The 72,089-nt window shown below is 39.6% G+C and overlaps 1 protein-coding gene and 5 non-coding genes across 6 annotated transcripts; 4 read left to right on the forward strand and 2 right to left on the reverse strand.

Moving 5' to 3' along the window:
• Positions 1–806: 806 nt before the first annotated feature.
• Positions 807–879, forward strand: trnav-aac. The gene has a single exon. It is a non-coding gene; the product is annotated as a tRNA-Val (tRNA).
• A 20,540-nt stretch (positions 880–21,419) lies between these two features.
• trnad-guc lies at positions 21,420–21,491 on the reverse strand. The gene has a single exon. It is a non-coding gene; the product is annotated as a tRNA-Asp (tRNA).
• Positions 21,492–21,750: 259 nt separating this feature from the next.
• trnav-cac lies at positions 21,751–21,823 on the forward strand. The gene has a single exon. It is a non-coding gene; the product is annotated as a tRNA-Val (tRNA).
• Positions 21,824–22,914: 1,091 nt separating this feature from the next.
• trnad-guc lies at positions 22,915–22,986 on the reverse strand. Its single transcript has one exon. It is a non-coding gene; the product is annotated as a tRNA-Asp (tRNA).
• Positions 22,987–23,245: 259 nt separating this feature from the next.
• On the forward strand, positions 23,246–23,318 carry trnav-cac. Its single transcript has one exon. It is a non-coding gene; the product is annotated as a tRNA-Val (tRNA).
• Positions 23,319–48,199: 24,881 nt separating this feature from the next.
• On the forward strand, positions 48,200–55,360 carry cx43 (connexin 43). Its single transcript, XM_031285608.2, has 2 exons — positions 48,200–48,405; positions 51,638–55,360. The coding sequence occupies exon 2, from the start codon at positions 51,654–51,656 to the stop codon at positions 52,818–52,820; it is 1,167 nt and encodes a 388-aa protein (XP_031141468.1). The 5' UTR covers positions 48,200–48,405; positions 51,638–51,653; the 3' UTR covers positions 52,821–55,360.
• The last annotated feature ends 16,729 nt before the right edge of the window (positions 55,361–72,089 follow it).

The raw sequence follows: 72,089 nt of genomic DNA on the forward strand, positions 1-72,089 counted from the left end.
AGCCTTATTGTTGTTGTTTTACGTTCCTGGATCCGTCTTACGTTGCTGCTTCCTTCCTACGTATTTAAATAACATAATTGAGCATATTGTAATGAAAAAAAATTAAAATGTTTATGTAATTCTTATTAGTTAATTGTTGTTCTTAGCCTCATTGTTCTTACCTTAGATGAGCCTCAACCTCTTAGCCTCGTTGTTGTTTTAAGGTCCTGGATCTGTCTTACGTTCCTAATTCCTTCCTACGTTCCTGGATCCTGAGGTAGGTGATCATATCATCACTGTAAAGTTCTCTTTGATAGCAGGAACATGCTCAGTGCTGCTGTAAACTTTTGTCTTTCTTGGACTATATGGACTCTAATAGTTTTTTTCTTAAAAACGCATATCTTTTGCTATGGTTAGGTCTCGTATCCACACTACGCCGGCAAACGTAGTAGTGTCGATGTAGCCTTGGTAAATAATTAGCAGCTGATAGATAAATCTCCCCGTGGGGGAATCGGACCCCGGTCTTCCGCGTGACAGGCGGAGATACTGTCCACTATACTAACGAGGACTGCCCAAACCCTAGATTTGGCATGGCAGTCGCTAGGTGGCGCCATTCCAGCATTTAGGCTACAGTGAATATATGTAGAAACATTTAGATTCACTACATATTCACTGTCACTCATATCCATGACAGAGCAGCTATGACTGAATCCTGTTTAACATATCTATGTGTCAAAAATAAACATGTGAAACGGCATTTTGAACATTTGCAGTAAAATGTGATTGGTGCATTTCCCCACGAACATGCTAAAGAACCTTTTTCATCAGTTTCCGTAGTGTAGTGGTTGTCACGTTCGCCTAACACGTGAAAGGTCCCCAGTTCGAAACTGGGCAGAAACATGTTTCTTTGTTCGTGTTTACTTCACACAATCAAACTCTGCTGCATGAAAAACTCCCTGTCGTGAAATTGTGGCTAGGCCTATCGAAGTGTCCATAGTACATTCGCCAAACAAGCAAAATGTCTCTTATCCTCTCATTGTTGTTCTTAGCCTCATTGTTCTTACCTTAGCTGAGCCTCAACCTCTTAGCCTCATTGTTGTTGTTTTACGTTCCTGGATCCTGAGGTAGGTGATCATATCGTCATTGTAAAGCTCTCTTTGATAGCAGGAACATGCTCAATGCTGCTGTAAAACTTTTGTTTTTCTTGGACTATATCCACTTTAATACTGTTTTCCTTAAAAAAGCATATCTTTTGCTATGTTTAGGCCTTGTATCCACACGACTCCGGCATTTCCGCGACCCTTACACAAAGACATTTGGAAACATTGCTCACCCCGTTTAAGTTTGAAAACTGCAGGGTTGCGTTGTAGTCTGTACAGGCAGAACCAGAGAACTTTGGAAACGAATGCAGACACCCACGTCAGTCAGTTTCATCGGTTAGGTAAGCTTACATGCCTTTCAGTAGCAGTTCCACCTCATGGTTGGTCCAAGCAAATAAATCCCTGGGCTTACTTTTCGCCATTGTTGTTCTTTCTCCAAATTCTTATCAGTATTTAAATAACATAATTGAGCATATTTTAATAAAAAAATATTTCAATATTTATGTAAATTCTTATACTCTCATTGTTGTTCTTAGCCTTATTGTTCTTACCTTAGCTGAGCCTCAACCTCTTAGCCTTATTGTTGTTGTTTTACGTTCCTGGATCCATCTTACGTTCCTGCTTCCTTCCTACGTATTTAAATAACATAATTGAGCATATTGTAATGAAAAAAAATTAAAATGTTTATGTAATTCTTATTAGGTAATTGTTGTTCTTAGCCTCATTGTTCTTACCTTAGATGAGCCTCAACCTCTTAGCCTCGTTGTTGTTTTAAGGTCCTGGATCCTGAGGTAGGTGATCATATCATCACTGTAAAGCTCTCTTTGATAGCAGGAACATGCTCAGTGCTGCTGTAAAACTTTTGTCTTTCTTGGACTATATGGACTCTAATAGTTTTTTTCTTAAAAACGCATATCTTTTGCTATGGTTAGGTCTCGTATCCACACTACGCCGGCAAACGTAGTAGTGTCGATGTAGCCTTGGTAAATAATTAGCAGCTGATAGATAAATCTCCCCGTGGGGGAATCGGACCCCGGTCTTCCGCGTGACAGGCAGTGATACTGTCCACTATACTAACGAGGACTGCCCAAACCCTATATTTGGCATGGCAGTCGCTAGGTGGCGCCATTCCAGCATTTAGGCTACAGTGAATATGTGTAGAAACATTTAGATTCACTACATATTCACTGTCATTCATATCCATGACAGAGCAGCTATGACTGAATCCTGTTTAACATATCTATGTGTCAAAAATAAACACGTGAAACGGCATTTTGAACATTTGCAGTAAAATGTGATTGGTGCATTTCCCCACGAACATGCTAAAGAACCTTTTTCATCAGTTTCAGTAGTGCAGTGGTTATCACGTTCACCTAACACGCGAAAGGTCTCCAGTTTGAAACTGGGCGGAAACATGTTTCTTTGTTCGTGTTTGCTTCACACAATCAAACTCTGCTGAGTGAAAATCTCAATAACCTGCATGAAAAACGCCCTGTCATGAAATTGTGGCTAGACGTATCGAAGTGTCCATAGTACATTCGCCAAACAAGCAAAATGTCTCTTATCCTCTCATTGTTGTTCTTAGCCTCATTGTTCTTACCTTAGCTGAGCCTCAACCTCTTAGCCTCATTGTTGTTAATTTACGTTCCTGGATCCGTCTTACGTTCCTGCTTCCTTCCTACGTATTTAAATGACATAATTGAGCATATTGTAATAAAAAAATATTTAAATGTTTATGTAATTCTTATACTCTAATTGTTGTTCTTAGCCTCATTGTTCTTACCTTAGCTGAGCCTCAACCTCATTATTGTTGTTTTACGTTCCTGGATCCTGAGGTAGGTGATCATATCGTCATTGTAAAGCTCTCTTTGATAGCAGGAACATGCTCAATGCTGCTATAAAACTTTTGTCTTTCTTGGACTATATCCACTTTAATACTGTTTTCCTTAAAAAAGCATATCTTTTGCTATGTTTAGGCCTTGTATCCACACGACGAAAACTGCAGGGTTGCATTGTATTCTGTACAGGCAGAACCGGAGAACTTTGGAAACGAATGCAGACACCCACGTCAGTCAGTTTCATCGGTTAGGTAAGCTTACATGCCTTTCAGTAGCAGTTCCACCTCATGGTTGGTCCAAGCAAGTAAATCCCTGGGCTTACTTTTCGCCATTGTTGTTCTTTCTCCAAATTCTTATCAGTATTTAAATAACATAATTGAGCATATTTTAATAAAAAAATATTTCAATATTTATGTAAATTCTTATACTCTCATTGTTGTTCTTAGCCTCATTGTTCTTACCGTAGCTGAGCCTCAACCTCTTAGCCTCAATGTTGTTGTTTTACGTTCCTGGATCGGTCTTACGTTCCTGCTTCCTTCCTACGTATTTAAATAACATCATTGAGCATATTGTAATAAAAAAAAATTGTGTTTATGTAATTCTTATTAGCTAATTGTTGTTCTTAGCCTCATTGTGCTTACCTTAGATGAGCCTCAACCTCTAAGCCTCGTTGTTGTTTTAAGGTCCTGGATCTGTCTTACGTTCCTAATTCCTTCCTACGTTCCTGGATCCTGAGGTAGGTGATCATATCATCACTGTAAAGTTCTCTTTGATAGCAGGAACATGCTCAGTGCTGCTGTAAAACTTTTGTCTTTCTTGGACTATATGGACTCTAATAGTTTTTTTTCTTAAAAACGCATATCTTTTGCTATGGTTAGGTCTCGTATTCACACTACGCCGGCAAACGTAGTAGTGTCGATGTAGCCTTGGTAAATAATTAGCAGCTGATAGATAAATCTCCCCGTCGGGGAATCGGAACCCGGTCTTAAGCGTAACAGGCGGAGATACTGTCCACTATACTAACGAGGTCTGCCCAAACCCTAGATTTGGCTTGGCACTCGCTAGGTGGCGCCATTCCAGCATTTAGGCTACAGTGAATATATGTAGAAACATTTAGATTTACTACAAATTCACTGTCACTCATATCCATGACAGAGCAGCTATGACTGAATCCTGTTTAACATATCTACGTGTCAAAAATAAACATGTTAAACGGCATTGTGAACATTTGCAGTAAAATGTGATTGGTGCATTTCCCCACAAACATGCTAAAGAACCCTTTTCATCAGTTTCCGTAGTGTAGTGTTTATCACGTTCGCCTCACACGTGAAAGGTTCCCTGTTTGAAACTGGGCGGAAACACATTTCTTTGTTCGTGTTTACTTCGCACAATCAAACTCTGCTGAGTTAAAATCTCAATTACTTGAATGGAAAACTCCCTGTCGTGAAATTGTGGCTAGGCCTACCGAAGTGTGCATAGTACATTCACCTAACACTCAAAATGTCTCTTATACTCTCATTGTTGTTCTTAGCCTCATTGTTCTTACCATAGCTGAGCCTCAACGTCTTATCCTCATTGTTGTTGTTTTACGTTCCTGGATCTTTCTTACATTCCTGCTTGCTTCCTTCCTTCCTTCCGTCCTTCCTTCCTTCCTTCCTTCCTAAGAACTGTAAAACGTTTGTCTTTCGTGGACTATATCCACTTTAATACTGTTTTCCTTAAAAAAGCATATCTTTTGCTATGTTTAGGCCTTGTATCCACACGACTCCGGCATTTCCGCGACCATTACACAAAGACATTTGGAAACATTGCTCACCCCGTTTAAGTTTGAAAACTGCAGGGTTGCGTTGTAGTCTGTACAGGCAGAACCGGAGAACTTTGGAAACGAATGCAGACACCCACGTCAGTCAGTTTCATCAGTTAGGTAAGCTTACATGCCTTTCAGTAGCAGTTCCACCTCATGGTTGGTCCAAGCAAATAAATCCCTGGGCTTACTTTTCGCCATTGTTGTTCTTTCTCCAATTTCTTATCAGTATTTAGATAACATAAGTGAGCATATTTTAGTAAAAAAATATTTCAATGTTTATGTATATTCTTATACTCACATTGTTGTTCTTAGCCTTATTGTTCTTACCTTAGCTGAGCCTCAACCTCTTAGCCTCATTGTTGTTGTTTTACGTTCCTGGATCTGTCTTGCGTTCCTGCTTCCTTCCTACGTATTTAAATAAGATAATTGAGCATATTGTAAAATAAAAATATTTAAATGTTTATGTAATTCTTATAGTCTAATTGTTGTTCTTAGCCTCATTGTTCTTACCTTAGCTGAGCCTCAACCTCTTAGCCTCATTGTTGTTGTTTTACGTTCCTGGATCCTGAGGTAGGTGATCATATCGTCATTGTAAAGCTCTCTTTGATAGCAGGAACATGCTCAATGCTGCTGTAAAACTTTTGTCTTTCTTGGACTATATCCACTTTAAAATACTGTTTTCCTTAAAAAAGCATATCTTTTGCAATGTTTAGGCCTTGTATCCACACGACTCCGGCATTTCCGCGACCATTACACAAAGACATTTGGAAACATTGATCACCCCGTTTAAGTTTGAAAACTGCAGGGTTGCGTTGTAGTCTGTACAGGCAGAACCGGAGAACTTCGGAAACGAATGCAGACACCCACGTCAGTCAGTTTCATCAGTTAGGTAAGCTTACATGCCTTTCAGTAGCAGTTCCACCTCATGGTTGGTCCAAGCAAATAAATCCCTGGGCTTACTTTTCGCCATTGTTGTTCTTTCTCCAAATTCTTATCAGTATTTAGATAGCATAAGTGAGCATATTTTAATAAAAAAATATTTCAATGTTTATGTATATTCTTATACTCTCATTGTTGTTCTTAGCCTTATTGTTCTTACCTTAGCTAAGCCTCAACCTCTTAGCCTTATTGTTGTTGTTTTACGTTCCTGGATCGGTCTTACGTTCCTGCTTCCTTCCTACGTATTTAAATAACATAATTGAGCATATTGTAATAAAAAAAATTAAAATGTTTATGTAATTCTTATTAGCTAATTGTTGTTCTTAGCCTCATTGTTCTTACCATAGCTGAGCCTCAACGTCTTATCCTCATTGTTGTTGTTTTACGTTCCTGGATCTTTCTTACATTCCTGCTTGCTTCCTTCCTTCCTTCCGTCCTTCCTTCCTTCCTTCCTTCCTAAGAACTGTAAAACGTTTGTCTTTCGTGGACTATATCCACTTTAATACTGTTTTCCTTAAAAAAGCATATCTTTTGCTATGTTTAGGCCTTGTATCCACACGACTCCGGCATTTCCGCGACCATTACACAAAGACATTTGGAAACATTGCTCACCCCGTTTAAGTTTGAAAACTGCAGGGTTGCGTTGTAGTCTGTACAGGCAGAACCGGAGAACTTTGGAAACGAATGCAGACACCCACGTCAGTCAGTTTCATCAGTTAGGTAAGCTTACATGCCTTTCAGTAGCAGTTCCACCTCATGGTTGGTCCAAGCAAATAAATCCCTGGGCTTACTTTTCGCCATTGTTGTTCTTTCTCCAATTTCTTATCAGTATTTAGATAACATAAGTGAGCATATTTTAGTAAAAAATATTTCAATGTTTATGTATATTCTTATACTCACATTGTTGTTCTTAGCCTTATTGTTCTTACCTTAGCTGAGCCTCAACCTCTTAGCCTCATTGTTGTTGTTTTACGTTCCTGGATCTGTCTTGCGTTCCTGCTTCCTTCCTACGTATTTAAATAAGATAATTGAGCATATTGTAAAATAAAAATATTTAAATGTTTATGTAATTCTTATAGTCTAATTGTTGTTCTTAGCCTCATTGTTCTTACCTTAGCTGAGCCTCAACCTCTTAGCCTCATTGTTGTTGTTTTACGTTCCTGGATCCTGAGGTAGGTGATCATATCGTCATTGTAAAGCTCTCTTTGATAGCAGGAACATGCTCAATGCTGCTGTAAAACTTTTGTCTTTCTTGGACTATATCCACTTTAAAATACTGTTTTCCTTAAAAAAGCATATCTTTTGCAATGTTTAGGCCTTGTATCCACACGACTCCGGCATTTCCGCGACCATTACACAAAGACATTTGGAAACATTGATCACCCCGTTTAAGTTTGAAAACTGCAGGGTTGCGTTGTAGTCTGTACAGGCAGAACCGGAGAACTTCGGAAACGAATGCAGACACCCACGTCAGTCAGTTTCATCAGTTAGGTAAGCTTACATGCCTTTCAGTAGCAGTTCCACCTCATGGTTGGTCCAAGCAAATAAATCCCTGGGCTTACTTTTCGCCATTGTTGTTCTTTCTCCAAATTCTTATCAGTATTTAGATAGCATAAGTGAGCATATTTTAATAAAAAAATATTTCAATGTTTATGTATATTCTTATACTCTCATTGTTGTTCTTAGCCTTATTGTTCTTACCTTAGCTAAGCCTCAACCTCTTAGCCTTATTGTTGTTGTTTTACGTTCCTGGATCGGTCTTACGTTCCTGCTTCCTTCCTACGTATTTAAATAACATAATTGAGCATATTGTAATAAAAAAAATTAAAATGTTTATGTAATTCTTATTAGCTAATTGTTGTTCTTAGCCTCATTGTTCTTACCATAGCTGAGCCTCAACGTCTTATCCTCATTGTTGTTGTTTTACGTTCCTGGATCTTTCTTACATTCCTGCTTGCTTCCTTCCTTCCTTCCGTCCTTCCTTCCTTCCTTCCTTCCTAAGAACTGTAAAACGTTTGTCTTTCGTGGACTATATCCACTTTAATACTGTTTTCCTTAAAAAAGCATATCTTTTGCTATGTTTAGGCCTTGTATCCACACGACTCCGGCATTTCCGCGACCATTACACAAAGACATTTGGAAACATTGCTCACCCCGTTTAAGTTTGAAAACTGCAGGGTTGCGTTGTAGTCTGTACAGGCAGAACCGGAGAACTTTGGAAACGAATGCAGACACCCACGTCAGTCAGTTTCATCAGTTAGGTAAGCTTACATGCCTTTCAGTAGCAGTTCCACCTCATGGTTGGTCCAAGCAAATAAATCCCTGGGCTTACTTTTCGCCATTGTTGTTCTTTCTCCAATTTCTTATCAGTATTTAGATAACATAAGTGAGCATATTTTAGTAAAAAAATATTTCAATGTTTATGTATATTCTTATACTCACATTGTTGTTCTTAGCCTTATTGTTCTTACCTTAGCTGAGCCTCAACCTCTTAGCCTCATTGTTGTTGTTTTACGTTCCTGGATCTGTCTTGCGTTCCTGCTTCCTTCCTACGTATTTAAATAAGATAATTGAGCATATTGTAAAATAAAAATATTTAAATGTTTATGTAATTCTTATAGTCTAATTGTTGTTCTTAGCCTCATTGTTCTTACCTTAGCTGAGCCTCAACCTCTTAGCCTCATTGTTGTTGTTTTACGTTCCTGGATCCTGAGGTAGGTGATCATATCGTCATTGTAAAGCTCTCTTTGATAGCAGGAACATGCTCAATGCTGCTGTAAAACTTTTGTCTTTCTTGGACTATATCCACTTTAAAATACTGTTTTCCTTAAAAAAGCATATCTTTTGCAATGTTTAGGCCTTGTATCCACACGACTCCGGCATTTCCGCGACCATTACACAAAGACATTTGGAAACATTGATCACCCCGTTTAAGTTTGAAAACTGCAGGGTTGCGTTGTAGTCTGTACAGGCAGAACCGGAGAACTTCGGAAACGAATGCAGACACCCACGTCAGTCAGTTTCATCAGTTAGGTAAGCTTACATGCCTTTCAGTAGCAGTTCCACCTCATGGTTGGTCCAAGCAAATAAATCCCTGGGCTTACTTTTCGCCATTGTTGTTCTTTCTCCAAATTCTTATCAGTATTTAGATAGCATAAGTGAGCATATTTTAATAAAAAAATATTTCAATGTTTATGTATATTCTTATACTCTCATTGTTGTTCTTAGCCTTATTGTTCTTACCTTAGCTAAGCCTCAACCTCTTAGCCTTATTGTTGTTGTTTTACGTTCCTGGATCGGTCTTACGTTCCTGCTTCCTTCCTACGTATTTAAATAACATAATTGAGCATATTGTAATAAAAAAAAATTAAAATGTTTATGTAATTCTTATTAGCTAATTGTTGTTCTTAGCCTCATTGTTCTTACCATAGCTGAGCCTCAACGTCTTATCCTCATTGTTGTTGTTTTACGTTCCTGGATCTTTCTTACATTCCTGCTTGCTTCCTTCCTTCCTTCCGTCCTTCCTTCCTTCCTTCCTTCCTAAGAACTGTAAAACGTTTGTCTTTCGTGGACTATATCCACTTTAATACTGTTTTCCTTAAAAAAGCATATCTTTTGCTATGTTTAGGCCTTGTATCCACACGACTCCGGCATTTCCGCGACCATTACACAAAGACATTTGGAAACATTGCTCACCCCGTTTAAGTTTGAAAACTGCAGGGTTGCGTTGTAGTCTGTACAGGCAGAACCGGAGAACTTTGGAAACGAATGCAGACACCCACGTCAGTCAGTTTCATCAGTTAGGTAAGCTTACATGCCTTTCAGTAGCAGTTCCACCTCATGGTTGGTCCAAGCAAATAAATCCCTGGGCTTACTTTTCGCCATTGTTGTTCTTTCTCCAATTTCTTATCAGTATTTAGATAACATAAGTGAGCATATTTTAGTAAAAAAATATTTCAATGTTTATGTATATTCTTATACTCACATTGTTGTTCTTAGCCTTATTGTTCTTACCTTAGCTGAGCCTCAACCTCTTAGCCTCATTGTTGTTGTTTTACGTTCCTGGATCTGTCTTGCGTTCCTGCTTCCTTCCTACGTATTTAAATAAGATAATTGAGCATATTGTAAAATAAAAATATTTAAATGTTTATGTAATTCTTATAGTCTAATTGTTGTTCTTAGCCTCATTGTTCTTACCTTAGCTGAGCCTCAACCTCTTAGCCTCATTGTTGTTGTTTTACGTTCCTGGATCCTGAGGTAGGTGATCATATCGTCATTGTAAAGCTCTCTTTGATAGCAGGAACATGCTCAATGCTGCTGTAAAACTTTTGTCTTTCTTGGACTATATCCACTTTAAAATACTGTTTTCCTTAAAAAAGCATATCTTTTGCAATGTTTAGGCCTTGTATCCACACGACTCCGGCATTTCCGCGACCATTACACAAAGACATTTGGAAACATTGATCACCCCGTTTAAGTTTGAAAACTGCAGGGTTGCGTTGTAGTCTGTACAGGCAGAACCGGAGAACTTCGGAAACGAATGCAGACACCCACGTCAGTCAGTTTCATCAGTTAGGTAAGCTTACATGCCTTTCAGTAGCAGTTCCACCTCATGGTTGGTCCAAGCAAATAAATCCCTGGGCTTACTTTTCGCCATTGTTGTTCTTTCTCCAAATTCTTATCAGTATTTAGATAGCATAAGTGAGCATATTTTAATAAAAAAATATTTCAATGTTTATGTATATTCTTATACTCTCATTGTTGTTCTTAGCCTTATTGTTCTTACCTTAGCTAAGCCTCAACCTCTTAGCCTTATTGTTGTTGTTTTACGTTCCTGGATCGGTCTTACGTTCCTGCTTCCTTCCTACGTATTTAAATAACATAATTGAGCATATTGTAATAAAAAAAAATTAAAATGTTTATGTAATTCTTATTAGCTAATTGTTGTTCTTAGCCTCATTGTTCTTACCATAGCTGAGCCTCAACGTCTTATCCTCATTGTTGTTGTTTTACGTTCCTGGATCTTTCTTACATTCCTGCTTGCTTCCTTCCTTCCTTCCGTCCTTCCTTCCTTCCTTCCTTCCTAAGAACTGTAAAACGTTTGTCTTTCGTGGACTATATCCACTTTAATACTGTTTTCCTTAAAAAAGCATATCTTTTGCTATGTTTAGGCCTTGTATCCACACGACTCCGGCATTTCCGCGACCATTACACAAAGACATTTGGAAACATTGCTCACCCCGTTTAAGTTTGAAAACTGCAGGGTTGCGTTGTAGTCTGTACAGGCAGAACCGGAGAACTTTGGAAACGAATGCAGACACCCACGTCAGTCAGTTTCATCAGTTAGGTAAGCTTACATGCCTTTCAGTAGCAGTTCCACCTCATGGTTGGTCCAAGCAAATAAATCCCTGGGCTTACTTTTCGCCATTGTTGTTCTTTCTCCAATTTCTTATCAGTATTTAGATAACATAAGTGAGCATATTTTAGTAAAAAATATTTCAATGTTTATGTATATTCTTATACTCACATTGTTGTTCTTAGCCTTATTGTTCTTACCTTAGCTGAGCCTCAACCTCTTAGCCTCATTGTTGTTGTTTTACGTTCCTGGATCTGTCTTGCGTTCCTGCTTCCTTCCTACGTATTTAAATAAGATAATTGAGCATATTGTAAAATAAAAATATTTAAATGTTTATGTAATTCTTATAGTCTAATTGTTGTTCTTAGCCTCATTGTTCTTACCTTAGCTGAGCCTCAACCTCTTAGCCTCATTGTTGTTGTTTTACGTTCCTGGATCCTGAGGTAGGTGATCATATCGTCATTGTAAAGCTCTCTTTGATAGCAGGAACATGCTCAATGCTGCTGTAAAACTTTTGTCTTTCTTGGACTATATCCACTTTAAAATACTGTTTTCCTTAAAAAAGCATATCTTTTGCAATGTTTAGGCCTTGTATCCACACGACTCCGGCATTTCCGCGACCATTACACAAAGACATTTGGAAACATTGATCACCCCGTTTAAGTTTGAAAACTGCAGGGTTGCGTTGTAGTCTGTACAGGCAGAACCGGAGAACTTCGGAAACGAATGCAGACACCCACGTCAGTCAGTTTCATCAGTTAGGTAAGCTTACATGCCTTTCAGTAGCAGTTCCACCTCATGGTTGGTCCAAGCAAATAAATCCCTGGGCTTACTTTTCGCCATTGTTGTTCTTTCTCCAAATTCTTATCAGTATTTAGATAGCATAAGTGAGCATATTTTAATAAAAAATATTTCAATGTTTATGTATATTCTTATACTCTCATTGTTGTTCTTAGCCTTATTGTTCTTACCTTAGCTAAGCCTCAACCTCTTAGCCTTATTGTTGTTGTTTTACGTTCCTGGATCGGTCTTACGTTCCTGCTTCCTTCCTACGTATTTAAATAACATAATTGAGCATATTGTAATAAAAAAAAATTAAAATGTTTATGTAATTCTTATTAGCTAATTGTTGTTCTTAGCCTCATTGTGCTTACCTTAGATGAGCCTCAACCTCTAAGCCTCGTTGTTGTTTTAAGGTCCTGGATCTGTCTTACGTTCCTAATTCCTTCCTACGTTCCTGGATCCTGAGGTAGGTGATCATATCATCACTGTAAAGTTCTCTTTGATAGCAGGAACATGCTCAGTGCTGCTGTAAAACTTTTGTCTTTCTTGGACTATATGGACTCTAATAGTTTTTTTCTTAAAAACGCATATCTTTTGCTATGGTTAGGTCTCGTATTCACACTACGCCGGCAAACGTAGTAGTGTCGATGTAGCCTTGGTAAATAATTAGCAGCTGATAGATAAATCTCCCCGTGGGGGAATCGGACCCCGGTCTTAAGCGTAACAGGCGGAGATACTGTCCACTATACTAACGAGGTCTGCCCAAACCCTAGATTTGGCTTGGCACTCGCTAGGTGGCGCCATTCCAGCATTTAGGCTACAGTGAATATATGTAGAAACATTTAGATTTACTACAAATTCACTGTCACTCATATCCATGACAGAGCAGCTATGACTGAATCCTGTTTAACATATCTACGTGTCAAAAATAAACATGTTAAACGGCATTGTGAACATTTACAGTAAAATGTGAGTGGTGCATTTCCCCACGAACATGCTAAAGAACCCTTTTCATCAGTTTCCGTAGTGTAGTGTTTATCACGTTCGCCTCACACGTGAAAGGTTCCCTGTTTGAAACTGGGAGGAAACACATTTCTTTGTTTGTGTTTACTTCGCACAATCAAACTCTGCTGAGTTAAAATCTCAATTACTTGAATGGAAAACTCCCTGTCGTGAAATTGTGGCTAGGCCTACCGAAGTGTGCATAGTACATTCACCTAACACGCAAAATGTCTCTTATACTCTCATTGTTGTTCTTAGCCTCATTGTTCTTACCATAGCTGAGCCTCAACCTCTTATCCTCATTGTTGTTGTTTTACGTTCCTGGATCTTTCTTACATTCCTGCTTCCTTCCTTCCTTCCTTCCGTCCTTCCTTCCTTCCTTCCTTCCTAAGAACTGTAAAACGTTTGTCTTTCGTGGACTATATCCACTTTAATACTGTTTTCCTTAAAAAAGCATATCTTTTGCTATGTTTACGCCTTGTATCCACACGACTCCGGCATTTCCGCGACCCTTACACAAAGACATTTGGAAACATTGCTCACCCCGTTTAAGTTTGAAAACTGCAGGGTTGCGTTGTAGTCTGTACAGGCAGAACCGGAGAACTTTGGAAATGAATGCAGACACCCACGTCAGTCAGTTTCATCGGTTAGGTAAGCTTACATGCCTTTCAGTAGCAGTTCCACCTCATGGTTGGTCCAAGCAAATAAATCCCTGGGCTGACTTTTCGCCATTGTTGTTCTTTCTCCAAATTCTTATCAGTATTTAAATAACATAATTGAGCATATTTTAATAAAAAAATATTTCAATGTTTATGTATATTCTTATACTCTCATTGTTGTTCTTAGCCTTATTGTTCTTACCTTAGCTGAGCCTCAACCGCTTAGCCTCATTGTTGTTGTTTTACATTCCTGGATCTGTCTTGCGTTCCTGCTTCCTTCCTACGTATTTAAATAAAATAATTGAGCATATTGTAAAATAAAAATATTTAAATGTTTATGTAATTCTTATAGTCTAATTGTTGTTCTTAGCCTCATTGTTCTTACCTTAGCTGAGCCTCAACCTCTTAGCCTCATTGTTGTTGTTTTACGTTCCTGGATCCTGAGGTAGGTGATCATATAGTCATTGTAAAGCTCTTTTGATAGCAGGGACATGCTCAATGCTGCTGTAAAACTTTTGTCTTTCTTGGACTATATCCACTTTAATACTGTTTTCCTTAAAAAAGCATATCTTTTGCTATGTTTAGGCCTTGTATCCACACGACTCCGGCATTTCCGCGACCCTTACACAAAGACATTTGGAAACATTGCTCACCCCGTTTAAGTTTGAAAACTGCAGGGTTGCGTTGTAGTCTGTACAGGCAGAACCGGAGAACTTTGGAAACGAATGCAGACACCCACGTCAGTCAGTTTCATCGGTTAGGAAAGCTTCCATGCCTTTCAGTAGCAGTTCCACCTCATGGTTGGTCCAAGCAAGTAAATCCCTGGGCTTACTTTTCGCCATTGTTGTTCTTTCTCAAATTTCTTATCAGTATTTAGATAACATAAGTGAGCATATTTTAGTAAAAAAATATTTCAATGTTTATGTATATTCTTATACTCTCATTGTTGTTCTTAGCTTTATTGTTCTTACCTTAGCTGAGCCTCAACCTCTTAGCCTTATTGTTGTTGTTTTACGTTCCTGGATCTGTCTTACGTTCCTGCTTCCTTCCTACGTATTTAAATAACATAATTGAGCATATTGTAATAAAAAATATTTAAATGTTTATGTAATTCTTATACTCTAATTGTTGTTCTTAGCCTCATTGTTCTTACCTTAGCTGAGCCTCAACCTCATTGTTGTTGTTTTACGTTCCTGGATCCTGAGGTAGGTGATCATATCGTCATTGTAAAGCTCTCTTTGATAGCAGGAACATGCTCAATGCTGCTGTAAAACTTTTGTCTTTCTTGGACTATATCCACTTTAATACTGTTTTCCTTAAAAAAGCATATCTTTTGCAATGTTTAGGCCTTGTATCCACACGACTCCGGCATTTCCGCGACCATTTCACAAAGACATTTGGAAACATTGATCACCCCGTTTAAGTTTGAAAACTGCAGGGTTGCGTTGTAGTCTGTACAGGCAGAACCGGAGAACTTTGGAAACGAATGCAGACACCCACGTCAGTCAGTTTCATCGGTTAGGAAAGCTTCCATGCCTTTCAGTAGCAGTTCCACCTCATGGTTGGTCCAAGCAAGTAAATCCCTGGGCTTACTTTTCGCCATTGTTGTTCTTTCTCAAATTTCTTATCAGTATTTAGATAACATAAGTGAGCATATTTTAGTAAAAAAATATTTCAATGTTTATGTATATTCTTATACTCTCATTGTTGTTCTTAGCTTTATTGTTCTTACCTTAGCTGAGCCTCAACCTCTTAGCCTTATTGTTGTTGTTTTACGTTCCTGGATCTGTCTTACGTTCCTGCTTCCTTCCTACGTATTTAAATAACATAATTGAGCATATTGTAATAAAAAATATTTAAATGTTTATGTAATTCTTATACTCTAATTGTTGTTCTTAGCCTCATTGTTCTTACCTTAGCTGAGCCTCAACCTCATTGTTGTTGTTTTACGTTCCTGGATCCTGAGGTAGGTGATCATATCGTCATTGTAAAGCTCTCTTTGATAGCAGGAACATGCTCAATGCTGCTGTAAAACTTTTGTCTTTCTTGGACTATATCCACTTTAATACTGTTTTCCTTAAAAAAGCATATCTTTTGCAATGTTTAGGCCTTGTATCCACACGACTCCGGCATTTCCGCGACCATTTCACAAAGACATTTGGAAACATTGATCACCCCGTTTAAGTTTGAAAACTGCAGGGTTGCGTTGTAGTCTGTACAGGCAGAACCGGAGAACTTTGGAAACGAATGCAGACACCCACGTCAGTCAGTTTCATCAGTTAGGAAAGCTTACATGCCTTTCAGTAGCAGTTCCACCTCATGGTTGGTCCAAGCAAATAAATCCCTGGGCTTACTTTTCGCCATTGTTGTTCTTTCTCCAAATTCTTATCAGTATTTAGATAGCATAAGTGAGCATATTTTAATAAAAAAATATTTCAATGTTTATGTATATTCTTATACTCTCATTGTTGTTCTTAGCCTTATTGTTCTTACCTTAGCTAAGCCTCAACCTCTTAGCCTTATTGTTGTTGTTTTACGTTCCTGGATCCGTCTTACGTTCCTGCTTCCTTCCTACGTATTTAAATAACATAATTGAGCATATTGTAATAAAAAAAAATTAAAATGTTTATGTAATTCTTATACTCTCATTGTTGTTCTTAGCCTTATTGTTCTTACCTTAGCTAAGCCTCAACCTCTTAGCCTTATTGTTGTTGTTTTACGTTCCTGTATCCGTCTTACGTTCCTGCTTCCTTCCTACGTATTTGAATAACATAATTGAGCATATTGTAAAATAAAAATATTTAAATGTTTATGTAATTCTTATAGTCTAATTGTTGTTCTTAGCCTCATTGTTCTTACCTTAGCTGAGCCTCAACCTCTTAGCCTCATTGTTGTTGTTTTACGTTCCTGGATCCTGAGGTAGGTGATCATATCGTCATTGTAAAGCTCTCTTTGATAGCAGGAACATGCTCAATGCTGCTGTAAAACTTTTGTCTTTCTTGGACTATATCCACTTTAAAATACTGTTTTCCTTAAAAAAGCATATCTTTTGCAATGTTTAGGCCTTGTATCCACACGACTCCGGCATTTCCGCGACCATTACACAAAGACATTTGGAAACATTGATCACCCCGTTTAAGTTTGAAAACTGCAGGGTTGCGTTGTAGTCTGTACAGGCAGAACCGGAGAACTTCGGAAACGAATGCAGACACCCACGTCAGTCAGTTTCATCAGTTAGGTAAGCTTACATGCCTTTCAGTAGCAGTTCCACCTCATGGTTGGTCCAAGCAAATAAATCCCTGGGCTTACTTTTCGCCATTGTTGTTCTTTCTCCAAATTCTTATCAGTATTTAGATAGCATAAGTGAGCATATTTTAATAAAAAAATATTTCAATGTTTATGTATATTCTTATACTCTCATTGTTGTTCTTAGCCTTATTGTTCTTACCTTAGCTAAGCCTCAACCTCTTAGCCTTATTGTTGTTGTTTTACGTTCCTGGATCGGTCTTACGTTCCTGCTTCCTTCCTACGTATTTAAATAACATAATTGAGCATATTGTAATAAAAAAAAATTAAAATGTTTATGTAATTCTTATTAGCTAATTGTTGTTCTTAGCCTCATTGTGCTTACCTTAGATGAGCCTCAACCTCTAAGCCTCGTTGTTGTTTTAAGGTCCTGGATCTGTCTTACGTTCCTAATTCCTTCCTACGTTCCTGGATCCTGAGGTAGGTGATCATATCATCACTGTAAAGTTCTCTTTGATAGCAGGAACATGCTCAGTGCTGCTGTAAAACTTTTGTCTTTCTTGGACTATATGGACTCTAATAGTTTTTTTCTTAAAAACGCATATCTTTTGCTATGGTTAGGTCTCGTATTCACACTACGCCGGCAAACGTAGTAGTGTCGATGTAGCCTTGGTAAATAATTAGCAGCTGATAGATAAATCTCCCCGTGGGGGAATCGGACCCCGGTCTTAAGCGTAACAGGCGGAGATACTGTCCACTATACTAACGAGGTCTGCCCAAACCCTAGATTTGGCTTGGCACTCGCTAGGTGGCGCCATTCCAGCATTTAGGCTACAGTGAATATATGTAGAAACATTTAGATTTACTACAAATTCACTGTCACTCATATCCATGACAGAGCAGCTATGACTGAATCCTGTTTAACATATCTACGTGTCAAAAATAAACATGTTAAACGGCATTGTGAACATTTACAGTAAAATGTGAGTGGTGCATTTCCCCACGAACATGCTAAAGAACCCTTTTCATCAGTTTCCGTAGTGTAGTGTTTATCACGTTCGCCTCACACGTGAAAGGTTCCCTGTTTGAAACTGGGAGGAAACACATTTCTTTGTTTGTGTTTACTTCGCACAATCAAACTCTGCTGAGTTAAAATCTCAATTACTTGAATGGAAAACTCCCTGTCGTGAAATTGTGGCTAGGCCTACCGAAGTGTGCATAGTACATTCACCTAACACGCAAAATGTCTCTTATACTCTCATTGTTGTTCTTAGCCTCATTGTTCTTACCATAGCTGAGCCTCAACCTCTTATCCTCATTGTTGTTGTTTTACGTTCCTGGATCTTTCTTACATTCCTGCTTCCTTCCTTCCTTCCTTCCGTCCTTCCTTCCTTCCTTCCTTCCTAAGAACTGTAAAACGTTTGTCTTTCGTGGACTATATCCACTTTAATACTGTTTTCCTTAAAAAAGCATATCTTTTGCTATGTTTACGCCTTGTATCCACACGACTCCGGCATTTCCGCGACCCTTACACAAAGACATTTGGAAACATTGCTCACCCCGTTTAAGTTTGAAAACTGCAGGGTTGCGTTGTAGTCTGTACAGGCAGAACCGGAGAACTTTGGAAATGAATGCAGACACCCACGTCAGTCAGTTTCATCGGTTAGGTAAGCTTACATGCCTTTCAGTAGCAGTTCCACCTCATGGTTGGTCCAAGCAAATAAATCCCTGGGCTGACTTTTCGCCATTGTTGTTCTTTCTCCAAATTCTTATCAGTATTTAAATAACATAATTGAGCATATTTTAATAAAAAAATATTTCAATGTTTATGTATATTCTTATACTCTCATTGTTGTTCTTAGCCTTATTGTTCTTACCTTAGCTGAGCCTCAACCGCTTAGCCTCATTGTTGTTGTTTTACATTCCTGGATCTGTCTTGCGTTCCTGCTTCCTTCCTACGTATTTAAATAAAATAATTGAGCATATTGTAAAATAAAAATATTTAAATGTTTATGTAATTCTTATAGTCTAATTGTTGTTCTTAGCCTCATTGTTCTTACCTTAGCTGAGCCTCAACCTCTTAGCCTCATTGTTGTTGTTTTACGTTCCTGGATCCTGAGGTAGGTGATCATATAGTCATTGTAAAGCTCTTTTGATAGCAGGGACATGCTCAATGCTGCTGTAAAACTTTTGTCTTTCTTGGACTATATCCACTTTAATACTGTTTTCCTTAAAAAAGCATATCTTTTGCTATGTTTAGGCCTTGTATCCACACGACTCCGGCATTTCCGCGACCCTTACACAAAGACATTTGGAAACATTGCTCACCCCGTTTAAGTTTGAAAACTGCAGGGTTGCGTTGTAGTCTGTACAGGCAGAACCGGAGAACTTTGGAAACGAATGCAGACACCCACGTCAGTCAGTTTCATCGGTTAGGAAAGCTTCCATGCCTTTCAGTAGCAGTTCCACCTCATGGTTGGTCCAAGCAAGTAAATCCCTGGGCTTACTTTTCGCCATTGTTGTTCTTTCTCAAATTTCTTATCAGTATTTAGATAACATAAGTGAGCATATTTTAGTAAAAAAATATTTCAATGTTTATGTATATTCTTATACTCTCATTGTTGTTCTTAGCTTTATTGTTCTTACCTTAGCTGAGCCTCAACCTCTTAGCCTTATTGTTGTTGTTTTACGTTCCTGGATCTGTCTTACGTTCCTGCTTCCTTCCTACGTATTTAAATAACATAATTGAGCATATTGTAATAAAAAATATTTAAATGTTTATGTAATTCTTATACTCTAATTGTTGTTCTTAGCCTCATTGTTCTTACCTTAGCTGAGCCTCAACCTCATTGTTGTTGTTTTACGTTCCTGGATCCTGAGGTAGGTGATCATATCGTCATTGTAAAGCTCTCTTTGATAGCAGGAACATGCTCAATGCTGCTGTAAAACTTTTGTCTTTCTTGGACTATATCCACTTTAATACTGTTTTCCTTAAAAAAGCATATCTTTTGCAATGTTTAGGCCTTGTATCCACACGACTCCGGCATTTCCGCGACCATTTCACAAAGACATTTGGAAACATTGATCACCCCGTTTAAGTTTGAAAACTGCAGGGTTGCGTTGTAGTCTGTACAGGCAGAACCGGAGAACTTTGGAAACGAATGCAGACACCCACGTCAGTCAGTTTCATCAGTTAGGAAAGCTTACATGCCTTTCAGTAGCAGTTCCACCTCATGGTTGGTCCAAGCAAATAAATCCCTGGGCTTACTTTTCGCCATTGTTGTTCTTTCTCCAAATTCTTATCAGTATTTAGATAGCATAAGTGAGCATATTTTAATAAAAAAATATTTCAATGTTTATGTATATTCTTATACTCTCATTGTTGTTCTTAGCCTTATTGTTCTTACCTTAGCTAAGCCTCAACCTCTTAGCCTTATTGTTGTTGTTTTACGTTCCTGGATCCGTCTTACGTTCCTGCTTCCTTCCAACGTATTTAAATAACATAATTGAGCATATTGTAATAAAAAAAAATTAAAATGTTTATGTAATTCTTATACTCTCATTGTTGTTCTTAGCCTTATTGTTCTTACCTTAGCTAAGCCTCAACCTCTTAGCCTTATTGTTGTTGTTTTACGTTCCTGGATCCGTCTTACGTTCCTGCTTCCTTCCTACGTATTTGAATAACATAATTGAGCATATTGTAATAAAAAAAAAAATTAAAATGTTTATGTAATTCTTATTAGCTAATTGTTGTTCTTAGCCTCATTGTGCTTACCTTAGATGAGCCTCAACCTCTTAGCCTCGTTGTTGTTTTAAGGTCCTGGATCTGTCTTACGTTCCTCCTTCCTTCCTACGTTCCTGGATCCTGAGGTAGGTGATCATATCGTCACTGTAAAGCTCTCTTTGATAGCAGGAACATGCTCAATGCTGCTGTAAAACTTTTGTCTTTCATGGACTATATCCACTTTAATACTGTTTTCCTTAAAAAAGCATATCTTTTGCTATGTTTAGGCCTTGTATCCACACTACTCTGGCATTTCCGCGACCCTTACACAAAGACATTTGGAAACATTGCTCACCCCGTTTAAGTTTGAAAACGGCAGGGATGCGTTGTAGTTTGTACAGGCAGAACCGGAGAAATTTGGAAACGAATGCAGACACCCACGTCAGTCAGTTTCATCGGTTAGGTACATGCCTTTCAGTAGCAGTTCCACCTCATGGTTGGTCCAAGCAAATAAATCCCTGGGCTTACTTTTCGCCATTGTTGTTCTTTCTCCAAATTCTTTTCAGTATTTAAATAACATAATTGAGCATATTTTAATAAAAAAATATTTCAATGTTTATGTATATTCTTAGACTCTCATTGTTGTTCTTAGCCTCATTGTTCTTACCTTAGCTGAGCCTCAACCTTTTAGCCTCATTGTTGTTGTTTTAAGGTCCTGGATCTGTCTTACGTTCCTCCTTCCTTCATACGTTCCTGGATCCTGAGGTAGGTGATCATATCGTCACTGTAAAGCTCTCTTTGATAGCAGGAACATGCTCAGTGCTGCTGTAAAACTTTTGTCTTTCTTGGACTATATGGACTCTAATAGTTTTTTTTCTTAAAAACGCATATCTTTTGCTATGGTTAGGCCTCGTATCCACACTACGCCGGCAAACGTACTAGTGTCGATGTAGCCTTGGTAAATAATTAGCAGCTGATAGATAAATCTCCCCGTCGGGGAATCGAACCCCGGTTTTCCGCGTGACAGGCGGAGATACTGTCCACTATACTAACGAGGACTGCCCAAACCCTATATTTGGCATGGCACTCGCTAGGTGGCGCCATTCCAGCATTTAGGCTACAGTGAATATATGTAGAAACATTTAGATTTACTACATATTCACTGTCACTCATATCCATGACAGAGCAGCTATGACTGAATCCTGTTTAACATATCTATGTGTCAAAAATAAACATGTCAAACGGCATTTTGAACATTTGCAGTGAAATGTGATTGGTGCATTTCCCCACGAACATGCTAAATAACCCTTTCCATCAGTTTCCATAGTGTAGTGGTTATCACGTTCGCCTCACACGCGAAAGGTCCCCAGTTCGAAACTGGGTGGAAACACATTTCTTTGTTTGTGTTTACTTCGCACAATCAAACTCTGCTGAGTTAAAATCTCAATTACTTGCATGGAAATCTCCCTGTCGTGAAATTGTGGCTAGGCCTACCGAAGTGTCCATAGTACATTCGCCTAACACACAAAATGTCTCTTATACTCTCATTGTTGATCTTAGCCTCATTGTTCTTACCTTAGCTGAGCCTCCACCTCTTAGCCTCATTGTTGTTGTTTTAAGTTCCTGGATCCTGAGGTAGGTGATCATATCGTCATTGTAAAGCTCTCTTTGATAGCAGGAACATGCTCAATGCTGCTGTAAAACTTTTGTCTTTCATGGACTATATCCACTTTAATACTGTTTTCCTTAAAAAAGCATATCTTTTACTATGTTTAGGCCTTGTATCCACACTACTCCAGCATTTCCGCGACCCTTACACAAAGACATTTGGAAACATTGCTCACCCCGTTTAAGTTTGAAAACGGCAGGGATGCGTTGTAGTTTGTACAGGCAGAACCGGAGAAATTTGGAAACGAATGCAGACACCCACGTCAGTCAGTTTCATCGGTTAGGTAAGCTTACATGCCTTTCAGTAGCAGTTCCACCTCATGGTTGGTCCAAGCAAATAAATCCCTGGGCTTACTTTTCGCCATTGTTGTTCTTTCTCCAAATTCTTTTCAGTATTTAAATAACATAATTGAGCATATTTTAATAAAAAAATATTTCAATGTTTATGTATATTCTTAGACTCTCATTGTTGTTCTTAGCCTCATTGTTCTTACCTTAGCTGAGCCTCAACCTTTTAGCCTCATTGTTGTTGTTTTAAGGTCCTGGATCTGTCTTACGTTCCTCCTTCCTTCATACGTTCCTGGATCCTGAGGTAGGTGATCATATCGTCACTGTAAAGCTCTCTTTGATAGCAGGAACATGCTCAGTGCTGCTGTAAAACTTTTGTCTTTCTTGGACTATATGGACTCTAATAGTTTTTTTTCTTAAAAACGCATATCTTTTGCTATGGTTAGGCCTCGTATCCACACTACGCCGGCAAACGTACTAGTGTCGATGTAGCCTTGGTAAATAATTAGCAGCTGATAGATAAATCTCCCCGTCGGGGAATCGAACCCCGGTCTTCCGCGTGACAGGCGGAGATACTGTCCACTATACTAACGAGGACTGCCCAAACCCTAGATTTGGCATGGCACTCGCTAGGTGGCGCCATTCCAGCATTTAGGCTACAGTGAATATATGTAGAAACATTTAGATTTACTACATATTCACTGTCACTCATATCCATGACAGAGCAGCTATGACTGAATCCTGTTTAACATATCTATGTGTCAAAAATAAACATGTCAAACGGCATTTTGAACATTTGCAGTGAAATGTGATTGGTGCCTTTCCCCACGAACATGCTAAAAAACCCTTTCCATCAGTTTCCATAGTGTAGTGGTTATCACGTTCACCTCACACGCGAAAGGTCCCCTGTTCGAAACTGGGTGGAAACACATTTCTTTGTTTGTGTTTACTTCGCACAATCAAACTCTGCTGAGTTAAAATCTCAATTACTTGCCTAACACACAAAATGTCTCTTATACTCTCATTGTTGTTCTTAGCCTCATTGTTCTTACCTTAGCTGAGCCTCAACCTCTTAGCCTCATTGTTGTTGTTTTACGTTCCTGGATCTGTCTTACATTCCTGCTTCCTTCCTTCCTTCCTTCCTTCCTTCCTAAGAACTGTAAAACTTTTGTCTTTCTTGGACTATATCCACTTTAATACTGTTTTCCTTAAAAAAGCATATCTTTTGCTATGTTTAGGCCTTGTATCCACACGACTCCGGCATTTCCGCGACCCTTACACAAAGACATTTGGAAACGTTGCTCACCCCGTTTAAGTTTGAAAACTGCAGGGTTGCGTTGTAGTCTGTACAGGCAGAACCGGAGAACTTTGGAAATGAATGCAGACACCCACGTCAGTCAGTTTCATCGGTTAGGTAAGCTTACATGCCTTTCAGTAGCAGTTCCACCTCATGGTTGGTCCAAGCAAGTAAATCCCTGGGCTTACTTTTCGCCATTGTTGTTCTTTCTCAAAATTCTTATCAGTATTTAAATAACATAACTGAGCATATTTTAATGAAAAAATATTTCAATATTTATGTAAATTCTTATACTCTCATTGTTGTTCTTAGCCTCATTGTTCTTACCGTAGCTGAGCCTCAACCTCTTAGCCTCATTGTTGTTGTTTTACGTTCCTGGATCTGTCTTACGTTCCTGCTTCCTTCCTACGTATTTAAATAACATAATTGAGCATATTGTAATATAAAAATATTTAAATGTTTATGTAATTCTTATACTCTAATTGTTGTTCTTAGCCTCATTGTTCTTACCTTAGCTTAACTCCAAGTTGTTCTGGGAGAGGCCCAGCCTGCTGAAACATGATGGTCTCCACCCAAACCGACATGGAGCCAGGCTGCTATCTGACAACATAACGACCACACTGAAAGTTAAGTATTGACATTCTGTTGAAAATATCACAGATTCATGCCCCCCAGGTATTGATCCTAATGGCACTTTACAAGTGAATGAATCTGAAAATGTTTTCTGCAGGGTAACATGTAGTACTAGTACTATTCCAGTTATAATCAACAATAGACCATACAAAGTGTTGAATCCCCTAAGTAATAAGAAGTTGACTGCAAACATAGTCAATTTAGCATCCAGTTCACGTCAGCCACAACCTGCCCCAAAAAACGAGACAGTGTCTGTAACTCGACTCAGATCAGTTAAATCACAGGTAACCAAAAGAGGGGCAATACTTAACAACCTAATTGGAATTACAACTACCACTGCAATGATAGAACAGGATAGGAAAATTAGATGCGGTCTACTAAATATCAGATCTCTGTCTTCTAAAGCAATACTAGTAAACGAATTGATATCCGATAATCAAATTGATCTATTCTGTCTAACTGAAACATGGCTGGGCCATGAAGAGTATGTCAGTCTAAATGAAGCCACTCCTCCCACTCATATTAATACTCAAATTCCTAGAGGCTCAGGCAGAGGAGGGGGAGTTGCAGCCATATTTGACTCAAACCTGTTAATTAATCCTGAACCTAAACTAAATTATAACTCTTTTGAAAATCTCGTTCTTAATCTTCAGCATCCAACATGGAAAACAGTACAGCCTATTATATTTGTTGTTGTCTACCGAGCACCAGGTCCATATTCTGAATTTTTATCGGAATTCTCAGAGTTTTTATCATGTGTAGTCCTAAAATCAGACAAAGCACTTATTGTAGGTGATTTTAATATCCATTAGTACTGCTTTCAACTCACTACTAGATTCAATTGGTTTCAGTCAGAGTGTGCATGAGGCCACGCACTGTTTTAACCACACCCTCGACCTTGTGCTGGCATATGGCATCAAAATTGAAGACGTAATAGTATTCCCGCAAAATCCTTTATAATCAGACCACTTCTTAATAACTTTCGAATTCTTACTACCCGACTATACGAAATTAGATAAAAGCTTCTACGCTAGAAGCCTATCTGACAGTGCTATAGCTAAATTCAAAGAAGATATTCCAACAGCACTAAACTCATTACCGTGCCGTAATATAACAGAGGATCTTTATGTAAACTTTAGTCCCTCTCAAATTGATAATTTCGTAGACGGTGCTACGGCCTGCCTACAGACTACTTTAGACTTTGTTGCTCCCCTTAAAAAGAAGACGATGAAGCAAAGGAAACTAGCACCTTGGTATAACTCCCAAACTCGTAAAATTAAAGCAAATCTCGCGCAAACTTGAAAGTAAATGGCGTTCCACCAAACTGGAAGAATCTCGTTTAGACTGGCAAGACAGTCTGAAAACCTATAGGAAGACCCTAAGAAAGGCCAGATCAGACTACTATTCATCACTAATAGAAGAAAATAAGAACAACCCAAGGTTTCTTTTCAGCACTGTAGCCAGGCTGACAGATAGCCACAGCTCTGTTGAGCCATCTATTCCTATAGCTCTGAGTAGTGATGACTTCATGAGTTTCTTTAACGATAAAATTATAACAATTAGAGATACTATTCATCACCTCTTGCCCCCAACCTCTAATGGGTCACCTTTAACTGACAGACTGCTAGAAAGAACGACTAAACCTGACATATACTTAGATTGCTTTTATCCTATAAACCCTCAACAATTAATGCTAAAGGTCTCTTCAGCAAAGCCATCTACCTGTCTCTTGGACCCCATCCCAACGAGGCTACTTAAAGAAGCGTTACCCGTGGTTAACACTTCATTGCTAGATATGATAAATATGTCTTTATTGACAGGTTATGTACCGCAGTCATTTAAAGTAGCTGTGATAAAACCTCTACTGAAAAAACCCACCCTCGATCCTGAGGTCTTAGCCAACTATAGACCTATATCTAACCTTCCCTTTCTCTCCAAGATCCTTGAGAAAGTAGTCGCTAATCAGTTATGTGATTTTCTACATAGCAATAGCTTATTTGAGGACTTTCAGTCAGGATTTAGAAAGCATCATAGCACAGAGACGGCACTGGTGAAAATTACTAACGACCTTCTAACTGCTTCAGACAAAGGACTTGTCTCCGTACTTGTCTTATTAGATCTTAGTGCTGCATTCGATACTGTTGACCATACCATCCTCGTACAGAGACTGGAACATTTAGTTGGCATTAAAGGAATCGCACTAAACTGGTTTAAGTCCTACTTCTCTAATCGATCGCAATTTGTTAATGTTAACAATAAACCCTCCAATTACGCTAAAATTAACCATGGCGTTCCTCAAGGCTCAGTGCTTGGACCAATTCTATTCTCCTTATATATGCTTCTTCTAGGCAATATTATTAGGAAACACTCAATTAACTTTCACTGTTATGCGGATGACACCCAATTATATCTGTCAATCAAGCCAGACGAAACCAGCCAGCTAGCTAAACTTCAAGCTTGCATTAAAGATATAAAATCATGGATGGCCTACAATTTCCTGATGTTAAACTCAAACAAAACCGAAGTTATTGTGCTGGGCCCGAAACACCTACGAACCTCATTAGCCGAAGATATAATTACTCTGGATGGCATTGCCCTGGCCTCCAGTACTACTGTCAGAAATCTAGGAGTTATTTTTGATCAGGATCTATCCTTTAACGCCCATCTAAAACAAACCTCTAGAACAGCCTTTTTTCACCTTCGTAACATTGCTAAAATTAGGAACATCCTATCTCAAAACGATGCAGAAAAACTAGTCCATGCATTCGTTACTTCCAGGCTGGACTACTGTAATTGCTTATTATCAGGATGCTCAAATAAGTCCCTTAGGACTCTCCAGCTGATCCAGAATGCTGCAGCGCGTGTTCTGACAAGAACTAAGAAAAGAGATCATATTTCTCCTGTATTAGCTTCTCTCCATTGGCTTCCTGTAAAATCCAGGATTGAATTTAAAATCCTTCTTCTGACCTATAAAGCTCTAAATGGTCAAGCTCCTTCATATCTTGAGGACCTCTTAGTACCTTATTGTCCCACTAGAGCACTACGCTCCCAGAATGCAGAGTTACTTGTGGTTCCTAGAGTCTCTAAAAGTAGAATGGGAGGCAGAGCCTTCAGCTATCAGGCTCCTCTCCTGTGGAACCAGCTCCCAATCTGGGTTCGGGGGGCAGACACCGTCGCTACATTTAAGACTAAACTGAAAACTCTCCTCTTTGATAAAGCTTATAGTTAGGGAGTGAGGAGTTGCAGTGAACGCCTAGACCGGTGGGGCAGGGTGTATAGCTGCAGACACAGCACCCCTGCTTCTCTCTGCTTCTCTTTACAGTCATCAGATTTACCTATCGTATAATCAATAATATAGTGCCTCTCCTAGTTATGCTGTTATAATTCTAGACTGCCGAGGAAGTTCCTTCTTATGAAACGCTCTTTTCTTTTGTTTCCTTTTATGCACATCCTGTCTCAGAAGTGCTTGTTACTCACCTAGCTCTGGGGAGTTTACTCCCCGGAGTCCTTATGTTTCTTCTTTGCCCAGAACATCGCCTCGGATTAGGGCGACACCAAGACCTGGGTCTTGGGTGCAGCTGTGGCTATGGACCTGCTACACCGTGCTACGCTCTGCGATTCCCTGCAATGCCCGGCTACGTCCTGCTGCGTCCACCGCGTCCACCCATGCTCTGCTGTGCCACGCTACATCCTGTACCGTCATAACCCCAACCGTCAGACACCGCCCACCAAGAGTCTGGGTCTGCCGAGGTTTCTTCCTAAAAGGGAGTTTTTCCTCGCCACTGTCGCAATAGCCACTGCTAATGCTTGCTCTTGGGGGAACTATTGGAATTGTTGGGGCTTTATAGAGTGTGGTCTAGACCTACTCTATCTGTAAAGTGTCTCGAGATAACTCTTGTTATGATTTGATACTATAAATAAAATTGAATTGAATTGAATTGAATTGAATTGAGCTGAGCCTCAACCTCTTACCCTCAGTGTGGTTGTTTTACGTTCCTGGATCCTGAGGTAGGTGATCATATCGTCATTGTAAAGCTCTCTTTGATAGCAGGAACATGCTCAATGCTGCTGTAAAACTTTTGTCTTTCTTGGACTATATCCACTTTAATACTGTTTTCCTTAAAAAAGCATATCTTTTGCTATGTTTAGGCCTTGTATCCACACGACTCCGGCATTTCCGCGACCCTTACACAAAGACATTTGGAAACGTTTCTCACCTCATTTAAGTTTGAAAACTGCAGGGTTGCGTTGTAGTCTGTACAGGCAGAACCGGAGAACTTTGGAAACGAATGCAGACACCCACGTCAGTCAGTTTCATCGGTTAGGTAAGCTTACATGCCTTTCAGTAGCAGTTCCACATCCTGGTTGGTCCAAGCAAATAAATCCCTGGGCTTACTTTTCGCCATTGTTGTTCTTTCTCCAAATTCTTTTCAGTATTTAAATAACATAATTGAGCATATTTCAATAAAAAAGTATTTCAATGTTTATGTATATTCTTATACTCTCATTGTTTTTCTTAGCCTCATTGTTCTTACCGTAGCTGATCCTCAACCTCTTAGCTTCATTGTTGTTGTTTTAATTTACTGGATCCGTCTTACGTTCCTGCTTCCTTCCTATGTATTTAAATAACATAATTGAGCATATTTTAATAAAGAAATATTTCAATGTTTATGTAATTCTTATACTCTAATTGTTGTTCTTAGCCTCATTGTTCTTACCTTAGCTTTGCCTCAACCTTTTAGTCTCGTTGTTGTTTTACGTTCCTGGATCCTGAGGTAGGTGATCATATCATCACTGTAAAGTTCTCTTTGATAGCAGGAACATGCTCAGTGCTGCTGTAAAACTTTTGTCTTTCTTGGACTATATGCACTCTAATAGTTTTTTTTCTTAAAAACACATATCTTTTCCCATGGTTATGCCTAGTATCCACACTACGCCTGCAAACGTAGTAGTGTTGATGTAGCCTTGGTAAATAATTAGCAGCTGATAGATATATCTCCCAACCCATAGATTTGTCACGGCACTCGCTAGGTGGCGCCATTCCAGCATTTAGGCTACAGTGAATATATGTAGAAACATTTAGATTCACTACATATTCACTGTCACTCATATCCATGACAGAGCAGCTATGACTGAATCCTGTTTAACATATCTATGTGTCAAAAATAAACATGTGAAACGGCATTTTGAACATTTGCAGTAAAATGTTATTGGTGCATTTCCCCAAGAACATGCTAAAAAACCCTTTTCATCAGTTTCCGTAGTGTAGTGGTTATCATGTTCGCCTAACACGTGAAAGGTCCCCAGTCGAAACTGGGCGGAAACACACTTCTTTGTTCGTGTTTACTTTGCACAATCAAACTCTGCTGAGTGAAAATCTCAATAACCTGCATGAAAAACTCCCTGTCGTGAAATTGTGGCTAGGCCTATCGAAGTGTCCATAGTACATTCGCCTAACACGCAAAATGTCTCTTATACTTTTTTTTTAACATTGTTGTTCTTAGCCTCATTGTTCTTACCGTAGCTGATCCTCAACCTCTTAGCTTCATTGTTGTTGTTTTAATTTACTGGATCCGTCTTACGTTCCTGCTTCCTTCCTATGTATTTAAATAACATAATTGAGCATATTTTAATAAAGAAATATTTCAATGTTTATGTAATTCTTATACTCTAATTGTTGTTCTTAGCCTCATTGTTCTTACCTTAGCTTTGCCTCAACCTTTTAGTCTCGTTGTTGTTTTACGTTCCTGGATCCTGAGGTAGGTGATCATATCATCACTGTAAAGTTCTCTTTGATAGCAGGAACATGCTCAGTGCTGCTGTAAAACTTTTGTCTTTCTTGGACTATATGCACTCTAATAGTTTTTTTTCTTAAAAACACATATCTTTTCCCATGGTTATGCCTAGTATCCACACTACGCCTGCAAACGTAGTAGTGTTGATGTAGCCTTGGTAAATAATTAGCAGCTGATAGATATATCTCCCAACCCATAGATTTGTCACGGCACTCGCTAGGTGGCGCCATTCCAGCATTTAGGCTACAGTGAATATATGTAGAAACATTTAGATTCACTACATATTCACTGTCACTCATATCCATGACAGAGCAGCTATGACTGAATCCTGTTTAACATATCTATGTGTCAAAAATAAACATGTGAAACGGCATTTTGAACATTTGCAGTAAAATGTTATTGGTGCATTTCCCCAAGAACATGCTAAAAAACCCTTTTCATCAGTTTCCGTAGTGTAGTGGTTATCATGTTCGCCTAACACGTGAAAGGTCCCCAGTCGAAACTGGGCGGAAACACACTTCTTTGTTCGTGTTTACTTTGCACAATCAAACTCTGCTGAGTGAAAATCTCAATAACCTGCATGAAAAACTCCCTGTCGTGAAATTGTGGCTAGGCCTATCGAAGTGTCCATAGTACATTCGCCTAACACGCAAAATGTCTCTTATACTTTTTTTTTAACATTGTTGTTCTTAGCCTCATTATTCTTACCTTAGCTGAGCCTCAACCTCTTAGCCTCATCGGTGTTATTTTACGTTCCTGGATCCGTCTTACGTTCCTGCTTCCTTCCTACGTATTTAAATAACATAATTGAGCATATTGTTATAAAAAAATATTTAAATGTTTATGTAATTCTTATACTCTAATTGTTGTTCTTAGCCTCATTGTTCTTACCTTAGCTGAGCCTCATCCTCATTGTTGTTGTTTTACGTTCCTGGATCCTGAGGTAGGTGATCATATCGTCACTGTAAAGCTCTCTTTGATAGCAGGAACATGCTCAGTGCTGCTGTAAAACTTTTGTCTTTCTTGGACTATATGCACTCTAATAGTTTTTTTCTTAAAAACGCATATCTTTTGCTATGGTTAGGCCTCGTATCCACACTATGCAGGCAAACGTAGCAGTGTCGATGTAGCCTTGGAGGCCCCGGATAAGGGGACGAAGATGGATGGATGGATGGATGGATATCAAATAGGATGCATTGTGTTTTTTAATGGTGTTTTTTTATTGGACTAAAAGAAAAGATGGAAAATGGTACACTGTCGGAATGTTTGAAAACGATAATCTCCGAAGCTCTTGGTATCGAATTGGAGAACAGTTACGAGTGCACAGAGCCCCTGTACCAATGCCTGAAGAAGGCCGTTCATCCAGGCCGATTATCATTCGCTTTTTGAGTTTCCTGGAACAGGAGAGAGTATTGGCGGCCGCTAAGAAGAGTATAGAAACAAGAAGGAGGTTATCTGGAAAGACTGTAAACTGTCATTTTCCCCGACATGACGAGAGAAACAGCGGAGAAAAGGAGGAGGTTTAAAGATGTTCGGCATCAGCTACACACTCTTGACGTGCGCTTCGCCCTAGCTTATCCAGTGGACTTTCTTAATAAAGAGACGGAAGAGCAGAGATCACCGGGCATGAACCGGCAGATGAGTAGCCTAATCTAACCTAAGACATTGGCTCAAATTAATTTAGGATGTGATGTGAAAGCAGTGGATGTATTGGGCTACACACAAGGACATGTTCTATTTGTCATGCCTGCTTTCTTCATCTTCGACAAGCCATCAAAGTTACAGTGAGTAGCCTAAAGTTGTGGGAGTAAGGTAATAAGGTAATATGGTAATGACGGACGTGATAGGCTAGTTTGGGATTACCGTTAGTTCGGATAGTGTTCAGTGGTGTTGCTACGCTTTGCTTAGCCTGTAGGATATAGCCTAGATATAGATAGACAGGTGGGTCTCTCAAGGCAAGGCAAGGCAGCTTTATTTGTATAGCACATTTCAGCAACAGGGCAATTCAAAGTGCTTTACATGAAGACAGATTCAAAAATTTAAAACAGATAAAATACGACAATAAAAGTTACAGTGCAGTATAAGAAATGAAACATTGAAGAGCAATTAAAACAGTTAAATATATAAAAGCAGATACAATAGGAATTTCTCTTTATATGCTTATATAGATTGTCATACTGTGTCAACAATGCAACTTCAGTATAAGAAATGAACAGTTATTTAAAGAAAGGCAACATCAAAAAGATAGGTCTTCAGCCTTGATTTAAAAGAACTGAGAGTTGCGGCAGACCTGCAGTTTTCTGGGAGTTTGTTCCAGATATGTGGAGCGTAAAAACTGAACGCTGCTTCCCCCTGTTTAGTTCTGACTCTGGGGACAACAAGCAGACTTGTTCCAGATGACCTGAGAGGTCTGGATGGTTCATAGTGTACTAGCAGATCAGAAATGTATTTTGGCCCTAAACCGTTTAGTGATTTATAAACCAGCAAAAGTATTTTGAAATCAATTCTTTGAGGCACTGGAAGCCAGTGTAGAGACTTCAGAACTGGAGTGATGTGATCCACTTTCTTGGCCTTAGTGAGGACTCGAGCAGCAGCGTTCTGAATCAGCTGCAGCTGTCTGATCGATTTTTTAGGGAGACCTGTAAAGACACCGTTAGAGTAGTCAAGTCTACTGAAGATAAAAGCATGGACAAGTTTTTCCAAGTCCTGCTGAGACATAAGTCCTTTAACCCTTGATATATTTTTAAGGTGGTAATAGGCTGACTTTGTAATTGTCTTAATGTGGCTGTTAAAATGCAGGTCTGAGTCCATGACTACAACAAGATTTCTGGCTTTGTCTGTTGTTAACATTATCGTTAGAAGCTGAGTGCTGACTTTTAATCGTTCCTTTTTTGCTCCAAAAACAACCACCTCAGTTTTTTCTTCATTTAATTTAAGAAGGTTCTGGCACATCCAGTCGTTCATTTGTTCAATGCACTTAGTCAGTTATTGTATTGGACTATAGTCCCCTGGCGATAAGGTTATATAAATTTGTGTGTCATCCGCATAACTATGGTAACTTATTTTTTTGTTTTCCATAATTTGAGCCAGTGGAAGCATGTAGATGTTAAACAGGAGAGGAATTTTGTCATTGAAGAAGGTGGCAAAATCATTGCAGGCCTTTGTGGATAAAAATTCAGATGCTACTGGTACTGGAGGGTTTGTTAACCTATCAACAGTAGCAAACAAGCACTCTTCAACCTGAGGTTCGACTATCGACCGAACCCTCCTTTCCAGCACCTTGGAGTAGACTTTACCAGGGAGGCTGAGAAGTGTGATACCCCTATAATTGGCACACACCCTCTGGTCCCCCTTTTTAAAAAGGGGAACCACCACCCCGGTCTGCCACTCCTTAGGCACCGACCCAGACTTCCACGCAATGTTGAAGAGGCGTGTCAACCAAGACAACCCCTCCACACCCAGAGCTTTAAGCATTTCTGGACGGATCTCATCAATTCCTGGGGCTTTGCCACTGTGGAGTTGTTTAACTACCTCAGCAACTTCCACCAGGGAAATTGACGACAATCCCCCATCATCCTCCAGCTCTGCCTCTACCATAGAGGGCGTATTAGTCGGATTTAGGAGTTCCTCAAAGTGCTCCTTCCACCGCCCTATTACCTCCACAGCTGAGGTCAACAGCGTCCCATCCTTACTGTACACAGCTTGGATGGTTCCCCGCTTCCCCCTCCTGAGGTGGCGAACGGTTTTCCAGAAGCACCTTGGTGCCGACCGAAAGTCCTTCTCCATGTCTTCTCCGAACCCCTCCCACACCCGCTGCTTTGCCTCTTTCACGGCAGAGGCTGCAGCCCTTCAGGCCCTTCGGTACCTTGCAACTGCCTCCGGAGTCCTCTGGGATAACATATCCCGGAAAGACTCCTTCTTCAGTCGGACGGCTTCCCTGACCACCGGTGTCCACCACGGTGTTCGTGGGTTACCGCCCCTTGAGGCACCTAAGACCACAGCTCCTCGCCGCAGCTTCAGCAATGGAAACTTTGAACATTGTCCACCATTCAATGCCCCCAGCCTCCACAGGGATGCACGAAAAGCTCCGCCGATGGTGTGAGTTGAAAGTCTGTCGGACAGGGGCCTCCTCCAGACGTTCCCAATTTACCCGCACTACCCGTTTGGGCTTACCAGGTCTGTCCAGAGTCTTCCCCCACCCCCTGACCCAACTCACCACCAGATGGTGATCGGTTGACAGCTCTGCCCCTCTCTTCACCCGAGTGTCCAAAACATACGGCCTCAGATCAGATGAAACGATTATAAAATCGATCATTGACCTTTGGCCTAGGGTGCTCTGGTACCAAGTACACTTATGAGCATCCCTATGTTCGAACATGGTGTTCGTTATAGACAATCCATGACTAGCACAGAAGTCCAACAACAAACAACCACTCTGGTTTAGATCAGGGAGGCCGTTCCTCCCAATCACGCCTCTCCATGTGTCTCCATCATTGCCCACGTGCGTGTTGAAGTCCCCCAGCAGAACTATGGAGTCCCCCACTGGAGCCCCATACAGGACTCCACTCAAGGTCTCCAAGAAGGCCGAATACTCCGAACTCTTGTTTGGTGCATATGCACAAACAACAGTTTTCCCCCCCACAACCCGCAGGCATAGGGAGGCGACCCTCTCGTCCACCGGGGTAAACTCCAACGTAGCGGCGCTCAGCCGGGGGCTTGTGAGTATCCCCACACCCGCCTGGCGCCTCACACCCTGGGCAACTCCGGCGATGAAAAGAGTCCAGCCCCTATCCAGGAGTATGGTTCCAGAACCGAGACTGTGCATAGAGGTAAGCCCCACCAGATCTAACCGGTAGCGCTCCACCTCCCGCACCAGTTCCGGCTCCTTCCCCCACAGAGAGGTGACATTCCATGTCCCCAGAGCCAGCGTCTGCTGCCCGGGTCTGGTCCGTCGAGGCCCCTGACCTTCACTGCCACCCATGTGGCAACGCACCTGACCCCAGCGGTTCCTCCCACAGGTGGTGGGCCCATGGGATGGAGAGATGGATGCCACGTAGCTTTTTCGGGCTATGCCCGGCCGGGCTCCGTGGCAAACCCGGCCACCAGACACTCGCTGACGAGCCCTCCATCTGGGCCTGGCTCCAGACGGGGGCCCCGGGCTTCCTCCGGGCAGGGTCACTCCATCTCTTCCTCGGTCACTCATAGGGTTTTTTGAACCATTCTTTGTCTGGCCCCTCACCTGAGACCACTTTGCCTTGGGAGACCCTACCAGGAGCACAAAGCTCCAGACAACACAGCCCTCAGGTTCATAGGGACACACAAACCTCTCCACCACGATAAGGTGATGGTTCCCGGAGAGGTATTACAATAATGAACAGTTCAATAGTTTAATTAAGACCGAAAAACAATTATCAATAATCCACTTTAACAGCAGAAGCCTATATGCTAACTTTCACAACATTAAACATTATTTAAATCAGTTCAAACAGCCTTTCAATATAATTGCTATATTGGAAACTTGGATAAACAGTGAAAAGGGCTCAGATTTTGAAATGAAAGGATATGAAATGTGTTGTATTAACTGAGAGAACAAGAATGGGGGTGGTGTGGCTTTGTATGTTGACCAGAAATTCAATTACAAAGTGGTGGAAAAAATGTCAACAGTGGTGGATGATTTACTCGAATGTGTTACAATAGAGTTTGTAGGGAAAAAAAGAAAAATGTTATTGTAAGTTGCATCTATAGATCACCAGGTTCTAATATTGATTTATTCGAGGATTGGATGGAGGAAAAAAATACAAAACCAAATCAGAAAGTTATGTTCATATGTGGTGATTTTAACATTGATTTGCTAAATCAAAATAAGCACAATATGACAGAGGACTTTATCAGTACAATGTATAGTCTGGGCTTTTTTCCCAAAATTACCAGACCCAGCAAGGATTACTTCCCACAGTGCAACATTAATTGATAATATTTTTTGACATAGATAACAATACAGTGAGTGGACTATTAATAAATGACATCAGTGACCACTTACCAGTTTTTACAGTTTACAACAGTAACTATACATCTAAAAAGGACAATAAACCTCTATTCAGACGGGTCAGAACAGAAGAGTCTATGGTTGCACTGAAAGATGATCTGCTTTCACAAGACTGGGAAATAATATATCAGGAAAAAGATATTGATAAAGTATATGATAAATTCCTAATAATATTAAAAAAATATTGCAGAAAACAAAAATATAGTGATAGACCGTGGATTTCAAAAGGATTACAAAATGCCTGTAAAAAAAAGAATACACTTTATAGAGAATTTATTAAACACAGAATTATAGAAGCAGAACATAAATATATCAAAATATAAAAATAAGCTAATTAAGATTATGATAACTTGTAAGAGAGAATACTATAGTAAACTATTAGATAATAATAAAAATAATATGAAGGGTATATGGAATATACTAAATAGTATTATAAGAAAGGGCACGAGACAGTCTAATTATCCCCAGTATTTCACTTGTAATGAAAAGAACATTAATAATATGGAGGACATGGTCAATAATTTTAATAAATATTTTGTAAATGTTGGACCAGATTTAGCTGGGAAAATTCCTATTCTGCAGATAATCGATAACAGATATAATGATCTTACTGAAAGAAATCAATGTCCAATGTTTCTTAAAGCAGTAGAAGAAAAAGAAATAATAGACATTGCTAAAAAATGCAAAACTAAAGCATCCACTGATTGTAATGAAATAGATATCAAGATAGTAAAAAATGTAATCTCAAAACCATTAACTCATATTTTTAATTTGTCATTCCAAACTGGTAAATTTCCAACTAAAATGAAAACAGCAAAAGTCATACCTTTGTACAAAACTGGAGATAAACACCACTTCACAAATTACAGGCCGGTCTCTTTACTGCCTCAATTCTCAAAAATTCTAGAAAAACTCTTCAATGACAGATTGGACAAATTCATAGATAAATACAAACTACTTACTGATAGTCAATATGGATTCAGAAAAAATAGGTCAACATCACTAGCTTTAACTGATCTCATTGAAGAAATCACAAATTCCACAGACAAAAAGAAATATGGAGTTGGGGTATTTATTGATTTGAAAAAAGCATTTGATACAATCATCATTAATCATGAAATATCAATTAATAAATTGGAACGGCTCGGGATTAGGGCGATAGTGTTGAATTGGTTAAGCAGTTATTTAAAAGACAGGCAACAATTTGTGAAGTTGGGAGATTATACATCTGAATGTTTGGGCATTGCGTGTGGTGTCCCCCAGTGGTCAGTATTGGGACCAAAACTATTTATCCTCTATATAAACGATATATGTAAAGTATCTGAATTACTGAAATTTGTATTATTTGCAGACGACACAAACATCTTTGGTTCTGGTCAGAATTTATAGCAACTCCTGGACATAATCACTTCAGAATTCAGAAAAATAAAACAGTGGTTTGACACGAATAAGTTATCATTAAATGTGAGTAAAACCAAATTCATGATATTTGGCAATCGTAAATCAATCAATCAAGTTCAGTTACAGATAGAAGGTGTCAATATAGAAAGAGTATACGAAATGAAATTCCTTGGAGTGATTATAGATGACAAGATTTGCTGGAAATCTCACATAAAATATATCCAAACAAAACTGTCTAGAAGTATTTCAGTCTTGGCAAAGCACATTTTAGACTACAAATCACTCCACATTTTGTATTGTTCAATGGTGTTACCGTATTTAAATTACTGTGTAGAGGTTTGGGGAAACACATATCAAAATTCATTGAAATCGTTAATTATACTTCAAAAAAGAGCAATAAGAATAATTCATAACACTGGATATTTGGAACACACCAATTCACTATTTTCACAGTCTAAAGCATTAAAATTACTTGACCTAGTCGAATTTCAAACAGCAGTAATAAGGCGAGAAACAATTTATTGCCTGGCAATATACAGAAAAGATTTTCTGAAAGAGAGGGGGGCTACGAATTAAGGGGAAAGTCAAATTTTAAGACTCCCAGTTTTAGAACTACAAGGAAAACTTTCCGTTTATCTGTCAGTGGCACTAAATTGTGGAATAAACTACATAATGAATTAAAGCAATGTCTAAACATATTCAAATTCAAAAAGATGTTCAAAGAAATTATATTCCAGAGGTACAGAGAAACAATTGCAATTAATAACCTGGGCTTATATTGAACAATTTGTGGTATGTGTATAATTATTGTTGTGTATGGGTAAATATATGAATGTGAATAGAACTTCTGAAAATATATTTTCATTGATTACAGATGTATTATCTCTATAGACTTATTATTTTGTAGCTAACTCATTTATTATGATAGAAAGGGTACAAAGGGGTAGGAGTACATAAGTTTTACTTCGTCCTACTCCTTTTTGCATGTGTAAATAGAGGTCTTTAAGTACTGGAAATTATGGAGTTTTATTTTTTTACTTTTTATTTATTACTATTGTTTTCTGATGTTTTATTTTATTTGTTTGTTTTATTGTCTCTCTCTTCCTTCTGTTTCTCCCTCAAACACACAGGCACACAACGGATGGATGCTATAGCTTGTTTTAAGAGTCATGAGGAGTATACAGTTTTATTGTATTAATAAATGGCACTTTTTTAAGTATTTAATGTGTCAACTCTCACTGATTCTTGCTAACTCATTCAATGGCATTAGTAGTTTTAAGGAGTAGGAGTTGGTATACATATTCACGGGAGCGCAAGGACGGGTGGTATTTGTGATCTTATGTGGTGGGCCGGTCTGGGCCAAAATGCCAGGTCTGATTTTTGGTCCCAGTCTGTCCCTGCACTGGCCTATCCATCAGGTGCAAGGCTGAGAAGAGAGAGTGTGTATACCAGTCTCTCATGGCTCAGTGTAGACAAGAGGTTGGCATGCAACATTATGAATTCTTTTAGGAATATTGGTTTTAGTAAGCAGCCAATTTGTCTGTACTCCAAGATAAATTATGTGAGAGACCAACGCAGTTATAGTACACGGCTGGCTGCTAGGGGTTATCTAGTCAAGCAAAAACCCTGGACTGATGCTGTGTGCAGGTCTGTAATGTTTAGAGCCATCAAATGTGGAATAGCTTGCCAACTATTATAGTGGAGGCACTGAGTAAGGCCAGTTTTAAAAGACTATTTAGAAAACACTTAAACGATAACTAAACATTAGTTAATCTAACTATGATGGGCTATTATTGTCGGAATGTGATGTTATTGTCGGAGTGTGATGTAATTCTATTTGACACTAATTTACGAAACATGTACACAATGATATTCTTTTTATACGTCTTGTTTTAAATGTATGTAAAATAATTGTATGTATGGTATTTTATGTATATGTAGTGATTGTTTTATGTGGACCCCAGAAAAGAGTATTCGCTACATTGTTAACAGCTAATGGGAATCCGAATAAAAGATCAAACACAATGGAATATAATGCAGTTAGGTTCTCAGGCATTCTGTATTGATTTCAACTCTTTATTCCCCTGTAGATCAACTTTTCTAATGATCTCTGCTGATGGAGTAAGCACACATGTAGTTATGATTTACTCTTCCCTCCTCTTTTGCATCTTTTGTTGGGGATATAACCTCATTAAATGTGCATGTGGTGTTTATTCACATCATGGATACATTAAACTCCTGCACTGTAATTACTCAGATGTGTTTCAGCAAGATGTCTGCTCGTGTTCAATCCCATCTGTGTTCTCTGAGAGTTGGCGGAGTCTTGATATTTTGAGAAAAATAAAGTCTCATTACATTATTACAGGTAATCATCCAATACAATAGGGAATATCCATGGCTGTTACAACCTAAGAAAAGTCCTGCCGAGATAATACATTAGCTGTTCTACGCATGGTGGAAAAACACTCAACCATGTCTACTCCTTTCCGGGAACTGAAAGAATCAGTTGATGATGGATGCAGCTGATTGGGGGAGAGAGAGAGAGAGAGAGAGAGAGAGCGAGAGAGAGAGAGAGAGAGAGAGAGAGAGAGAGAGAGAGAGAGAGAGAGAGAGAGAGAGAAAAAATGTGAAGCAAAGAAATCTTCCTGAATGATTTTCTTACTCAGGCCCCTGTGAGGAAAGGTGTGATTTCATATATATAGGAAGGGTAACACTTTATTTGAAGGGGTGTTCATAAGACTGACATGACACTGTCATTATTATGACATGACATCTGTCATGAACATGAAGGAGTCATTTTGAGTATTCATGACTGTTGTCATTAAGTGTCATTCGGTAAATTATGACACTTTTAATGCAAAGTTAGCATTGTCCGAGATCATGATGTCATGACAACTTGACTTTAACGAAGACAACAATCTCTCTGTTATGACAACTTGACATTAAGCAAGACAGGACAACCTGTCGATGTCTTTGTAATGACAACTTGACATCAACCTAGACAACATAACATAACATAATAAATATGTAATGTCAGGCCCAATAATCAAATTTTAATGAACTATTTAGCTTCATGTGTTAATATTACAGAGTTTGGTTTTTACATTGGCTGTCATGAGAGCATTGTAATTGTGTCATGAATATTGTTAACCAATCTCACTCCTAATGCCTAAACCTAACCAATCAAACCAATGAAGGCAACAAGTAGGGAGGGACTTGTCGTGTCGCAGATATTGATTAGCATTTACAGTAGCCAATGTGCGTTAAGCTGGGTTTCCACCAGGCAGCTTCGTTCGCTTTAGCTGAGTCTGTGTCGCCAGACTGGGACTAAAAACAGCTTCTGAGACTTATGGAGGAGGCCAGTTTACCACAGAGAATGCACTTACATTACCAAAATGGTTTTCTTTCCAGGTTTACCTCTTTGCAGCCCAGGGCTGAGTTAGCTAGCTAATTGGACAGCTGTAACGTTACAGCTAACCAAGCTAACAGCAGCTAGTTAGCAACAAGTCCAAAACTCAATAAATCACCTCGGTACTGCATTCACTGTGGTCAAACTGGTCTTATAACTTTTAAGACATCTTAATGACAAGTCCAAATGGTTCCACTTTACTTGAGGTCAAGGATATTATTCATGACACCGTCACATAAGCATTTGATGATGAAATCAAACTTCATGACAGGTCGAAATTGTTTAACTTTACTTGAGGTCAAGGAAAAATATTCATGACAATTTTAATGCTCTCACGACGTAAAAAACAACCTCTGAATGTTAATACATAAAGCTAAATAGTTTATTAAAGTTTGATAATTGGGCCTGTCATGAAATATTTATGACAGGTTATATTGTCTAGGTTAATGTCAAGTTGTCATAATGTTACAGCTCTCAGATTGAGAACCCTTAAGCATATAAGAAATCCTGTAAAACAGGAGAAAATATCAGACAGGAGACGAGTGCTTGCGTTCAATGCAGCTTCTCTCAGCAGAATCCTTTATTTGCTAATATGCAAAAATATCTCTCTTTTTGTTTCTCTATTTCACTTTAAATACATTTAACATCAACACAAAATCCAAAACAAACAAAGCAAAATACCTTAGCTAGTTAGCCTTCTCCTTAGCTTTCAAATGAAACACAGATTCAATTTACAATTTCAATATGTCCTACTACATTTAGCCTCATTCAGTCCTATAACTGAGCTAGCATTTCAGTTGGTTAACAACCACTTAAAGTGGCCATATTATGCTCATTTTCAGGTTCATAATTCTATTTTGAGGTTGTACCAGAATAGGTTTACATGGTTTAATTTTCAAAAAACACCATATTTTTGTTGTACTGCACATTGCTGCAGCTCCTCTTTTCACCCTGTGTTCAGGTCTCTGTTTTAGCTACAGAGTGAGACCTCTCACTGCTGTAACATCTTTGTTGGCAGTCGCACATGCGCAGTAGCTAGGTAAGGATCACATCATCTAGCTAGCTGTTTGTTTCTACAACTTCAGTAGTACAAGGCAGGATTAGCCGGGAGACTTCTTCTAAACAGGGGCACACTTCCAACTTTGCGTGGAAAACCTGCAGAATAGGGACACGTAAATAATTCTTTTGTAGATTATGGTGAACTAGTGTGTGTTGTAGCAGTGTTTTGCCATTCAGAACGAGCTAGCATGCTACGGTTAGCCACCTCATTTCGGCTAGTGACGTAAAAAGCCCTGCCGATTTTGAGCAGCTCACCCGGAGACTGAAGGCAGGACACATTCAGAAACCCGTATCTCACTCAAGACAGCATGGATGTTTTTTTTTTCCAAGTTTGTATGCATGTGGAAGCACCAGAGACACAAAATAACACCCCAAATCCCAGAAAAAGTGATTTTTTCATAATATGAGCACTTAAAAAAAAGTACCATTCAATAAACATAGCATCTTTAGGGTGTTCACTGCACAATTGCTTGAGCTGAAGACTGGTAAAGTTTTAGCTTGTCAAAAATATACATTAGATTACATACAACATATTCATTTAAAACGAGCTGCTATATCATCACAAATATGCATTTAAAACCAACCTAAAATGTGCTGGAGCCAAAAACTAAGACATATTTAAATCTTACTTCACTCTCTACTTTTGGAAAGTTCACTGCTGGCGCCATCTTGAGACAGCCGCGACAACAAGGACAACAATACTTTTTCTCTACTTGTACACAAACCATATAAATGTACTATCTTCCCTCCACCAAACCGAGCTAACATTACAAATGTAACTGCTAAACAAGATCTGTATAAGTATACAAGTTTTAAAGCTTCACAAACCTGTAAAACAGGAGAAAATATCAGACAGGAGACGAGTGCTTGCGTTCATCGCAGCTTCGCTCAGCAGAATGACGAAGCACCGAGAGTACGCTCACAAAGAGTGTCCGTGAGAGCGAAGCACAGCGCCACAGCACCGTAATGCTGTATTATAAAGAGCCTTGTACTCTTACCAGAAATAAATGATTAACCATTATGGCTCTTATCAAACTTTTTTCTCTCATATAAATAATATCTCACAATAAAACAGTGACCATACATTTTGTGTGCGTCACAATAACACTGAGATTGTTGTCTTTCTCTAATGTCAAGTTGTCATGACAAAGACATCTCGGACAATGCTAACTTTTAAAAGTGTCATAATTTACCGAATGACACTTAATGACAACAGTCATGAATACTCAAAAGAAGAAGAAGAAACTTAGGGGGCATATTCTTAAACTGGTGCATAATTCATCTGTTTGTGCCATGGATGGGTTGATCCAATGCAAAGTTATTCACCGCACTCAATGGACACAAAGTTAGACTTTCTAAAATGTATGATAATATTGACCACGCTTGTGAAAAAAGGCAACAGCATACCACATTCATATGTTTTGGTCGTGTTCATCTTTAAACACTTACTGGACTGGAATCATTAACACTTTGACAGAGGTAACTGGGACACTTATCCCGCCAGATACTATTGCAGCTCTTTTTGGCCTCTCTTGGTTACCTTGATCTTAGTCTCACTTTGCCAGACCCTCCGAAACGCGCTGAAGGAGAGTCTGGCTACTCCACATAGCATTCGGGGATGGGTTTTAAACTAATCACAATCGTCTTGGGCGATGCTAAGCACCAGAGAAAAGCTGCGGTGCCGCTGCAAAATAGTCTCTGGAAGGAACTTGTTTTGGTGGAACGTGTACGTTTAAAAGTTGTTTTAGTCGTGAACAGAAAACTCAGATTGGACAGATAGTCTAGCTAGCTGTCTGGATTTACCCTGCAGAGATCTGAGAAAAGGTTAACCATAGTCCTCATAAATTGACCGAAGTTTAAAATGCCAACACAAAGGCAATGGATATCCGGCCTAAACGAGTGAAATCTGTCGGATTTTCCTGCGGCGACGGAGCAATACCGGAAGTGGAGCGTCAAGGATATAGATTACCTTGATCAAAGCTACAAGCAGAGCTGATAGCTGACGTGTAACATTATTGAGATGGAAATCATCAAGCCACCATCTCAGGCTATGTGGATAAAAGACATTCTTAGTAACTTGCAGCTTGAGAAACTCAGGTGTACGTTAGGACGCTCTTCCAAAAAAATTATAAAGATGTACAAAAATGGACAACTCTCTTTTTTTTCTCTAGGTTTTTGTTGTTGTTGTCAATTCTCTATTCTGACCTTAAGGGTGAGGCAATATTTACTGTGGTACACAAGATAAGACCAGGCTGACTGTTGACTGCTTTGCTTTTCTGTCTTACTTTTATTTGTTATACATTAAATTTTGTTATTTTATCATATATAATTTCACTTTCACTCACAAGCACGATAACTGTATTGTCAATTTGTGCAAAATACCCAATAAACAAAGTTCATAAAAAAGTATTCCTGAATGAATTTACGCTAAGCTTCATATAAAGTTTACTGCTTATTAAGACTATACATGAACTGAAATGTTGTAGAAATAGAAATATAGAAGTAGAAATATGAACAAATCTACTGAAATGGACTTACATGGCATCATTAAACCCACAAGGAACTTCAGATAGAGTACTGACCAATCTGCTGTGTGTGTGTGTGTGTGTGTGTGTGTGTGTGTGTGTGTGTGTGTGACCACTGGCCTGTGCTCTTATTCCTCTTGTTAAGCTAATAGCCCTATTAAACCCTAAGACATGTCCAGTCTGTTTAAAACTGTTTTACTACATGTACACTAGCGTTCCCATGCATTCACTTGCATTACATTGCAGTGCTGTGCACTCATCAAGAGTGTGGGAGACCCAAGCGGTTTAATGGGAAGTTAAACAATACAGATGAACAATTCACTATCAAACGTTTTAGTTTGATTTTAGGAGTGCTGCTTGAAATTAATAATAATAACATTTCAAAGCAAAGGAACATGAGAAGGCATCAGAAGAAATCACTCAAATGTGGGGCTTTGAAAAAACATTTTAAAAAAATCATAAGACCATTCTAATTTATTAGAGAATAATAATGCAAAAATAACAACACGTCATAAGAAAGAAAGAAAAACTGCATAAGAACTAATCATAATGGGCCTCATTCACGAATATCTTCCAAATTTTTTTGGGGGGGCTTTTTACCTTTATTATGAAGTGACAGTGGATAGACATGAAAGGGGGAGAGAGAGATGGGGGATAACACGCAGCAAAGGGCAGCAGGTCGGATTCAAACCCACGCTGCTGCAGGACTTAGCCAACATGGGGCGAACGCTGTTAATGGGTGAGCTGGAGGCCAATTCATGACGCGTTCTTAAACAGCAGAATTGTTCGCATGTGTGTTCTTAGACTGATGAATCCCAATGTCTTCGTAAGTTGAAAGCTTGTGCCCGTTGCTCCTATTTAGCATAGGTAAACGCCCCGTTAATTCCCATAAAAGGGCGTGAAATGGCAGGGCCGTGTGCACACTTAGAGACATGTCGAAAAGACGTTGTAAAGACGGTGGAAGCCTTGACTCCAAAATAAAGAAAAACTTTAGTAATTGTGAAGTGGATGTACTGCTGCAAGAAGTTAACGAAAAACGAGACATCACATTTTGTAGCGTCAGTAGTGGATACAAAGCAGCAAATAAAACCGATGCATGGAATGCAATTACTCATGCAGTGAACGCTGTGTCTGGAGAAGGGCGCAGAACTGATGAAGTAAAAAAGAAATGGTTTGATTGGAAATCTGAGGCAAATTTTTTTTTTTTTGATAGAAGACAGATATCTGAGCTATCTGAGCTGGACCAGCGCATTGGGGCCTTAATTGGACGGACAGCCCTCTTAGGTGTGCCATCGGCCGAGGATTTAGATACAGACCAGTGGGCTATAAAAAGCGTGATCAGTAACTTATCATTGGATGGCAAGGTTCCCTGTTAACATAGTTGATGTAAATTGAAGGCAAAGCAAGGCCTTTATATAGGCCTAGCACAATTCATACACAATGGCGATTCAAAGTGCTTTACAAATGAGCATAAATGTAAGTGTAGTGTGTATATTAAAACAAACAAACATATCATTACGTGTAAAATAATGAAAATAATTAGTTAAAAAAGTTATAATGGAGAGAAATATTACATTTTAAATTGACGAACAAAAAACGAAAACGGTATAACTACTTATTTTGCGATAACATGTCAGCTCTCAATTGTGTGTAAGAGTGCTCTTGAGTGTGCGTAGATTCTGATCTTACCTAAGAACAAATCCCAAATAAGAAAACATTGGTGAATGCCAGAATCTTCGTGAAAACTGCGTAAGTGGGGTTTAAGAACACATTTGTTAGTAAGAACGTTTGGTGAATGAGGCCCAGTGACTTAATTTGATATAGCACCTTTTTCAGACAAGACAGAAATCACAAAGTGCTTCACATGATAATATTGTTAAACTAAGACCCATAACAGTGAATTTGTAAAGATGTACAAACTATCATTTCACTGTCACTCACAAGCACAGTAACTGTATTGTCAATTTGTGCAAAAAAAACAATAAACAAGTTCATAAAAAAACATATTCCTAAATGAACTTACACTAAACTTCATATAAAGTTTACTGCTTATTAAGAGTATACATGAACTGAAATAGTAGAAATATAGAAGTAGAAATATGAACAAACTGACTCTACTGAAATTGACTTACATGGCATCATTAAACCCACAAGGAACTTCAGATAGAGTACTGACCAATCTGCCGTGTGTGTGTGTGTGTGTGTGTGTGTGTGTGTGTGTGTGTGTGTGTGTGTCTGTGTGTGTGTGTGTGTGTGTGTGTGTGTGTGTCTGTGTGTGTGTGTGTGTGTGTGTGTGTGTGTCTGTGTGTGTGTGTGTGTGTGTGTGTGTGTGTGTGTGTGTCCCATGCATTGCATTATTTCCACCACTAGGTGGTGCTGTGCACTCATCAATAATAATAGAGAATAATAATGCAAAAATAACACCACTGTAGGGATTAGCTGTCATAAGAAAGAAAGAAAAACTGCATAAGAACTATCATAATATAATAATAATAATGACTTTATTTGATATAGCACCTTTTTCAGACAAAGTCACAAAGTGCTTCACATGATAAAATTGTTAAACTAAGACCCATAACTGTAAATTGAGCAAGCGAAAAATACATAACATACCAATGGAAATAAAAATCAAAAAGAGCTAAAAACACAAAATTACAAACATGAGAAAAAAAGGCAGTTTAAATAAGTGAGAACTACAAACAGGCATGATAGGACAGTATAAGGCATTTAAATCATGTAATAATTACACTGGGTAGTTTAATCCGTCACAATGCATTATATTTAATAAGGTAATAATAAGTGTTGTTATAAAATTAAATATGCACAGTAACTCTAGGTATCAGAAGTAACGTAAAAGTACCTCAAAACTGCAGTAGTTGAGTAAATGTAGCTACTTAGTTACAGTCGTCCACTGATCAGAATGCACGTTAATGTTTGTAAAGTACAACAGTCCTGACAATATAGATCTGAGGCTACCATGCATTTTCAATTCTGTTTTCTCCTTACAGAGGATCTGTTCTGAAGGAAACAATAAAGCAAACTCCACACCTTAGCTGTCTCTGCACAGCTAGTCTTTGCTCTCTCTCTCTCTCTCTCTCTCTCTCTCTCTCTCTCTCTCTCTCTCTCTCTCTCTCTCTCTCTCTCTCTCTCTCTCTTAAATTAAATTTGCTTTATTGGCATGACAAAATCAATACATCTGTGTTGCCAAAACATAGGAACAAACATTCAAACAAACAACAAGGAGTAAATACAGCTGATACTAAACAGCATAATTGCAGATAATAAACAAACACTGTGCATGGCCCTCAAAAGGTATGTTGAAACAATAATAATAAAGAATAAAACGATATTAATAGTAATGGTAATATATACAATTATCTACTTATTTTGCCTTGTATTGTAGCAGAAGAAGACATATTTAGCTGCTAGCCATGCCGTACTTTTATCTTCCCCCTAATAGAAAAGGAAGCTCGTTGTCCTCAGTGTAGGCACTGAAGCCTGGTATACGTTTTTTTTCAAATTCTTTCTCTCTCTGTCTCTGTCTCTGTCTCTCTCTCTCTCTCTCTCTCTCTCTCTCTCTCTCTCTGTGTCTCTGTGTGTGTGTGTGTGTGTGTGTATATGTGTGTGTGTGTGTGTGTGTCTCTCTCTCTCTCTCTCTCTCTCTCTCTCTCTCCTCCCAGCGGACAGCGGCTTTGGTCTTAAGAGATCAGGTGACTGTAACTTCTCAGTTAAAAGGAAAGTTTGATAAGTTCCACTCAGTTTCCCTCCTCGTCCCAAACTTGGATTTCAACTCTCTACAAGTGGCGGAGAAAGTCCCTCTGGGTCCTCTTCGTTCTCTCTGGAACGTTTAGGTAAGTTCGAGCAACTTTTCTCTTAGATTTGTAAAATAACGTGTCTGAAGAAACCCCCCCCCCCCCCCCCCCCGTCAGAAATAGTCGGGAAATCTCCGGTGCGCTCTAAACTATACGCAGTGCAATGTATAAAGTTTGACAGTTTTCCTTCACTGTTTGTAAAAGCGCTCATTTTGTGTGGCTCCAATTTTCGTCTATTAAACTTTTAGAAAGACCTTTCGAGACTCCCAACTACAGGGAGCAACATGTGATAAACTATAGAGTCAAAGTTGTTTGATTTATTGGATACATTTTAGCTTCATCGATAAGGCGCACTGAGCTCGATGCGTTTTTTTTTCATTTTCCAATCCAAAACGTCCTGTTGCTGTTGCGCTGGCTTTAACGTATGCTGCATTGTGGGCCACAGCTCTGTCCCCTGGACTTTTAACTTAAGGACATGAGCTCGGTTTTATATCTAAAGATTCTCCCATAAGCCAGGAAAAACACAGAGCAGTTGTCCCCGAGACACCAGGAAACTTTAAAACTGTAATGCTCAATAGTTTAATTCATATCCTGTGACTTGTCATTGAAGACCACCCTACAGAGTTTTCAGTAAGATCTCAGAGGTCTGCTGGGAAATTCATTGTTTTGGAGTCTATTGTTCTCTCCTGTCCTGCTCATTTTCACCAGACAAACTCAGTCATGTAGAAAGTGGCGGGATATTCTGTCTAATAACAACAACAAATTGTTTTTTATGATTTTCCTCCCATTTTTGACTCTTTATGTTTGACTCTAAAGGTGATATCTACAGTATGACAACACATTCTGTGTGTTTTCCAGGTCATAGGGACACAGTGGTTTATTGTAAGATAAGGAAGGGCACATGCGGTTAGTTTGGCCCCATGTGGATTGAACTGAAGGTTCCTACTTTTCCACATTTAGACTCTCGCTGCTCTCCTTAGTTATTTCCATGTCAGAGCGCATGAAGAGATCCATTTTGGAATCTACAAATCTCCATCAGATTGCTGATAAGACCAATGATTTCATATGGAAAGTTTCAGCTGCAAAGGTGAAAGTGATTTTACAATCTGTGGTTTGTCATTAGACCATATTTTAAAAAATCACACTGCGCTCTGCTAATTTCTCTGAGGACCCACTGGTAACCCCTTCAAGACTCCCCAAAAAGTCACAAAAGACTCATATAGAACCACTTTAAGGGCCTCTTCTGTGAGATTCGCACTGAATATAACCAATTTATTTCATTTGGGCTTTGTTGGAGTGTGTTAATTCACATTAACGACAACCCGGCCAGAGTAGCTCAGTAGTCATTTTCTATTGTTCTGAAGCTTTGAGACTTGCATCAACACCGCGTCGACAGCAGACAGCCGTGGCTTATTGGGACCAAGGGCGGTAGTTTTACAGGGGATGAGAGAAGTAGTCTGTGTTTTGCATGCTCTAACTGTGACTCTATTTTAGTCGTAATGAAATGTAAGTGTATGTGTAAGTCAGTTTAAGTGGGACATCCTCGAAAGCTTTGAACTGAGTTGTGCCACAGTGGTTGAGGAGTAAACTGTCAAAGGGAGCTAATGTCATACTTTTGTAATAGGCTGATCATCCTAGAGGAGATGTTCTTTTGTATCTGCAGGGCTTCTCTCTGTAAGCACTGATGAAAGAAGCACACCACGGGTCTTACTGAGAAGATTTAGCTGCACCGTCCGTTCTGACACACGCACTTCACAATCACACAACAGGACTTTTTTTTTCTTCTTCCAGCCAACTTCATTCTGAACATCTCTGCTAACACAACAGCATTCAGGAGATGTCCTACTGTTCTCTGAAACTGACAAGCTCGGTCAGCTGACGATCCAGCTTTGTGTGCCTCTTTTTTTCTCTCTCTCTCTCCTCCTCGTCTAGTGAGAAATTGGAGGACTGAGATTCGCAACTGAGTTTTTAACCTTGTGCAGTTGAAGCAGATACTTTTGTTACTGCACAATAGTAAGTAGGGATGAAGACTAATGCGAGTTGTTAACATGTATAAACTTTGACACAATTCTTATTTTGAGAGAAAGAGGCTGTAAGTGCTGCACTGTTGGTAGAATCCCCTCACGTGACTGAAATATGTTGGGTTTTTTTCTTTAGCACTGACCAGGTTGATGACTATAGGTATTTTTTTCCCTAAGAGAACAGTTTATGTTATAACTATTTTCAAGATGTTTTATGCATAATGCAATATTGGGTTATTATTTTTTTCCTACACATCCCTATTTCACCCATGATTTGATCGTCTGTCTGATTGATCGTGCTTCAGGGTTTCCTAAACTGGCTCTTTCAATTCAATCTGAAGCACTTTTTTTCTTTTTGATTAATACTAGATTGTTGTTAAGGATTTTCTTTATGTAATGCAGAGATCTTCAACAGGGGGTCCGGGACCCCTAGGGGGTCCTCAGAGTAGCTGCAGGGGGGCCGCCAAATTATTGTTCAATGGTTTAAAAAAAAAGAAGTAAAATATAAAATATGTCTGAAAGTATACATACACATGAATCTGACATATTATTAGTAAAGATACTTTTTTATGTGGCCTATAGATAGGAGGTAGCCATCCACAGATACAGTTAAGCTTAAGGATTTGCTGTGCCACATTTTAACATTAAAACATGATGTATAAATATATGAATATGCCAACATGTTTGTTTATTTTAAAAGCTTATATTAGTATTGTATGCAGCATAAAAAAATATGTGTAAAGGCTTTAGGCCGCCCTACACGTGATTGTAGGTCCAGGTTTAATATGCAACTCAATTTTATACGATATATGTAGTAGGGGGTCCCTGCTCTGTCTCTCTTTCAGTGGAGTGGTCCTTGGCCTAAAAAACGTTGAAGACCCCTGATGTAATGATTCAAATTGAATTTCTTATTTCATATCCATGCCTGGATTTAAAGGGCAGTGTTGCATAAAGTGACCCGAATGTGTTTTCTGCCGCTGCTCTCAGTAATTGGATTAGCTTGTTTTTTGCGTCATGAAACATCTAGTTTTGTCTCCTTCAATAACGATACTGTTTAATCACATAATGCTGCCAAAATGCCAAATGACAAGAATCCTGAGGATGGCAATCTTCCCTAAACATTCAAACTACTGTTTTAAGCATACATGTGTTTTACTGTATCTGTGTAAGCCTGAACTCAAAACTTTTAAAAGTTGGTGCCGTCTGTAAATTATTGCCAGTTTAAAATTGTTCTTTTTTTTTTTCACCAGCTAAAACTCCCTGAGAATGGGGGACTGGAGTGCTCTGGGCCGTCTGCTGGACAAGGTCCAGGCCTACTCTACTGCCGGGGGGAAGGTCTGGCTGTCGGTCCTCTTCATCTTCAGGATCCTGGTCCTGGGCACTGCAGTGGAATCAGCCTGGGGAGACGAGCAGTCTGCATTCAAATGTAACACGCAGCAGCCTGGTTGTGAGAACGTCTGCTATGACAAATCTTTCCCCATCTCCCATGTCCGCTTCTGGGTCCTCCAGATCATCTTTGTGTCAACGCCCACACTTCTCTACCTGGCTCATGTCTTCTACCTGAACAGGAAGGAACAGAAATTCAACAGAAAGGAGGAGGAGCTTAAAGCCGTGCAAAATGACGGCGGCGATGTCGACATCCCGCTGAAGAAAATTGAGATGAAAAAGCTAAAGTATGGCATTGAGGAGCACGGTAAAGTGAAGATGAAAGGGGCCCTGCTCAGAACCTATATAGTCAGCATTTTCTTCAAGTCTATGTTCGAGGTGGGCTTCCTGGTCATCCAGTGGTACATTTATGGCTTCAGCCTTTCTGCAGTCTACACCTGTGAGAGGTCCCCATGCCCCCACAGGGTGGACTGTTTCCTGTCCCGTCCCACAGAGAAGACGGTCTTCATCATCTTCATGCTGGTGGTCTCGCTGGTGTCCCTGCTGCTCAACGTCATTGAGCTTTTCTATGTGTTTTTTAAGAGGATCAAAGATCGTGTGAAGGGCAAACAGCCGCCCATCCTCTACCCTAGTGCAGGCACATTGAGCCCCACCCCTAAAGAGCTGTCCACCACCAAGTACGCCTACTATAACGGTTGTTCCTCCCCGACTGCCCCGCTCTCACCCATGTCCCCCCCAGGCTACAAACTGGCCACAGGGGAGCGTGGAACCGGCTCATGCCGCAATTATAATAAGCAGGCCAATGAGCAGAACTGGGCCAACTACTCCACAGAGCAAAACCGGCTCGGCCAGAATGGTGCAGGAAGCACTATTTCAAACTCCCATGCCCAAGCCTTTGACTTCCCAGATGACACCCAAGAGCATAAGAAACTTTCCTCAACAGCAGGACACGAGATGCAGCCGCTGGCGCTGATGGACGCCAGGCCGTGTAGCCGGGCCAGCAGCCGGATGAGCAGCCGAGCCAGGCCAGACGACCTGGACGTGTAAGCCCTGGTTCCTCCTCCTCCTCCTCCTCCTCCTCCTCCTCCTCCTCCTCCTCCTCCCACCTATGTGTGGCTACAGCCAGAGAATCAGGAAACACTCCATCACAAAGGTTCATGTAAGAGGTGGGGCTGACCTCAATCACTGTCTCCAGAATAGAGACTCTTAGTCACTCAAAGAGACATTAAAACTTGTTATGTAACACTGTCAAAGGTACAAGTTGCAAATGTTTTTTTTTTTTTCAATGAATTTTACCATAATCTTTTAGTGGAGCTAACCCAGCTTTAAGAGAACAGAACAGCCACATGAGTGTAACAGAACAGAGGACCACACTGGTCAACATGCTTGGTCTGGTTTTGATTTGCCAAGGTTACATTAAAGGAAAACTCTGTTTTTTTTTCTTCTTTTCATAGTTTCTGCTATTCTTCCTATTGGTGACAGCATATTACTTACCACTGTCACAGCTGGTTTTTGAAGGTATGGTGACAGCTATTCAACAGGTTGCCTTCTTAGTTGTGTCTTTTTAACATGTAACCAGATTAGCCAACTCTGGTTTAACTTTGATTTTTTCTTCTGTTGATCAATAAGCATTGTCCCTGTTAAATAATCTAAAGTAGAGTCCAGTAATGCATGAAACAAGTATCGAAACCCACATTTCCCAAATCCCAAATCCCTAATTTTGCCAAATGATCTATGTCAAACAATATGGAATTGAAAGAGTAAGTTGAAGGTGAACCAATCTGCCACCCATGAGTTGAACTCTACAACTATCTAGTTAGTCTCCTTTATGGTTAACCAAGACAGAGTTTTGGTAGGAGATAGGATATAAAGTCTCCAGTGTTGAAGTCACTCCCTTTCTTCGTCCCCCAAGAGGTATTACTGCAGAATTATGTCACAAAACTTCCACCTTAGCTCCTGAGAAAGGAAAGTGATAAACATAGGTCATATTAGCTGTTTGAACACATGACCCATGGTATTGTTTTCAGGTGAGTACAGTCCTGTGTGATCACTCGGTGCACTGTTAAAAAAAATGCTGTGTGTAGCTCATCAATGAAGCATTAACCAATAGGAAAAGTATGAAATATGAACATAAAATCCATGACGTAATAAAGCAGAATATTTGTTACTGAGACAGACACACACACACACACACACACACGTACCTTTGCATTGAAAGATAAAGAAAGAAAGAAAGTTTGATGGACTCGGCCACATTTGCATTGAGTTGCTTTAACAGTCTGCTTGCATTATATAGCTGCATTTATTTGTGAATCAACATTATTAATACATTTTCTTCTGTTTTCACTTACATCAATACTATCTTATCCCAGTTTCAGTCATAACAAAAGTTATTGTTATCGTCCAGACAAAGAACAACTACATTTAAAGTGTTTACCACTTGGCTCATCCTTTGCATGGGACTTGGGTTTTAGGGAGAATGCTTAATATCAGTTGTACTGAATATTTATTGCTTAGCATCTGGAGGACACCTACCACTAAGAGGAAAAAAAATGACTACTATCCAGTATCTCTTACCCACAGAAAACATCTTACATTAATTCCCCACAAACTGTATATTTATTGACAGTAAAAACATTTTTTTTTTCTCTTTAGTAACTTTGTCAGTCAGCATAGACTGTTGTTTCCTGATAAACTTTGAATTTATGTGTTGTTATGTTTTCATTTTGTGGTTTTATTTGTCTTTTTTGGGGTGTTTGTGAGAGTGGCGGGGCTGATTGTTCCGGCTGCTGTGACACAGCAAACTCTGATCTGCTTTTATGTGGCTTCCATTAAGAAAGGCTTTATTGCTGTGTTATCTTTTTTTCATCTTTTGTGGGCTGTAGAGAAAGACAGTAGAATGATTATCTGTGTTTTACATATTTGAGTGAATGACTTTTTCTTTTTCGTTCTGTAGGTATTGTTTTGTTTTTCAGACTCAATGTAACCGTTGCTGCTTGAGAAATAGATATTTAGTACTGTAAATCCAGCTAACTGTGTCACAATAAAAATGTGAGTTTTTTTTAGAAGACTGCTTATAGATCTGGACTAATATTTAGTCAGTTATATTAAAATGTATGCCAATGTAGCTCCACAACTACCAAACACTAGGATCAACCTCAATTTGGACTTCTTTTTTTGCCCTATTTTTCTGTCATTTGTGCATCATTTTGTCGGTACTTACATGTGTCATGGATCTTTCAGCTACAATGGCATTTGCACTGAGATCTTGGTGATAGAGATGTAATATGATGCTCACAGTTAGTGGTAAGAGTTTTCTGATCACATGTTACTAATTTATTTTATAACACAGAAATCACTACAGTGCATAATACCAGACATCTGACCACTGGTGTCATTGGCTGGTTCTGTGAGAGATGTCTTCCATTGACAGAACAGAAGCAATAGTCATTTGTTGCCATAATTCAAACAATGCTAATCTATGGGGATCCACTGTTGTACAGTGTAAGTGCATGATAGCAAAACAAAAACTCATTAATTGTATCTGTGAAAAGCTATTTTAACCAATAAATATTTTTCTGTCCTAATCACTGATTGATTGGTTTCATTGCAGGCCGTTCTTTTTGCCATCACTACAGTCAGTAATAGGATTGGGCATCGAGAACCGATTTCTACTTGGAATCGTTTCAAAAATTACGATTCCAGTGGATTCTTTATTGGAATCGTTTGGAGGATTTGGTTTCAAATCCGATCATCGGGTCCAAATTTAACATGCGCAAGTTTTGGTTTCTGTAGCGGCCAGGCGCACGGTGCACAGTAAGCGGCGCTCTAGTGTGGCTTTATTTTACGTTGCAAAAGCCCGGTAAAACTGCAAACCACCAATGAATCAAAATAAAACTTTCCTCTTATCTGTTAAATAAGCATGTGACACGTTTCAACTCCACCCCTCAAAGAATCGGAATCGATAATCGACAAAGAACCGCAATCGAAAGGAAGAATCGGAATTGGAATCAGAACGATGCCCAACCCTAGTCAGTAAAGCAGTGTTCATTTTGACAAAAATGTATATTAGTTTCAATTTTATTTTACAAAAACTGAAATTTAAGTCACATTTACGTTAGCATGTCTATTAATCAATCAGGTCACAGCTATTGCAGGTTTTGTCGCCTAATACTTATGCTCACTTTCAACCATCCGTTAACCCAACGGGGTTTTCAAACGGAATCGCCCACTTAGCCTTAGCAAAAAGCAGTGACGTGGGTTACTACAGTAAGCTTATCAATAATGTTATCAATAATGTGAAAGCTAGCTGAATCAATGCTAACTGTGCTAAGTTTGGAAATACACAATACACAATAACACAAACTTTGGTTCACCAGAGCACGTTTTTCTCCCGCGAGACTAGGTTTTCGGTGACATCAGGATTACATTGCTTACTCTAACTGTCACGTTGCTGGCTTCTCCTACCACGATGTTAGCCTTCTCTTGCTTCGTTTTTATATATATTTTTTATAATTAATCAAATGTAGTGCAATGTATTTTCCATTCAAATATAGAAAAAGCATACTTCAGTGAGATGTGACATGTATGTTCCTCTCTGCCAAACCTCTACTGTATTCTTAGATACATACGTTGAGCTATACCTGTACTGCCAAATATAACCACATCTTTTAACTTTGTGGTGAGCGTTAACTTTTGTAACATTTCTAAAGGATTGCGTCATGTGCTTAAAACAGAGGAAGCTGTCCAGCAAGTACTGGCAAGGCCTTCTGAACACCACACAAACCAAGTCATGGTCCCGATAGAGGAGAGTGATAGGGCTCAGTAGGTATTCAGTCCTAAAGTATACTATAGCTTTGTTAAAAGCTAATATCAAGCATCTTTGTTAAAGGTTAAAAGCTTCCGAGAGATGCAGTTCAATTTCATAACATAAAAGGTCACTGCACTTTTTCGCTTTTCCAATTTTCCTATTTAATCTTTCCGCAGTAATACATCAAACTACATGTGTGCAGAGAGCTGGGCTGCAGCTTGAAGACCACATGTGGCTCAGAGTTAGAGAGGGAGAGGAGAACTTATATTCACGACTTATTTCTTATTATTTCATCATTAAGCTGATGCTCTATAGACCAGCATTTCATTCAGGAGAGACTTTGTTGCAGATATGCAAAGGTTTATTGTACATATGCATAATAAAATGTATAGAGTCTTTGGAGATTAGACTCCATCGTTGTAAAATCATTCTTTAAAGGGGTAGAGAAACAGAACATATCCCCCCGTTGGAGTCTCGACACTGGTGGTGGCGGTGAAGGAGCCCGAAGACCAGACCGAAGGAGTCGACGGAGCGGTCTGCTGGAGGAAGACCCATGGTGCCGTGGGTGACGATGACTGGAGGTGGAAGGGGAGGAGGAGGGTTGCACGCTTTGCCTGAAATGACAGCTGACAGCAGCAGGGAGAGAAACAGATTTAAAGCAGGAATGTAATGCTGTGATTGGCTCGTGAAATTCATGGCCGATTGTGATTGGTTTAACTGAAAAGTGAACGCCTCTAAACCGCTGATTTGTTTTAGGAAGAGAGAGCGGTGATTGAAGTTATTTAAAGTCTTCCTGAATGAATTTACACTGAGCTCCATTAGAGATGTCAAACAATTCCTGTATTTCTTTTAGAGTAAAAACTCCCTTTAACTCCATTGTTATGTGGGAAGTGCAGACAGGGGAGAGTGGTGGATGTTTTTGGTTTGATTTTTGTTTATTGACAATATTCAATTCATAAAGTACAACATATCAGACTTTGAATAGAACGTTAAAGTCCTGGAATTATTTCCATCATTGTCCCTGGTGTTTTCCCAGTCCGCCAGATTTGACCGAGTAATGTTCTAAACTTAAAATAATAAAAACTAGGAAGAGGAATCATAAATTCACACAATTAACATTTTTTAAGAAGCAAACTAGAAGGTATCCTAGATACCCAAGGAATCAGATAATAAAAGACAAGAGTTACATGACATTGTTCAAGGTACAAACATGATGGATTATGGATTAAGGCAGCGGTATTCAATTAAAATTTCAAAGAGTTCCAGTTTCTCCCAGCAGTGGTCCGAAACTCATAATGTCTAAATTGCGTCCTATAGCCTCCTCCTATGTCAATCACAGAAAATCTGCAAGTAAATCATTTCCATATTTTCATATAATTCCATATCATGTATTGTCAATTTTCAAAAGTAGGATACTTTTAACATACAGACACATTTATCTTGTATATATAGACTAGTCGGAAATTAATGCTCAGACCACTCAGATGTACAGTACGTTGGCTAAGTTGTTTGGCACTTATGGAGTGGTTCTATTCTCTGAGATCTGAGAGAAAAATGTTACAGCTTTGTTAGTCTCACATAGCCAGACCATAACAATATGGCTACATTGTTTACCATTCTGCAATAGGGGAAAAAAAGCTCTGGGTCCAATCACAATCGTTTTAGGCGGTGGTAAGCCCTGAAAGCAGATTTCTCTGCCATCGAGGAGGACATGAACCCGTTCTCAAAGCCTTTCCCTGCTGATGTGGAAGGAGTACAGGAGGACGTGCAGTTGGAGCTTATTGAAATGTAATGCGATGATACTCTCTGAAATCACCAGCAGTTCTACGAGTGTTTGGAAGAGTCCAGATTTCCCTAAATAAGAGATAGATGAGTTGACCCTGACAGGGAAGGCAAGGCAAGGCAAGGCAGCTTTATTTGTATAGAAAATTTCAGCAGCAAGGCAATTCAAAGTGCTTTACATAAAACACACGCCAAAATGGTGCTCAGTTAGACTGGGTAAACCCAGCCCGATCTGCCAGCGATTTGATTTCGCCCTGCAGCTAAGGCTGGAAACCTGTACGTTTATCTATCCTGCTTCTGTTACAATTTTGCGGGGACCAATCACAAACTGGCTTATCCAACTGGTGCGCTATTGGCGGGTTTAACACGATGACGATAGAGAAGCGACCAAGCAGCTTCTTGTTAACATTCAACATAGTGGCCACCGAAGCGCAGCAACCCGTTGATGCCGCTGTCGCTCCTACATCACCCGGATCGTTGGTCTGATTGGTTGAAGGACTATCCAATTGCGTACAGAGTCATTTCAACTATGCCCGTTGATCACGCCTGTCGTGCAGTAGAAAATACAGAGTAGACTCCCCAGACTAATGTTCAATCTTAAAAGATTGAGCTTGGTCTGGTGATAGCCAGACTAGTGCTCAGTGTATTTGGCTCCACATACATATGTGAGCAAACATTTTCTCTCATCACACTGAGCATGAGCAGGCTGAGGTCTAAGCTGGCTGATCAGTTCAGAAATGGGCCAGTACTGAGTACCAGCACTTCTGATTTTTGACCAGTCCATGGCTGATATTTATACCAAACTATACATCATGATTTATTGGGGAAAATTACATGTAAAATCAAACTTTCAGCACCCCCAAATAGCCCGAATGGAATAATCCTTTGTTTCAGACACTGCACGCTTCAACTGTCAGATTGGTAGTTGAATCTTCTCCTTAAATCAAATCGTTGAATAGTCGACTATTCAAGGTCATCCCTTCAAGATATATGTATTAATATAAATATTTCCAAGACACACGTGATTATCATATCATGTAACTGCTGAATTTGGGTAGTGGCACTTTTTTTGGTCCAATTCAGGCACTGTGCCTGATGTACTTCCAAACTCCACTAAAAGACCCACACCTGACCTCACAGTACAAGGCCTAGCATCACTGTTCTCATTAGGGAGTTATATCTTTTGGTGAGTGAAATTGAAGAGTGATAAAATCATCTTACTTTACTGCAAATGAAAGTGTTTTCTTTTTAATTATCAGATCCCTTCATATTTCCTCTTTTTGCTACTCTTTTTGGTTTTATTTAAAATGTATTGTCATTAGGTATTTAAATCATGCTGGATTTGTATTATCATTTTAGTATTTGTAGAAGCATTTCCATAAATGTTTATTGACATCCTATCTTGCACTTTCACTGTTTTATGTATGGGCTCATTGCTGCTTGAAATTTGTGCTCTCATGTTGTAATTTTTGTATCTCATGAAGGGGTGCTTCACGCTTGAAAAATGCTATATAAATTGAAAATAATATTATTTATATACAGCACTAAGGTATTAAAACTATCTCAATAAGATAGTCTCTTACATCAAAATGCTCCTGGCTCTTGGCATGACAGGTTTGTACACATATGCTGTACAATATCATATAACAAAGTAAAATATGTCTTTCTCAGGCTGTCCACTAACTGATGGTTGATGACCTTTGACCCCTTCCCAATCGATGCTGTGAGCAGTAGTGGTCCTGTGTTCACAGACCTTCTAGGAACTTCTAGGAACTTCATTTATATTCTGTTGGACTTTTTTCCGTGTTATGTTATGATGGAAAATGTAATCGTCATGGATTATGTTTGCAGATGTGTTTTTAAAGGGTGAAATTGCTCAGAACATAACAGTATACTCGAAGCCCAAATAGTAGAACCGTTTGTGGAAAAAAAGTTAAAACAAGTGAAAGGAGTGAAACTGTAAATGTTTCCAAGGGCAATGTTATTTTACTGGGCTAGACACTGTGCATACATGTTATGGTGGTTGGGCTTATTTTTAGTGTGTAAATGAACATTGAGGTTGGCAGCTGTTGTACTGCAGCTGGTTTGCTGCTCTCAGACATCCAAAGACGTTACTGACTGACTTATAACCACACACACCGCAGAGCACGGGTGGAACTATGGCTTAGTTGGCAAAAATGCATAGATAGTGTGTATTTGTGAGTGTGCATTCTAAAAAATGGCCCTTCAACCAGCTCATTGAATTGTGACGTCACGTTCCAACCACAACCAGCTGGCAGCTGAGAAAGGCATTTGATAAGTGACAAAATAAGGTAAGCAAAGGCTGTAATCCATCTGAAATAGATTTTTGGTGGAGTATTCCTTTAAATGAAAAAATAGTCAACATTTAGTTTTATGAAGAATGGAACTTCATCAGGACAGACTGGAAGATAGGGGCAAGTATTTTCAGTGCAGTACAGGCATGTTGTCACAGAGCGTCAATACAATTGTGTTTGTGTATGTGTGTGTGTGTGTGTGTGTGTGTGTGTGTGGTTTAACAATGCAAGCTCTTGCATAATTCTGAAACTGTCGTCCCCCGAAAAACAACTTCATATGTTGCGTGTACAATCAGCAATCACAACCTGTCGTTGTTTGTTTTGGAGGACTTAATAATTCTACAGTTTACCAGTGGTGTATGGATCTACATTAACCAGTGTCTTAAGGAAAGAAGTCTTGTATGAATGGGTCAAACACAGTGTACTCCTGTGTCAAACATGGGGTCTGTGTGTGAATGTTGTTTTGGACTCTTTCTTATACATATCAGTGCGTATCACCATCCCTTGTAGTTCGGAGAATGAATGGGAACTGTTTACTTGCCTGCCAGCCTGAACTCTTTATCACTTCCACCTACTGAAAGGTTGCATTTCTGCATGTCTGACAAACACACAACCACAATAGTCACTGCATGTACCATTTTAATACACAGAGACCATACAATGGCCACATTGTGTGTGCAGTTGTGAAAGCACAAAAATTATATTAGCATTGCCCATAGGCAACCACCATCAGCCCTGCTAACTACAGTTAGTTACTATTAGTCATACTAACTCAAAACGTGTCTCCATCCAAATGTAATGCAAATTTCCAAATAATAAAGCAGAAGGAAAATGTCAGGTAGTCCAGACCGCCCTCTCCCCAGCAACGTTTTCCAGCTCTTCCCGGGGGAGCCAGAGGAGACTCCATCTCTCCAGTGTGTTCTGGGTCCACACCGGAGCCTTTCACCAGTTGTTAAATCTCCTCCAGGAGACTTCCTGATCAGAGGTCCAAACCACCTCAACTGGCCCCTTTTGATGCAAAGGAGTAGCTGCTTTACTCACCCTATCATTGAGGCTGGGCCTAGCCACCCTGCAGAGGAAACTCATTTTGGCCACTTGTATCAGCGATCTCACAACCCAAAGCTCATGACCATAGCTAAGGGTCTGAATGTAGATGGACTGGAAAATTGAGAGCTTTGCCTTTCGGCGATCCGGTACAACGCCCAGCTATCTGCTAACGCCACATCAATCCGCCAGTCGACCTCACGCTCCATATTACCCTCCCTCGACCCCAAGACCCCAAGATACTTGAACTTGGGGCAGTAACTCACTCCCAACCTGCTAGGACTGTATTAGAATGGTTTATTATTGGTATGTAGATTAAAGCTAAACAGCACTATGATGTACAGTATATGCTGCTGAAAAATAAAGCAGCATTGACCTAAGGTCTGCCACCATATAGCACATTTTCACATGGCCCACCTTTCAATGCCACACTTCTGATTTAAATACTGGCATGTAAATATTGTAGGAAAACGAAAAGAATGGGATTACTCATAAGTTAGTTGAATAAGGCAACACGTGTATATGTTACATTCCTAGTCTGTATCTCAATTCTTGCATTAATTATATTATGTTGACAGATGCTGCTTGTGAAAGTACAATCACAGATTTACAACTACTTGACTCATCACTCATTGTGTCTTAGAAAATGTTGTATTTTCTGAAATGGGCCTCCATACATGTTTAGCAACCTAAAAAAAAAAACACTCAAAATGCATAATGCAGGCATCAACGCCTACGACAGCAGAAACTGTAAAAATAACTAAAAGAAGCATAAACCTGGGCATCGGAGCAATACCTTCATATTGGGACTTAAATTGGAATGTCCCACCAACAAGTGTGTTTGTAGTGGAAATGGTGAAACATCTGGAAAGTGTGAGTCATGATCAGTAAACTTGTAGAAATGCTCTCAAACAAACAACATTGTGTTCCAGAGTAGCCTAAACTTACGCTGTATGATCTCCATCTCTGTTCTCTTGCTCTCTCCATGACTGCAGTTACCTTACAGCCTCCAGATTCTCTCACCGTCTCTCTCTCTCTCTCTCTGCATCTTCATATTTGTCCCTGCTTCCAGTCTGCCTCTCCTTATGCAGCCCCAATAAGTCACCCTCAGACACCATCACAAGATGCAATATACAAGCCTCTATGCGATCACACCAGGAATGTAAACCCATCTAATAGACCATTTAAAGGACATGTAAGATTTGTTTTCTTTTGAATATGAATTCTGAACTCTCAGAGCCAGATTTACTAAGAAAATGGCTTTTGCAATGGCGGTCGCAATGTGCATTCAGCACCTAATTTAAGTAAGACAGTAGCTCATTACCATAGATATATTATAAGAACTGGATACAGCCATTACTATGAGAGTTGCTCAGTGACGCATGAAGCCATCATCAAGCCAAAAAATACCTGGAACTTCCGCTCTGCTTCCGTATTATGTGGCCCATAGAGCAGTACAGACTTCAGTGTTCTTGAGTTCATTTGTAATTTTTCCATTCCCTGTTATTTTCTTCAGGTAAGTTTCCATCTGCCCTTTACAAGCTAAATCAGATGTTCAGCCAGTCCTCTTTGCTTGCACCTTCAGGCTGACAGTTACTGTTCATACAGCCTTAATGAAACACAAGCTGTTTGTGTGTGTGTGTGTGTGTGTGTGTGTGTGTGTGTGTGTGTGTGTGTGTGTGTGTGTATACTGTGTACTGTCGGAAAATGGATTAAAGTGCATTAAGAGGCTAAAGCAAACGATTATGACATTTAAGTCCAAACACAAGACCGTTTGTATAGGAGGAGAAAATGGAAACAGGCAGATGGAAACGGGCACGTGTTTAGGTAGATGGGGTTCAACCCAAGGTTTCAGGGTTCCCAAACCAGCTCAATTTATTGTAAACATCATATCTTGACCCTTACCTGTCATTGGCTTACTGAGGAGGAGAAACCTTGCTTTTAGAGTATAGTCAAACCTTTTGTTCTGTAATGGATGCTGATATTTTAAGCTTTCTAAACAGGCTGAGCCAGCCCTGTTTTTGTGTTGAATGTTCTAATCTCTGAACTACCCATACTGCACTATGCATGTAGTCTTTCAACAACTACATTTGGACATGTGGAGGAAACTTAAGACTTACACATGTATGTATAATGCCAACAGCAGCATTGCATTGTAGTACCTCATTCATTTTGCCTTTACCAAAAATGTGGTCCAAACTGAATTATCTCAATACTGGTGGATGGATTGGATGTTCCCCTCAGGAGGAATAGTAACAACGTTGCTGATTCTTTGACCTTCCATCTAGTGCTACAATCAGGTCAACATTTAAATGTGTCTAATATTTTGGTTTTTGAGCAAATACGTGCAGAACTAATGCCATTACCATCAGCCTCAGCTGGACTTTGTGTTTAGTGGTATCAAATGTTAACCCGATCCCGTAAAAAAGTATCCCCCAAAGCTCCATTTAGTGTATGCACCCTACATAGCAGGTTCAGCCGAGGTTGCTTCTGTGGGAGAAAAAACATTTGACATGAGGTTTGTTAAAGTAATAGAGAGAGCACGCAGCAAGACAATAGTTTGCTCTGTGCACTACGCTTCCCGTCACTGGGGGCATGTGCCAGCTGCTGACTCCACTTGAGTGACATGTGTGCTCACTCCAAACCTCTTTCAATTAATTATTATACACCTCTGTACCACTCATGCAATAAGAAGCTACTGTTTTTATTAGGGATGCATCGATTCCACTTTGTTTTTCAGACCAAGTATAAGTAATGACATTTGGGTACTTGCCAGTACCCAGTACTGATATGAGTACAGGTGCCGTAGGAAGGATTGCGAAGATCCAGGACTTAGCCAACAAATTTGAACATCAACAACTTCTCAGCCCCTCACCCCTTTCCACTAAAGCCCAAAATGGTCTCCTAAGCCCCTCCCCCCACAAGGGAGAATGAATGCGTGTGCATGAGCAGTGATTGACACACAGTTAGACACCCCCCCTGGCCCTGATTGGTGCATCTGAACAGGGTGCGGTGGGTTTTTGCAAATCGCACTACAGGCTATAGGTGCCAGAGGAGCCAAATTACCTGCTTCATGTAGTTCTACTGGAACATAGGGTCAGTTTCAGCAAATATGACAGAAAGTTAGTTTTATAAGTCTTACCTACTGCACCTTTAATAATACCATAACAGTTCTAACAATTACTTTGAAAACATGCATTATTTGCACCTGAATGTATCATGATTGATGTTACAAACTGTAGCTGAATGCATCATGAAGTCCCAACAAGCGCTTTACCGTTTGTGGTTTGTTTACATAACACACGGGGAAGGCAAAATGTTGCAACACGAACGACTTCAGGGAAGCATGAGGATTTAACAGTTCTGTTGTTTCACCATCATCTCTGACTCTGGCAGTGGTCATGGTGTCTGGAAAAGTGAATCTGCAGGCTACCGGTAAACTACACTGTGTCTTCAGCTACAAACTGTTGCACATCCCGGACCACTGGGTCTCCCAGTGTTTCAATCCTTTCAAGTGAAATACATTTAGACTGTTAGCTTGTTTAATTCGTTTAACCGTGTTTAAGCAAGCTATTAGCCAACGGTAGGTTAACATCAGTGTTGGGAGTAACGCGTTACAAAAGTAACGCAATTACAGTAATGTATTCCTTTTTGCTGTAACGCAGTAATATAACGCATTACTAATTAAATTTCGGTAATATTATACTCGTTACAATCTCAGTAACGCGAGTTACAATGCATTTTAACGCAACATTTAGTGGTACATTGTTTTTTTTAAGAATTCACCAACACCGCGACACATTTCTTCACAGGAAAAAAAAAAAAAGCCGTATTATTTTCCTGTCGCTGTATTCGATGGTTGAGATGACTGCAGAGACAAATACATTTGCGAGATGGATATTATTTTCAGGAGTTATTACGCTGCGTTAAAGTGAGCTGTCCTGTTTCTGTTCCCCGTGGTCAGAACCAGAGACGGTACGGACAGCATGTATGTCCCAACAGGTGACGGTACATCAGCGGCTGACAGATATAAACATGTCGGGAATTAATGTTGAGGCTTGCTACACGTAAATATCGTTGCATTTTATCAGCCGTGGAGAGTAACTCTGCCTGTAGTGGAATGGCTTCGAATGACGACCAAAAACGCTTGTCTTTTACTGTGACCATTTACTGTTCAATATGTTGCAGTTTTACAAACAAGAAAGTGAACAACTTGAGCCTGACGGACATGTTGCATCTCAGTAAGCTAGCAAGATTAGCTACACAACAGACAACTTCCGTGTAGCCTACTTCAAAATAAAAGCACTTCCTGTGACGGTTCGCAGTAAAACTAAATTACTGTTAAATAAGGTTGTGTAGGCTACCTTTTCACAAATCAGCTGTAAATCAAGTACTGTAAATAATGTTAATAGTGAGTTTTAATCACACTATAATTGAACATTTCCTTTAGAGTGTTTTAACCTAAACAACATGAATTTCTTATTGAAGTGCTATAAACAAACATTTTACAACAATGCCAGACTTTTAAGTATTTTCATTTTCTCCTACTTGCCTATTATATGTTTTACTTATCTATTTTGTATAGCTTTAGTTACTTTGCATATTTATATTAATTATACAAAATATGAATAATCTATGATGTATTAAAGTGGATAAAGAGGAGACTTTATTGATCCGGTGGTGAAATTCACAAGCTAGCTGCCAAATCAAACTTCCCCTGTTATTTTGGTGAAAGTAACTCAAAAGTAATGCAAAAGTAGTGTAACGCATTACAATTCAGAGACAGTAATATTGTAATATAACTAATTACTCTCAAATGACAGTAACTAGTAATCTATAATGTATTACATTTTGGAAGTAACTTGCCCAACACTGGTTAACATTACCTGCTGCCAAGTGTAGTACTAACTAGTAGAGCTTAGATCTGGCCCAAAAAAATCAAGCCTGACCCAACCCGAGCCCGTGCACGTTGTGTCCGAGACCGGCCCGAAACATTAACTGGAATTATGAGCCCGAGCCCGATTTCAACCCGACACTTTTTTAATATGTGGGCCGTTATAACTGACATTCTCAACTACAATTCAGAGTTCTTTGAACTCAACGCATTTCTCTGTGAGGGTTTGCTTCGCCCTCATGCTTGGCGAAGTAACAAAAGACGTTGAAGGCTGACTATCATCTTTTCTGCCATGGCGAGCCTGCTTCATGTGTCTGTTCATCATCCAAGTCCCCGTTTGATTTGCTGTCATAGGCGAGCAGCGTGCCGCACTTAGCCTAATGCACTCGACAAAGCCGACACGTATGTTGTCACTGCCCACGACTTGTTTAAAATGGTTCCATACCTCCGACTTTCCTCCAAACTTGCTCAAAGTTAATTCTCCTGTTTTTCTTTTTTTCTTTACATCCTCAAGCTCCATGTTGCACTTAAGCTACACCATACAGCCCAGCAGCCCCGGTGTGATGCATGCGAGAGAAGGAGACTCCGCGCATGACACGTGTTGCATTTTGTAATTGTAGTCCAACTTGTGTAACTTTTTGGACACATTTGTTACTTTGGCCTAAATATAGCCTATATAGATAATATTTGTGATTATGGCATAGCTTTCTCCCCACCCAATTAGGCTAATAAAGTAATGATTAAAAAAAACACAAAAAACACAAATGCTTGATCAAGGGTCTGGCCCGGTCCGGCCCAAGGATAGTGGCGGAAAATAATGGCCCGGCTCGGGTCGGGCTTGGGCTCGGGCCGAGAATCTAAACTCTACTAACTAGCATCACAAGCAGTGATGCATGAAGTGGTATCAGGTGTACACAACTCCTGTTAAATTGAATAAATACAACAGTAATATACCTGACCTTTGTTTTAATGCAATGAGGCTAAAGGAACATTTATGCACTGTGTCCGGGAGTGTGACAAAATTGAAACATTCTGGAGGGAGATGATCAATAAAACTATGTTCATCTTGTCTGTGAACATAAAGCCCAGTTCAGACCAAAGATTTGCGACAAGATGAGTTGAAACTTGCAACTTCTTGCAACGAGCCGGTCTGCAGCGTTCTGAAACCTGCCAGTTCACACCAATGCGACGAGACGGTGTATCATCTCCATAACGACACTTTGTACTTCCGTTCTAACTTCAGACTTTTAGGCTTTTTTGGTAGCTGGATATACCATTTGTTCCGTATGAATGTAGATAAAGTTAGTGATATTAAGATGCTTGCTACCGTTGCATTTCTAGTGATGAATCGGCAAAAACACATTTTATTTATCAGATTCCCTGCTTTGTTCTAACGCTGCTGGGAGCTCCCTCTCTTCATAAACATAACAATAAAATTGATTATGTATCATTTTATTTCTATAGTTTATAGCTGACTTTACCATCTGACTTCTCTATTGGCTGTTGAAACAGGTGACGTATCTTACGTTCTAAAACCAGCCTCTGGAGACTCGACCAGCTGAGTCGCAGCGACACCATCAGCTGGTTTGAGTCGAGCTGAGACGGGTCAGATCAGACTGCTGTAACTTTTCCCCGCAACGTTCTAAAACAGTTTTGTCTCGTCGTGAATCTTTGGTCTGAACTGGGCTTAAGATGATTTTGCTGCACCTGTATCCAACAAATCTCAATCTGAACCCCAAGAATATAAATGTATTGGTTTTGCTATACTACAGGCAAAAAGGACTATAGCTCTCATTTGGAAGAAAATGGAGGCACCTGCAGTTGGTAGACTGGTAAAAAAAAGTGGTATCGGGTGCGGTGGTATCGGATTAGTTTTATCAGTATGAGTATGAGTACATGAGCACAGTATGGGACCCGATTCAGAGCTGAATATTTCATGACTGCAGTGTTATACATTTTATCCAGTCTTGATGTAGGTGTTTACAGTGCTCATTTACATTTAAGAGGGTTGTAAATATCTAGCCACAGTGGCTGGTGAGAAGCCTAAGTGTAATTATAAAGCCTGTTAAACAGCAGGTTAGGATTGTCATTGTGGGCATTATATGTGTGCTATGCTATGTGTTAATTTAGCTCAAGTCACTACTGTGCCTAAGTGTAGCATGGCTATTCACTCTTACAACAGGGCTGTGTCCAAAATCATTTAGGCTACTGCTCGCTATAAAGTCCATTATATGCTATATGTCACCTTCGTAGTATGAAGAGCAAAACCGAAAATCCGCCTAACAAGGCAAGTTGGGATGATGGGTCAAACAACAAAGGACTTTCACCCAGGAGACCGGTGTTTGTGTCCTTGTTTTGTGGCCCCACCCACAATCTTTTCCTAACCCTAACTGTCCCGTTCTTGTCTCGCATGTCAGTTAAACGTAGATTCTTAACCTCACCTCACCTAACTAAAACCGAGTGGTTTTACTCTGCATGTTGAAGAATGACGCTTAAGGTCCTGAGCCATCGATGTCAAATAAATGTCAAATATTAGCCACTGATGGGATTACATTGGAATTAGTTGAAAGCCCCCTGCGTCTGACTAAAATGCTAAAGCAGACTTTTTGCGTCAGTAACTAACACCAAAGGCCCATGACCAAGCGTCGGTTTCTGATTACACTAGGAGTGAGTCTGTGTTGACATAACAGGCGGATGAGAAGAGAGAGAGCAGTGCAACTGAAACCTTTTGTACAAATGTAAGTAATTTATGTTTTTGTTGAAGTTAGTTTTTCTTAGCCATGAATGAATTGTGAATTTGATGCACCAATTAGGTAGCCCACTACTGTACATTAAGTGCTATTGGCAGCACCATTAAGTTCAAACTAGATATGGGTAGAACGATTATAATTTAAAAAGTAGCAGAGGTCTGGAAGCAATTCGTGTTTTTGACTTTGCGTTTAGTGCACAATACTGAGATGGATGTTCACTCTGTAAATAAAGATTAAAGCTGATAACGGTGTCTTGTAATTAATTATGTGATTAAAAGCTATGTGAAAATGTAATCACACTGTAAGAGTTTACTGTATGTGTTGTGAAAATAAACAGGAGGGGGTGTAGTCCAGTAGCAGAGAGTCAGGACTTTTCCCGTTGGGCCGGTAGAGGGCCGGTCTGATAATAGTTATACATTGCAAGTTCTTAGCAACACCATCCGGCGGCCTGGTGTGTGGCCGCTGCCCGCTGGTCAAACGGTGCAGCCTCTGCTCAACCCGTACGGCGGGCCGCAGCAGCCTCTTATTTCAATACCAACACAGGCTAATCAGAAAGCACTAACGAAGTGCAGGTCACAACCATGTCTAGGATTTTCAGAAATATAGGGGGATCAGTGAGCGGCCCCTCCCCAAATGGCATAGCCCTGGTCGTCCTATGACGTAAAGCCATCAGACACCTCTTTTTTTCCTCTTTATGTTTGGCAGTCTATCGATAACGTTAAAAGACAGCGTGTGAGTCTAATGATGGAAAGCCAAAAAAGAAATGAGAAAGGTGGCGCTGAGAAGGTCAGACTCAAAAGGAAAAAAAATATGGAGGAGGAGACAGCGAAATGCTCCAAAGTAACGGACATCAACGAGTAAAGATACTACAGGTGAAATAAGCTAACTTTGCTAAGCACCTAATATCACAGCTAGGCACAGACGGGCATTAGCACCAGTTACCAGCCAGCCAAAAGATTGTGAAATTTGAAAGTATCTCGTTAGTATATTTTTTATATATGTGGCTAAGCTGCTGCTGCCTAACAGGTAAAACATGTTATTAAAACACAATGTACTAGGTAGCTAGAAATGATGCCACATGTCTACCACTTCGAACATTTGTTTAGATCCTGTGAAACTGACGTTTCGGTACTCTATTTCAAATTCCAAAATAAAAAGACGTATTAACAGGAAGTGGAAGGCAGGACTTAGGTTGTTTGTTTTGGTCGAATCCGTAGCTGTGTGTAGCCTACTGTCTTGAGCAACCAAAGCTAGAAGTACACATTGGGTTTATGAAAACATTACACCTAATCAGTTTAAAACTCGGACCCTCCACTCACCTTGTCTGGAACCTGTAAGGTAGGTCAGTGGCTTTCCTTTTCTCAATTTGGCCGGCTGTAGCATAAGTTAGCTTGGCAGTCAGTTCCAATGTGTGGATCGTGTTGCTGTGTGTGTGTTGTTCTTTCATTCACCGGACCATATGGGGTGACATTTCCACAGAGCCCTAAAAGCTGTTTATAAAGAGTATTGTGATTTTCAATGGAAGTTAGTTTTTTCTTATGACGTCAAGAAAACAACGAAAAAATGTTTAATGTGAACACAATGGGCCACAGCGTATCTCGTTTTTATTAATTTTGGGAAAATATGCTCAGTATAATATGTATTTATCACAAAAATGCATGTTGGTAGTGGTTGGTTGGTTTCCGCGAAGGGATAGTCAACGAGACACAAGCCGTCTTAGATTGAATTGTGTACATATGTTCTTGTCTTTGTTTTGGTAGTTGTGGCGTTTGGTGTAACCAAGACTTTGTGGACTGGTGCCAGCGGAATCACCTCTAGATCAATGCTGGGAAAATCAAGTAGCTGGTGGTGGATTTCCACAGAAGCAAACAGTCTCCTCCTCTACCGGTGAACATCCTGGGTACGGACATTGATATGGTAAAATCATATAAGTACCTGGGTGTTCACCTGAACAATAAACTGGATTGGAATGACAACAGCACTGTACAAAAAAGGCCAGAGCAGACTGTATCTGCTGAGGAGACTCAGATCCTTTGGGGTGCAGGGGGCACTCCTGAGACGATTGTGATTGGTTTAAAGAGATGCCAATAAACCAGAGTATGTTTTTCTCCCATCCTGGAATGTTGTGTGGACTAGCCAGACCCTCCTCTGCAGCGCTGTGGTGTAAGGTCTGGAAATGAGAGACTACTTCTTCAGTGACAGGCAGGGGAGCTGCGTCAAGGAGAAATACTTGTCTTTCCTTTGTGCTGCTGTTGGACTATACAATCAGCACTGCTCCCAGTAGACCACATGGACAAAACACACACACACACACACACACACACACACACACACACACACACACATACCAGGACTGATAAACCGTGCAGTAATAATGTGACTGTGCAATAATGCAATTCAATCAGGAGAGACATATGCAAAACTTTATTTGTAAGCTACATATGCAAAATATGAAATGTACAAAGTCTTTGGAGATTAGACTCCATCATAAAAAATATATAATTGTTTAAAGGGGTAGACAAATCCAGATATATCCCCCCGATGGAGTCTAGACACTGGTGGTGGTGGTGAAGGAGTCTATAGGAGCGGTCAGCCGGAAGATGACCCAGGGTGCCATGGGTGAAAACTACTGGAGGTGAAAGGGGAGGAGGAGGGTCACACTCTTTGCCTGAAATGACAACTGATAGCCGTAGAGGAGAGAACCGATTTTAAAGCAGGGAT

The sequence above is a fragment of the Sander lucioperca genome, chromosome 19 (genome assembly GCF_008315115.2).
Source record: "Sander lucioperca isolate FBNREF2018 chromosome 19, SLUC_FBN_1.2, whole genome shotgun sequence".
Lineage (NCBI taxonomy): Eukaryota > Metazoa > Chordata > Actinopteri > Perciformes > Percidae > Sander > Sander lucioperca.

What these genes read in the sequence shown, in the direction of transcription:
- cx43 (XM_031285608.2), top strand. Translation starts at nt 51,654, where the DNA reads ATGGGGGACTGGAGTGCTCTGGGCCGTCTGCTGGACAAGGTCCAGGCC.